Source organism: Arvicola amphibius, chromosome 1 (genome assembly GCF_903992535.2).
Source record: "Arvicola amphibius chromosome 1, mArvAmp1.2, whole genome shotgun sequence".
Taxonomy (NCBI): Eukaryota; Metazoa; Chordata; class Mammalia; order Rodentia; family Cricetidae; genus Arvicola; species Arvicola amphibius.
Window position 1 is genome coordinate 130,541,227 of NC_052047.1, and position 72,089 is coordinate 130,613,315.

A 72,089-nucleotide genomic window follows, 5' to 3' on the forward strand; every position below is an offset into this window, starting at 1 on the left:
TCAGTCACACACTCACTATGGCAATGTAACTAGTCTGGATAATTTCATTAAATCATAGAATATATAACAGAAAAGGCTACACTAGAGTTAGCCATTAGTTATCTCAATAAGCTACTTAATATACTGGCAGAGGAAAAAAAGGCAAATTGAAATTTTAATTCAATAAGAGCTTTTATCAATTTATCAGTTTATCAATTTAGAAAATCCTTAGGATGTTTGAGTTTCGCAAAGGTTAACAAAAATCTTAACTCGGGCAGAATATAGCTTATTGGTTTCTTCTTATAAAATATAAAGTACCTTTTCCAGAACATCCCCCAAAGGCAGGATGATCAGAAGAAACGGGTATTTCAGTCATAGGCAAGTATAACACAGGACTGTTGTGGTGTAAAAAAAACTAAGGTACATAAGATTTTGGCTCAAAAATCAATTTCAGACCCTGTAAATTTCTATACTAAATATATTTGGCTGTATTTTTAAGTGAAGGAGGAAAAATACCAGAATTTTTGTGGTCACCAACATAAAAAACCACATTATCTTAATCGTTGGACTTCAATGGCTAAGTGCAGACAGCAGCTGCATCTTACCGACCTTACCACTGAACTGTTAGGGGTTGTTTGCTCTTGTGCATACACAGGCCAACAGGTTTAATACACTGCCAGAACATTTGCACCCCCTAGCTGTCACAACTGAAACATAGATTGTTTTCTATTTCACATTCCTGTTTTATAGAACTATGAGGCGGACTGTATCCACGGAAGCACACCAGGAACTCCTGCATCTTCCCATGGGTTCATTTACAAACTGCACACATACAACTCAGGCCTCTTCAGGCCTGTCGCCCACACACTCCCCACAAGGAAAAAGAACAAACTAGGAATAAAAGCCACAACTTTGTGTACGACTTAAATTGAATATCCAATTATAAATTGGTACATCAAGCTGTCTAAGTAAGATATTTTAGCAATCTTGTTAAAAAAATTCTTGGGCAAAATATATCTAATTTTTAAAAACATCCCAAGATTTTTAAAAAACATTTGTGCTATACAACTTATAGGAATTTTGAAATCATTTCACTGGGTTTTAATCAAGGTATTTTGTACCAAATAAAGCAGAAAAAAAAGAAAAAAAGTCCAAAACTAACTTACTTCCACTTACAATTTAGAATATACTAATGCATCAAGATCTGTATGAAATTAAATTAAGGCTTCTTCTGTGTAGTCATCTGTGTCATCTTCATTTACATGGCCAACCTGGAAATGGCATCTGAAACATTGTTACCGAGCACTGCTGCTCGCTTGCTCGCTCGCTCGGCTCGCTGCAGTGAGAATGGATGTCACTTGTCACCTCGGATAAGTACACTGCTGCTACTTCTATGTTGAAGCATGCTTTTGGAACACTGTAGTTATTCAATATTTACAATGTTTATCATTTAAACTCCATGTAAAAGCACAAGTATGACTGTCTGACTTTAATATAAACACCATACTTGGAATTTCCCCCCAAAATAAAATGCAATATACTACATTTTGATAACCAACACTTTGAAAGTTTTAAAAATATGTATTAATGTGGACCACCAGCATTCACTCAAGGGACTTCTATGATGCTGTTCCTTATTTAGGTTGCAAGCTTTCAGTCTGGCTTCAGTTTCTTTAATAGAGAGAGAAACAATATTTCTTCCACAGCGATTCCCACATCATGTATTTCTTCTGAAATCACATTTTTCCTGCTGACTTCAATGTGGTCCACCTCAGGGATGGGAGGGGAGTATCAGAATTCAGGACGAACTGATGTGATTCTCAGTTTTCACGATACTCCCTTTTTTGCTCTTTTAAAAACACAGTGAGTTAAAATACTGAACAGCAAGATAAAAACGGAATAGTGTCTAAGAATCAAAACGTATTACCCATTTCTCCTATTATATCAAAATTTATAGTCAGAATTGTCTTTATTGACTTTATTTTAGTTTTTGTACACAAAGAAAAATCATGTTCATATCCATCATGAACAAAAACTTAAAAAGGCAGAACTAGAAGACACGTGTCCTTCCCCGAGCAAAGCTGTGCTAAAGGTTCCAACATTTCAATTGTTAAAATAAATATTTTCACTTTCCGATGTTTACTTTTCATGTCTTCAAAGTGTCATACGAAATTGCAGCCTATGGTGAGTTACAACTGTGTTTAGAGTCCCAGCTCACTGTGTTGGGAAACTGGCCATTCCATAACCAGCTTGGTTTGGAGGAGGTATTACAGGAGGAGGAGCTTGTCCTTGAGGAGGCTGAGCACCAAATCCACCCATCCAAGCAGCAGAAGGTGATTGACTTGGAAAAAAGTAGGGGAAAAAAATCTTCAGCAAACAGAGAGATTATCTATACAGCTATACAAAACCAGGCAGACTCTAATCACAAAGCACAAAGATAAACCACGAATCCCCAACAAAGAAGACACACACACCACTATTACATCTTACAGCTTTTCACTGGTTTTTACTTTTGTGCTGTGCTGGGGATCAAGCCCAGGGCCTTGTTTATGCGATGTGATGCCTTACACTTCAGTCCAGCTTTGTTAAGATAATCACAGCTTACCTCAAGTCTGCAGACCACCTAAAAGCTGGTTCTTAAAAAATAATAAATGAGGGCTGGCATGGTGGTACACACTTTTAATTTGAGCACTTGGGAGGCAGAAGCAGGTGATCTTTGTGAATTCGAGACCAGCCTGGTCTATATAGAGTTACAGGCCAACCAAGGCTTATAGCTATAGTAAGACTGTCTCAAAAATCAAACATCTAGGACAGCCAGGGCTACACAGAGAAACCCTGTTTCAAAAATAAAAATATAATAATGATAATAGTAATCCTAGGTGAGCCAGGTATAAGGCCTCCTATCTGCACCCCAGTACCTGTGGGGGGGGGGGGGTAAACAGGACAGGACTGCTGGGAGTCAGTAATATCCAGGCCACCCTGGCCTAGAATGAAATACTGTCTTATAAAAATAAATTGCTTAGGAGGCAGTACTCTTGTTAGAGCCTTCAACTCTTGCAGTATTTTTAATAAACCTGTGAAAATAAAGGTCTAATTCAGCCTAGGGGAAAAACTTCATACAAGGCAAACTACACTATGTCTTATCAGCTCCCAAGATGTCTTAGATAGGCCAAACAAACACAGAAACATCATCTTTCTGAGCAAGTCTAGCAAAGACCTGTTACACACATGAAATTAAATGAAAGTGCTACTATAAATGAGTTAGCTAGAGAGAGGTCAGACTACACCCCCATCTCTGTAATGCAAGGGTTACAAACTACATTTCCTGAGATCTGTTGTATTCCATCTATAGCTCAAACGTCTTGACAGAACATCATTTCAGTTGACTCTCCCCTAGGAGAGGGGGTACAAATGTTCTGGCAGAACTCATCAGTTTCTACAATGGAAAAACCAAAACAACTCACTCTACTCCAAATCCTTGTTGGTTCCATGGCTGCCCATAGACTCCGTAGGGAGGAACTTGCCACCCGTTTGCCATATACTGCCCATACTGCTGTGGGTTTCCATACACTTGGCTCCACTGGCCCCACTGACTGTAGTCCACCTAGGAGAAAGCAAATTGTTGTTTTAGGGAACAAGAAAGAAACACCGTATTTGAAGAAAGAGTGGGAGACAAGGAAGAGAAAAACTAAGTAAGCACCCTTATGTGAATAGGACTCTGTTATTTATCATTGTCTAAGTTTATTGGGGTGGTGACACCTGTGAAAAGAAAGTATTAAGATTCAGTTAATACCGCAAAACAATTTTGAAATAGCATTTACACAATCAACTGAAAGCAGCTCTATGTTTTACTTTACTGTTTATTTTACAATTTCCAAAGCTCCTATGTAGGTATGTAAGATGGAAACCTTAGAGAGTGCTAAGAAAAATCGAATTACCTGTTGGAAGTTTTTAGTCATATCAGGAGATTCTTTACCCCAATAGCATTTAACCACATGTCCTTCAATTGTAGTACCATTAACAGAGACAATGGCATGCGCTGCACTTTCATGAGTTGAAAATCTAGGAGGAGAAAGACAGTGAGGTTTTGTCTTCACTCTGTCAGAACTTGGGCAAATAATATAGGAACTCATTGGCTGGCACCTTTCAGCTGGCATTTTTCTTAAGCTACATTCTGTACGCAAACTGCCATCTAGTAAGAATCCACTCATGTAAGTGGGAGGAATAAGCAGTAAGAGAATGGCTTTACAGTTGGTGTGTTACCTGACAAACGAATAGCCCTTCTCTGGAAAAACTCGAATTTCCATAATTTGTCCAAATGGTGAAAATGTTTGTCTCATAAGCTGATCTATACAAAGAAAAATATACAAGAAAATATTTAAAGCTCATGCTAGCCATGAAATTGACACTAGCAGTGCTGAAACACTGACAGAGAAGGCAGTCAGGAAGCCAAAGACGCACCTGTTAGCCCAGAGGCAATCCCTCCACAGTACACAGTACAATTTTTTGGACTTGACTGGTTTACTACATCTTCAAATCTCAACTGCTTAGTGTTAGCTATATGAAGAAAGTAAAAACAGTATTATAAAACTAGTTTTTGAGCTGACCTTAAAGCTCATTGCATATGTAAGGTCCTGTGTTCAATCCCCAGCACCACATACATATACAATCTTTTGTTCTTACATACCATTTTTAATTTTTTTTTTTTGAGACAGGATCTTTCTATGTAGCCCTGGCTATCCTGGAACTATGTGAAAGAGGCTGCCCTCTGCCTCCCAAGTACTGGGATTAAAGCCATGGGCTACCACTCCCAGCTACATACTGTTAAGATATACTCCAGTAGGAGAAACAAATTTTTTTTTCTTCATTCTGTGACTTAACAGATAGGGGGTGAAGTCTCGGGTATCCCAGGCTAGGCTCTAACTCACTATGATGCTGAAGAGGTCTTTTAGAACTTCTGTTTCTGCCTCCACTCCCCATGTACTGGGATTATAGGCATGAGCCTTTATACCTGGTTTATATGATGCTGGAAACCAAACTCAGGGCCCCATGTATGTTAACGGCAAGCAGAAGCACTCTACTAACTCAGCTATAGCCTCAGTCTTAAATATAGATTTCATCTATAAACATATCAGTTGGTTCTTAGCCTGGAAGATACTTATATCTAAAGTTCCTATGATGAGATTCATGGTAAAGCTTACAGTAATTTAAATATTAAGAAATTAAGACATAATGGTACATGGTATAATCAATCTATACTTGCTACATACATGCAAATATAACTTACTTTCCTGTGTACTTTTAGGGGCAGGTGGTTTACGTGTGGCCCAATTGGTTCTGATTTGTCGACCTCCCAACCACTGGCCCCCCATATGCACAATTGCATTTTCTGCATCCTATGGAGAGAAAAAAAAAAAAGAGCAACTAGAAAACAAAACAAATAAAAGCAGATGTAAAAGACCCAGTGAGACAAAAGTGGAAGCTGATGCTGCTGCATCCACTGCATCTCATCATCCGCGAGTCCACTCAGCACAAAGACGTCACCAATAAAACCACTCGAATCATAAAAGCTGCTTTTTACTTACAGGGTTCAAAATACTAATATAATACTTAAATTTAAGAATTTTATTTCACTAATATAAAGAAAAAAGATAATCCTATTCATCACCCCAAAATATTTTCCTCCAATACACACAAATGAATAAAAATAAAAATAGAAATATTGTGTTATTTTTAAGAGCCTTAATTTTATGGTTGCTTTGTAATGTAATATTTACTAAAGAAAATGTAAAAAGAGGCTAACGTACATACATAACTGCTGGAACAATTAATATTCTTTATGAGGCTGAGTGTGGTGGCACACACCTTTAATCCCAGCACTCGGGAGGCAAAGGCAGGTGGATCTCTGCTAGTTCGAGGCCAGCCCAGTCTACAAAGCGAGTGGACAGCCACGGCTACACAGAGAAACCCCGTCTCAAATAAATAAAAAATATATATACATATATATGTTTGTATGTATTATGAAAATATAGTTTTGATGAAAGCAATTAAAATATAGAGACTTTCCTTGTTAAAACTGAACATAATTCTCATATTGGTTCACTTCTACTGGTCTTGGGTTTTACTTCTAATTCATTCTGCCTTCACCAATGCACAAATGCATTTTCATAATCCTCCTCCATTATTATCACCCTAGTCTTTTCTAGATATTTTCAAGTTAATAAAAGAATTATTTTCTATTATTAATATCAATTATATTCCTAAATTAACATTCAAGCACATTAAATTTCAATCATTAATCGTTAATTTTAATAAAGCAACTAAATCCAGAATTGAAGACTGAGTTGATTGAAAGGACGTACCAGTTTGTTATAAAAAGATACAAAACCATAGCCTTTGGACTTTCCGGTTGCCATGTCTTTAACTACCCGGGCATCCCTGTGAAAAGAAGCACAGCTAAATGAGGGAAGTAAAAGTCACCCTCAAAATAAAAACTAAAAGGAACCACACACACTGTATTGTGAGCATTTTAAAAATAAACTCCAGTTAGCCCTAATTAACTACAGCCATTCCTGAACTCTCCCTAATGCTTCTTTACCTGTTAGAAAAAAGCAGTAGGACAAAAACATGTAATAAACATGCAACCTAATCACATAACCTGTGCTTGCTAACTAGATACTCAAAGCTGAAGATTAATAGGAACAACAGTTTCCTTTTCTAATATTCTATTTGCTAGTGTCCTCTACGATTTACTGATTCTATAAATTACTGCAACAATGCTAACTACTTTACCATGCAATATCTAAATAGTTAAATGTCTTCTGCCTAGTGATACAAAATATATGAAATATTAAAAAATTGAAAAAGAGGAAAAAATAGGAATTAAAAAGGCATACATGGCCTGTTAACAGATTTCTTTATTTTTCTTGGTCAATTCTCTATCATCATTTTGGAGTTTGGGCAGCTGTAAATTTTGAAAAATTGACATTTTCAGAAATTTAAGAAAGGAGAATAAAAAACTAACAACAACGCTAAGCACACCAGTACGAAAACAACAAATTTACACAGAAATTTTAGTGAGTAAGTTAAAATGATTGGAAATATAGAACTCCACTGAATATAGAATGTTAAAATGTAAATACTAAAATATGTATATATAAATAATGTATAATAAGAATAAATAGAAATGAGAAAAAAATCTACAACTGAGTTCCAGTGTGCACAGTTCCTTGCAGTTAGCCTTCAAGATCCTGTCCATTCTTATGAGCAATTCTGCAAAATAACCAGAATGCTATTACTTTTAATTGTGACTTGGACTGTAGAAAAACTGCAGGTCTCAGGTATAAATAAAGATCAAGAACAGCAACCTGTATCATTTTATACTATTTTACAACAGTACTACTTACCACACTTAGATTAAAAAGCAAAGCAAATATCAAAACAGAAAATTAAGAATTAAATGTTTCTTACAAATAAATCTATAGAACAACAAATTATATAAAAGTTAATATAAAAGTTGTTGTTCTTAATCAAAACATTTCTGTAGTCATACATTTAAATTGACAAATACATAACAAATTCATTTTAATTAAATATAAATTGACATTTTATAAAACTTGCAACCATTTTCTAAAATATTGAATCAAAGAACAAAATTTGAGCATATGTATTTTAAAAGAAAAATCAACCCATACTTGAACCTTCCCTAGCAGAATCAAATATTACTAACAAAAATCAAATTAATCTCATATTTATTATCTAGACAAGAAAACATTTTAATATTGCAATAGTATTCTTTTTCTCAAAGCTAAGTATCCAAATACATTTATCATTACATTTAAACATATTATACTCAATTTAACCATAATATACTCAAAGATTTGCTTAGATTCCCCCCACTTAACTCTTCCAATAAAAGTTTAATACACAATATAAATCACAATTAGTTTTTATTAACCCAATATTCTTAAGCATTAAGATTTGAAAACATTTGACAAAAAGCTGAAAGCTTCAACATTTGAATATTTGCTTTAAATATAACCAACAGAATCACTTAAAATTTTAAACATTATACACAGGATTATCTGAAAACAAGACCCTAAACATTGAAATGACATCAACATTTGCAACAACATCTACTCAAAAAAAACAAAACAAAACAAAAGTAAAAACCAAAGAAAAACACACTAACTAGAGAAAGAAAACCTTGATTCTAATACAAGTTAATCATATAGTTTTGCCTATCACTACTGAGTCTGATACTGATTATGATACTTACGATATTTTACCAAAGGGGGCAAATGCTGATTTGATATCTTCTGTTGTAATTTCTGGACTCAAATCCCCAACAAACACATGGAAGTGATCTGAAATCAAAGCATTTGGTAATCAAATACTTAAGAAATCAGGCAACGCTAAGAGGAAAAACACCGTAGGTAAGCTGGTAATGCTGCCAGGACAACGTCACGCTTCCACAGTAAATGCAGCAGGAGTACTTACTGGAAGTATCTTTTTTCTGGCTACTTGGTGTTGTTGCCCAGTTTACTTTGACCTCCTAAAAGCAAAGATTATATTTAATACAATTATTAGGCATGTCATTATGAGCTGTTAACACTTACCACTTAATATATCATTTATCAAGTTGGATTATTTGTGTAAAGGCACTAGGCTGAATAGAGATCACTCAGTAGCTGATTGTCTATTTTAAATCTTGCTAAGAAAGAATGCAGAGTGATTTAACATGCAAACACATACATTTACTGGATGCCATCATCCCATTATCTTACCTTCCCCAGAATTTTTCTGCCATTCATAGCAGCTAATGCAGCAGCTGCATCTCTGTGTTCATAAAATTCCACAAAGCAATATGGATCATTGCTTGTATGCTGCAAAACAGAAAATCCAACAGAAGAGTTGACCCTTCTGCTATCGGGTTGCTGAGAAGAAAATCCAGGAAAAAACATTACTGACAGCTAGGAATGCACAGGTGAGACTGTACAAGCTTATGAAAGCCTAACACTTAAGACTTAAGCTGAACCTCAGAATACTGTTGTATTCCAGCAGAGCCACACGAATAGTAAAGAATCGTGACAGTGAGAATTAAAATATACAAGTCTGATGAAGCATGTTTAATACTAAACCTAACTCTCTACCTCAGGTTTAGTGAGGACTGTTCCTAATCACTGCTCTTTTCTTCCAACATTATTATTCTTATTAGGTTTGGTTTTTCAAGACAGGGTTTCTCTGTGTAACTCTGGCTGTCCTGGAATTTTCTATGCAGACCAGGCTGTCCTCAAACTCAGAGATCTGCCAGCCTCTGCCTTTCAAGTGCTGGAATTAAAGGTGTGCTCCATCACAACCTGGCTCCAACATTATTTTAAAAGGCTGATTTCTACTTATGTTTTATAATCCTTCATATACTATATCCCAGACTTATAAAGGTAAAAAAAAATACAAAAATGCAGCCGGGCATGGTAGCGCACACCTTTAATTCTAGCACTTGGGAGGCAGACGCAGGCAGATCTATGACTTTGAGTTCAGCCTGTTCTACAGAGTCCCAGAACAGCCAAGGCTAGATAGAGACCCTGTTTCAAAAAACAAACTAACAAAATATATAGAAATCAATCCATTTTACCTCTAATCAAAACTAGGGCAGTGGGTACTACAACATGCAGCATTTTGTATTGCTACACAGATCTAGAAGAGGAAAGAAAGAATAAAAAATTCAAGATTTATAATTAGTTGCTGAAATGAGTTGTCCATCTTCCAAAATAGACATGATAGCTAGGCAGGATTACACAGACCTGTAACTCTAGCATTTGGAAAGCAGAGGCAGGAGGATCAGAAGACTCTAAGTTCAAAGTCAGCATATATACACACATATGAATGAAACCAGCTTTAAAATAAAAAAAAAAAATTTAATAGGCCCAATATACTGGAGAGCAAAGATATTTTGAATATGTCTTTCGGTGTCCAGAAAATACCCTAGTAATCTGGCATATGATTGGTAAAATGTATTACATATTCTGGCATGGTGGTACAGCCCAGTGGAAGGGCAAAACTGCCCAGCATGTGTCAGGGCCTGGGTTTGCTACTCAGTATCTTAAAACCAAGTAACTAAATAAACATTAAGTAAACATAAGGCAAAGCTACAGCTTTGCACCACAAAACACCAAGATAAAAAAACAAAACAAAACTTCACTAGTTAGCAAATACATAGCTACTAAGGATGCTAAGAAACTAGAGCTACCTAAAAAACACATATATTTTTATAAAACTGAAACCTATACTGGCCAGCAGCTCAGCTGACATATTCTTTATACTTGATTAAAAACATTTAACACTATTTAATGTAAAACGCCCCAAGAGAATAACACATGGACTATATGCTTTATGTGAACTAACTAGGAATAAAAATGTCAGATAAAATAAAGATCTTTTCAACAACTACTGTTTTTCATCCCAGAAAATTTTTGTAGAAAAATCCAAAAAAATGCAGCAACCAGTTAGGCGGTAGTGATGCACACCTTTAATCCCACACTTTGGAGGCAGAGGCAGGCAGTTTTCTGTGAGTTCAAGACCAGTCCAGAGCTAGTGCCAGGACAGCTAGAGTTGTTACACAGAGAAACCTTGTCTTGAAAGTCAAAACAAAACAAAAATAAAAGATATAGCATCCAAGAGGCATTTCTTTGGGGGAAAGGGAGGGATTATTAGCAATGAAAAGAAAGGATGGGCTCTCACATAAAATCCTATTCTCATATCCATATGACAAGAGAAAGAGGTAGAGAAAGAAATGGAAATAGGAGAGATGACTCCAAATAAAGTTTTCTCCTATGAACGAGTGAATGTTTACCAGACACATTCACTAAAGACTGGCAGACCACAAAAACAAGCAAACAAAAAACCCATGTGGGCCAGGCTTGGTAGAGTACACATTTAACACATGCAGTAGAGAGGCAAAGGCAGGTGGGTCTTGTGAGTTCAAGTTCAAAGTCAGTCTAGTCTACACAGCAGTTTCAGGACAGCCAGGGCTATATAGTGAGATCCTGTCTAAATAAAATTAGGAAACTAATGTATTTATGCACTGTAATAGTGATTTCATACAACTAGTAGCAGACCAGCTCCTGTATGTTTATATGGGTATTTTCATATTCTGTTTGTGTGGATTGTGTACAGTGGCTTTCACCTGTGGGGAAAACTTCTAAGATCCCAACGGATGCCTGAGATTTATGACAGCATCAAGTAAGTCCTCTACTGTTTCTTCTTTTCTTTTTTTCCTTTCTTGGTTCTTGGTTTCTGAAGACAGGGTTTCTCTTTGTAACCCTGGACCAGGCTGGCCTAAAGGTGTGCGCTACCACCGACCTGCTATACTGTTATTTTTATAATGGCTGCTCCATCTTTCGTTTGCTTTTGAGACAAGGTTTCACCACAGGGCTCTGGTTGGCCAGGCGCGCCTATCATCTCAACACCTAGCACACTGTGGCCAGCACAGGCTAAGTGGAGTTTTAGGTGTGACAGAAACACTAGGATTGATTGGTTTTCCATTTTTGACATTTTCACAGAAGATTCTCTCCTAATCTTTACAAACTCAGCATGTAGTTTTCTGTAGTGATATTTCATTTGTATTGTAATAAGTAAAGCTCGCCTGAATATGAGAGAGTGAAACAGCCACATTGGTCAGCTGTATAGACCAGGCAGTGGTGGCACACACCTTTAACCCCAGTTGCCAAACTTGTGCGCCACAGAGGCCAGCAGCAATGGTGCACGCCTTTAATCCCAGCACCAGAGAGGAATATAAACTGGAATGAGACAGAACTCATTTTTTTTTTTCAGTCTGAGATTTTTTTTTGTTTTGTTTTGTTTTTTTTTTTTTTTTTTTGTTTTTTGAGACAGGGTTTCTCTGTAGCTTTGGAGCCTGTCCTGGAACTAGCTCTTGTAGACCAGGCTGGTCTCGAACTCACAGAGATCCGCCTGCCTCTGCCTCCCGAGTGCTGGGATTAAAGGCGTGCGCCACCACCGCCCGGCTTAATGCTTGTCTTTAAAAAATTAGAGATTATATGTATATACATACTGCCTATCGTTATATTATAAAAACTAGAATCTATGGTAACATCTGATACAGGAAAAAAAATTCAAACAGGTGCATATGGTTGCCCAGGCCTGTAAGCCCCAGCACTCAGGGATATCCCCCACGTTCAAGGCCAACATGGTGAGTTTCAGGACTATGTAGCAAGACCCATCTCAACAAAAAGGCCAAATAAGAAGAAATCATAAAACAAAAAACAGGTCAGGACAAAGTTGGTCAAAAAAAAAAGAGAGAGAGAGAAACAAAACAAAACAACAGGATTCTTTTGAGGGGCTGGTTATTTATTTGTTTGTTGATTTATTTATGTTTTTCGAGACAGGGTTTCTGTGTAACCCTGGCTGTCCTGGAACTCCCCAGTAGACCAGGCTGCCTCGAACTCAGAGATCTACCTGTTTCTGTCCCCAAATGCTGGGATTAAAGGTGTGTGCCACTATCACCCAGCTAAGAACAGGATTCTTTATATAACAAAACCAAATTTATAAAAGGAAGCTGTCCAGATGTTAGGTATTCCTTCCTAGAACCCATGTCCTTTAGAAACTTCCTATCTAGACCACTGCCCAAGCAACACTCTTAACAATCAGTTGAGTCCTTAACCTTAATTAGTCTGGTCACCATTACTAGATGACATAAATGTCAAGTCAGAAAAATGAGAGACTTTTAAACTATTTAAAGTTCAAATCTAGGAACTGTAAGACATGGCTAAGCATAAGTCTGTATACACATAGATTTTTAAATATTTATCAAATATCTCTCAAAAACATTCTAATAGGGGCTGGAGAGATGGCTCAATGGTTAAGAGCACTGACTGCTCTTCCCGAGGACCCAGGTTCAATTCCCAGCACCCAAATGGCAGCTCACAACTGTCTGAAAATCCAGTTCTAGGGGATCTGACACCTTCACACCAATGCACATAAAATAAAGTTAAATAACCCATAAAAATTAAAAAAAAAAAAAAAAAAAAAACATTCTAATAGCCGGGTGGTGGTGGCACACGCCTTTAATCCCAGTACTCAGGAGGATCTTTGCGAGTCTGAGGCCAGGCAGTGCGAGCTCCAGAACAGGCTCCAAAGCTACAGAGAAACCCTGTCTCCAAAAACCGAAAACAAACAAACAAACAAACAACAAAAAAACGTTCTAGTGACTCTTTCCACTTTTTGCATCCTCTGCACCCTGAAGTCACTTTGCCTGCATGTTAAATCACCAGTGGTTTCTCCGCCACCACCCGACCTTCCTTTCTGTTCTTCCACACATTCAAAACATCTGACTCCCACCCTCCCTCCTGTAAATGTTCTCTTCTGTTGATGCCATAGCATATCTGGTGCGCCCCACTTCCTCTTTGCAGGATGTTTCAGAAAGTCGTTTGTCCCTTCTTAACTTTGACTGGAACTCTTGAATACTGAGCTGTTTATTCCAACCTGCAGACCTCAGATCACTTTCTACCACCCCTCTCTAGGTGATCTTACTTACATGGCTTCAAATATTACGTACGCATCAGCACTGGTTTCTCCAGAATTCCAAACTCATTTATCCAACTGCCGACATATATAACCTCCATTTGTATAGTCAAAGTGTATCTTAAATTTAACACTGCCAAAACAGAAATCTTGATTGCTACCACTCCTCCATCCATCCTGTGCCTTTCTCAGTCATTCCCATTTTAGTAAGTAGCATGTTAGCACCCACACAATTGCACTGACAAGAATCTAAGTCTCCCTGTTTCTTACAGACACTCTAGTCCTATTGCTCTTACCTCCAAAACAAAAACTCAACCTATCTACTGTCTTTTTTCACCACCATCCTAAAACTCAGTAACCTATAACCTCGGTGCAGACCAGCAGAATACACCTACCTGGTTTCCCCTGCTCTTGTACCCTACAATCCTACACAAATTACTCATTTCCACACAGAACAATCTTTAAAATACAAATTAAACCCTGTCTTCTCTTTGGCTAAAAAAAAAATCTCTCCAACAACCTGGCATTTCTATCTCAGCTCTGTCAAGGCCCACACTGCCCTAAATGACTCTGAATCTCCCCTGTCTTGCTGGACTCCGTCCCCACCACCACCCTCTACCACCCACTAGATGCCAGTCATCTCTTTACCACTTTGAAGCCTTTGCTACTTGTGTTCCTCTGCTCCAGTCCTTAACACAGATGGGACCATTTTGGTATTCCTTCCCTTACATGTGGCTTCAGCCTCATCAGCCACTTGGTCATCACAGAACACTTATTCTCGCCATGGCTCTAATCTCTATTAGCTTCATTTGCTTCTCCATTGCATTCCCAGTGCCTTCAACAGTCCCCATGAAAAATATTATTTCCCATTAGTGAAAGAATAAATGTATAATCAAAGTTCGGAATGAAAAGAAGGAAAATTATATACCAGAATAGAAGGTAACTATTGGCAATTAGATTAAAAGGCCAATGCTCGTCACAGATTTTTACAGTTCTAGGTTAGAACACCAGCTTTAAACACTCTTGCCTCATCATCTGCTGGCATCTCTATGACTAATTCTACTTCAAACTCTACTTATGCATCTACTGAAGACAACTGTCAGGAAACAGATCTCTGGTTTTTCTTTTTCACAAGCACTCCTCTTCTGCCATAGACTCTTCTTCCTCAGACTTCACACAGAAGAGTTATCTGTTACCCTTTAGGCTTCAGTCTGTACTGACTCCTAGTAGAAACGTCCCATGACCCACAGCCACAGCGGCTGTTCTCCTCATGTTCCCACAGCAGTTTAAGCTATCTGATCCTCTAACACTTAATTCTATTTCTCATGTGAGGGTTGACTTCAGTTCCTACATGTCTGTAAAATCTTATGGGGCCAGGAACTCTTTTCTTCACCACTGAATTCTCAGCACTCACCATAGTATCTAGTACACAGCAGTCAAAAAAAAAATTGATAATCAGAGTAACTGACACACATACCACCAGGTACAACTAGTCTTAACTGAGAAAAGTAAAAATATTTCTTTGAAAATAAGACAAAACTTTTGGATTTTATTTTGATACTAGGGGTTGATAAACCCAGAGCCTTCCATATTACAAGTGCAGATTCTACCACTGAGCTACATTCCTAGCCCAAATAAAATTATTATAACAGTTTAAATTCCTATGTACAAAAAGTTGTTCAGACCTTAGTATTTACTAAAAATACATGAGACGCAAACTTCTCTGCTGAGCACATAATAACCAAATGTTGGCTTCAACACTTACCAGTCCCTCTCTTGACATGTAGACTGAGCTATCGGCGCTTACACTGGAGAATGTGAAATACCATCGCCTTACATCTTTCCCAGACGGGCTACTTATGAGTTAACTACATCATGGAGGACATGCAATGATAGTGCAGAGTCTTTGCCTCCTCACCTAGCTCAATGGCCAAATCAATGGATTAAGTCAATAGCACACACATGAATCTCTCCCACAGAGCAATCTGAGGCTGAAGATGAATTACTACAAATGTTCAACATCAGGCAAGGGATGGCACGCCTATCCAGGAAGACCTTACCTCTGTTATCATTTTACAGCTTTTACAGGGTCCGATCTGACTGAATAGCTGGAGTATAAGGACTTCTGTCACATCTCTGGAGAGGTTACCTACGTATCTAAATGAGAGAGGAAAAAAACATCATCAGCAATGTTTCTTTGACTACAGCTCTGATGTGTTATTATTTAATTCATCTTTTATTTCAAGTTCCCATCTATGATAAATTTTTTCCAGTTAAGCCTATGATAGCTATATTTCCAATTTCAGAATAATTTGTAACATAAATATGACAAATATTGATTTACTAAAACATCTTGATGATGAACTAATACTAGACAGCAGTTGTTAGTGGGCTCATCTCAACACTGCCAACCAAAACAATTTCATGAACAAAGAAGAGAGTGAGAGTCAATTGTTCTAACAGAGCAGAGGGTGGTGGGTGGAGGAGCTGAGGTCTGCTTCAGTTTGGGCTAAAGAAGACTGTTAGTGATAGCACATCTTCATTGCTTTAAGAACAATGGAATTAATAATTTATACTTTCTATCAGCATCAACAAAACAATCTTTAGATAACAAAAGAAATTTAAGAATTCTTTAGAAATTCAGAGGAAAATTTAAGATAGACCCAAATATGCTTTTGACTGGATATTTAAAGGTTCGGGCTTTTTTCCCCTAATTAGCAATTGATTAAAAATTTCAATGAGAAAAAAGAAAAATCAACACCTCACCCCCCCAAAGATGATCACTTTGGTTTATGAGTTAATACAAGTTGATTTATGTCTTACATTCTCAATGAATTGCCAAAATCTTTCTGGTTCTCAACAAATAACACCTTAAGTGTACGATTGTCAGGAACCACTTCATAAACCAAAGCATTACTTGTAAAATGTGACATAGTTTCTTCTGGGAAGTAAAAGGATACCATTTTACTTTTCTGACCACAATACACCATCAGGAACCAGTGCTGAGACCAAAATAAGGCTTGCAACAGTTGCCACGTTAAATACATACAAAGCTTTCAAATGAAACATGCTAAAAGAAAAAGGGTTGGAGAAAGCGTAAGCTTCAGAAAAACCTAAAATGACTGGTTAAGAATGGGTAGGAACTGGGGCTGGAGAGGTGGCCCAGTCATTGAGCATGCTTGCTGTTCCTGTAGGGGACAGAGTTCAGTTCTCAGCACCCAGGTCTGGCAGCTCACGATTAATTGCCTGTAACTCCAGTTGCAGGGAATCCAACACCCTCTTCTGGACTCCTCTAGCACCTGTGTACCCACATGTAATACATGCAGGGGGACACACACAATTTAAAAAACAAAAACAAACAAAAACAGGAAAAAATGAGTAGCAACTTCCCAGCTTAGTTAAGAATGTCACAGCAGTAGTAACCAAAAACCTCAGGGTATATGTTCTAAGGCTGAAATACAAATCTAGTGCTACTAAAATAAAGAATAAGCTAGCTGACAAACTGGTTTAGGTCTAGGATGACATCTTTTCCTTATAATTAAATGGAGCTGACCCACTGTATGCCGTAGGGTGATTTTTTCCCCCAGCAGTAGAAAACAGTTGAAGGATTACAAATTAGCCATAAATGACTGCTTGCCCCTTTTCACTCACAGGGACTTTATGAGCCTGTTAACTATGGAATAACCTCCTTTGTAAAAAAAAAAAAAAGACCAAGTATAAAGAAAATGAGCAAGTGAACTTGATTTTCTAAACACTATGTTCACCTGACCAGTCCAGCCTGCAGAGGGCAAGGGATAACAGCGGTTTTAAAAATGAAGCTAGCCAGCAACAAAAATAAACAATAGAACATCACTTTACCATGCAAAATATTGATGATTATACAGTTTTAAGATTGTGTTCATGTTTAAAAACATTAAATGTTACTTTTCACAGCTAAGTCACAATAAAAGCAATTTTTGTTTAATAAGACTTTCATTCTAAGTCAACCCATTTTCAATCAGCTAGGAAACTCCCTGGTTCCAGAGGCACATTGATGTATATAATTAATTTCTGTATCTAGCATTGTCAAAGATTAAAAATTGTTAACATTCAAGTTTAGAATGTCAAGAAAGTTCAGTGCTAAGGTATCCTATATTTCAAATACTTCAAGAGTTAACAGCTAAAGCAACAGACTAAAAAAATTTTTTTAATTTTGTTTGTTTTGCTTTCAAGACAGGATTTCTCTGTGTAGTTTGGAGCCTGACCTGAAACTCACTCTCTAGACCAGGCTGGTTGAAGTCACAGAGATCTGCCTGCCTCTGCCTCCCAAGTGCTGGGATTAAAGGAGCATGCCACCACTACCTGGTTTAGCAGACTCAATTTTAAAAACATACAAAGCCTGGCCAGGTATGGCAGTGCACGCCTTTAATCCCAGGACTCAGGAGGCAGAGGCAGATGGGTCTCTGTGAGTTCAAGGCCAGGCTGGTCTACAAAGTGAGTTCCAGGACAACTAAAGATATACAGGGAAACCCTGTCTTGAAAAACCAAAAATATACAAAGCCTTCTGGAACAGCAGAGAACATCTTCGATTGTCAAGATGAAAAGGATACAATTCAAATTCAGTATATAATTTCACCTACATTTATCCAAATTTTAGACTGACTTCTCTACTCAAGGTTCTGTAATTTATGTATCTAACAAAGGCAGAAGTTCTATTTTAAAAATACTATTGTATACTGTGCCTTTTACATTATCAAAAAATCATCTATCCCAGAATAACTCTAACGATGGTGTTTAAGACAAAATTCAACATTGAACCTAGTATCATCTTTCATAGCTTACTGAATGTTATCTGTTTCTTTCAAACGATATTTTCTATACTTCACCTACTGCTGCAGCTAAGTAGTATTAAGTATATTCTAAAGTTCCAAGTTTTTAAATATGCAATTTTTACCTGAGGAGCATGTACAAAAACAACAGACAAAGACAAACGGTCTAAGTTCTTATAGTAAATAGAAACACTTAGGAAATTCCAAAAATGACTTTTAACTCAAGATAAAAATAAGGAAAATGCATACCTTACAGTCTATTTTGTCTTCTAAGAACAGGAACTGTGGGAACTGAAACATTAATAACTGAAACGATACCTTTATCCCTATCATTGGGTCTAAGATCCAGTGGAGACTAGGAAGCCTGGCAGTTTCACAGCAGGCAGAAGTTCAGTGCCAGTGAGCGACTTCCTATGTCCAACTGGGCAGAAATTAAGAACATGGTGCCTTGCTGAAAGCTAATGACAGCTTTTCCACTGAATGTGCTCTCACTCTGAAAAGTAACCCTACCAAGGCCGAAATTACCAGCACTTTTATACAAAATACTGTGGGCTAAATTTCCATAAAGGTTGTTGTAGTTTTCCGATTATTCTTAACAAGTTCCTATACAAAATGAGATTTCCAACAGTAACCCTCAACAGCCCTCTAAAGGGCTGTCCGAGCTGTTACTACGGGATTTTCGGAAGGAGGCAAAGCTGAAGAAAGGTAGAGTAGGGTAACTAAGCTGACCAAGGACCTCTAAAGGATGATCCCAAACAAGCTTTAAAGAAACAAAGATGACCAAGTTGAACCAGCTTGATTATAGCCACAATATAGCTAAATCAATGGTGCAGCCGTCTATGAGATCTTACACTGTTTTCTTCTGTTTTGTTCACAGATGTTCAGAACACACTTTAAATCAAAGGCTTATTGCCTCCTTTTTACTGAGTATCAAGGACGAATAAATAGCCTCTTAGCGTTGAATCCTAGAGGTACACAAATAGGCGAATAGAGTAAACTACAACTGACTGCTAATATAATTTAGTGTCACACTGTGGGTTCAGATACCACAGACCAAATCACTGCACTGCAAATACACAACCCAAGGTGGAAACATGTCCTACAAGGCTGGTCTAATTCAAACACCAGTATCACATATTGGGATCTCATTGGTTTGTTTTTAAGATCACTAATACATAACACCCCAAAATAAATGTCAAATGAAAATGAGGAACATCAGAAAACAGACCTTTAAAGCAACTATATGGCAAATAAGATCTCAGACTCAACATCAAGGCAATTCTATACCACTTTAAATATCATCAAATAAATTAGTAATATTGTAGATAATGAATATTTAAAGACCTACCTAGGCTATAAACACCATATTGTTTTCTGAAGATAGAACCATATGTCTTAGCTTGTGTGTGTCTGCAGGAAGAAAACCTTACTAGTAACACACAGGCATTTGAAAGTTAACATGTTAAGATAAACTTTATTTAAAGTACATTGTTTTAAAACATAGTAGTCACTTGAGAAACCTAATCCATAGATCACAATGCAAAATGCAGGTTCTTCATAAACAAAATCAAATCCTATTAAACATTTGCTTTGATGTCAAGACTTTACATTAGGTGTATATATATATATATATATAAATCAACAAACTTCAGGAAATATGACAATGTCCGCCTATAATTTAAGTCAATAAGAACTTTTAAAAACAATGCTTAATACTAATTTAGCCAAAGAAGTACAGCTTTAAAATATTTATTGAGTACCTCTTATGTTCCAAGGAGTGAACTAAGTGCAGGAAGGGTTAAGACCAAGGAAGCAGTACAGTTCTTGTATTAAAAACAAAGCAAAAGCGGGGCAGCGGTGACACACACCTTTAATCCCAGCACTCGGGAGGCAGAGACAGGTGGATCTCTGTGAGTTCAAGGCCAGCCTGGAGCAAGTTCCAGGACAGGCTCCAAAACTAGAGAAACTTTGTCTCTAAAAACAAAACAAAACAAAAAGAATAATAACAGTAATAAATAAAAACAAAACCAAACCCACTATGACTGTCCATGAAGAAGAGTGGGAAAAGGAGGACATAACAAACACATTGTGACAGAACAGAGCTTAAGATGTTTATCCCCTCATATGTATACATCGCAGTTTAGGTAACCAAACACTAACAACTGAAGTGCTTCGGGGGGGAAAAAGACAAGTGCTTGAGATGGCAATGTATGAAATACTACAATTTAGCTCTGGTCTAGAGGATGAGACCTGAAAGCAATGCAAAGACAATTTACAGGAATAAAAGAAACAGAAAATACTATGTAACAGACTTGAGGCAAGAGACTTGTTCTAAGAACAAATAGATGCAGTTAATGAGACATGAGAATTTACCAAGTATGCACTAGCTATTATGATGCAATGACTACATTTCGGGTATTTTAGATACAATGTAACTGCCATCTTCCTTGAATATATGCTTGCTAGGCCTTACGTCTACTTTCCCCTGATGCTTTTATATAAGTACACACTGCTAGCTATTAAATGCAAAGCCATGGCTTAAACAAAGATTTAAGAACAAATTTCAAGTTTTGTCTCAATTATAATTTTTCTGGAAGACAGAAATGGAAAAAAACACAAAAAAATTTTACCGAATTTCTCATTCACAGGTATATGTTTAGGTTGTTTTCAAATTTGCCGAGTAAGATGTTAAGAGAAATAAGAATGGAAAATATAAACGATGCTTTAAAAAAAAGAGAGGGGGAGGGAGAAAAAGATATCAACATTGAATATTTACTGAACATCTTTTCTGTGTTAAGAATGAAGTTCTGAGAAGCTAGTCAGAGATCCCGAGTATCCACCCACGGTCGTCCATGCCCCAAAAAGTACTTTCCCATCAGCTAACCCAGCCAAGTGGACTCTGGTCATCATATCAGTCAACACCAGGCAGAGCGAGGCAAGAGAGACAATGCAGCAGGCTGTGTACTTATTCCAGGCAGGAGTAGCAGGCCTGGAGAGGCTGGGAACCCCAAGGTGCTCACTTTAAACAATGAATTGGAAATTACTCAGACGAAGGAAAAAAAGAGTGCCACACTATCTGGAATGGAATACAGACGCTGAGTCATCACTCTGCATCGGGGGGGGGGGGGGGGGGGGGGGGAGGAAGGAAACGCCAATTAAGCGGTTGGAAGATGCAATTCATTCATTAAATTGGGCATCAGGTGAAACTCAACTGCTAGACCGCGGAAAAAAGCACCCAAAAGACACGCATCAAATAGCGGGAGAAGACATCCTTTTCTCAAACTCTGATGGTCCTGACGCACAGACCGATTAGGAAGTGGCATAGCCAACTGAGCGAAAGGAGTTTAACTGGTTGTCAGTTTGGCGTAGTGAGCGCTCAAAGTAAACTTCGCTATCCAAGGGACAGAGGTGGTGCACGGCGGCAAAAGGCAATCTCTTTGGCACTTGAAAAGCAGCGGGCGATGGGCGGGTGTTTCTGACAGCGAGGGGCACGTGGGGCAGAAAGAGACAAGGGGCTCTTCTGGTTAAAGAGTGGTAGGCTCGGGAAAAGGAGCCGGAGGCTGAGGACGTGGACTGCTGAGGACGTGGACTGAGGCTGAGTACTCACGCCAGAGGATGCAGCAGCGGTCCCACCCCCGCCAAGCCCTGCCCCCGTGGAGACCCACAGCTCCCGGTTCAGCCCGGAGTCCCCAAAGCACAGGGGGAGCCGGAGCTCTCCCGAGCCTGACAGCCTCAGCCGTGCACAACAAGACCGGTCTAGGAAGGGTGTGCAAAGAAGGGATCGGGAGGGAAAGGTCGAGACGAGCCCTACACCCTAGAAAGTAACTGTGTTCGGGGGGGGGGGGGGAAGGGAGGGCTTCCTTCTCTAGGAAAGAGGGACAGATGAGGAATGCACTTCACAGCGCTCCACCGGGACGCCGGGCTCTCAGCTTCGGGTCCCGGTCTCCTGCTCCCTCCCTCAGCATCCCGCGTGCCCGGGCCGCTCGGTGCCTGGCACCCCCGGTCTCGGGTACTCACAGAGTCCGGGGCTGTCCGTCGTCTTCCATCATGGTGGGTGCGACGGAGTGATCCCGGGACAAGGGGGAGGGCAGGGCTGGGGAGGGGAGGGGGTGGGGAGGAAGGGGAGGGGGGCTCCGGGCTCCGGCTGGGGACAGAGGAAAAGGTACTGAACCCCACTCTCGGTCCGCTCCCCCCAGCCCGCTCCGGACACTGCGCTCCAACCAGGAGGAGCAGGAGGAGGAGGAGGATGAACAAAATGGCTGCCGCCACCAGCCAGGCAGGAAACGCTGCAAGGCGCAGGCGCGGCCCGCCAGGTCACTGCTCAGGCCAGTTGCGACGGCCTGTCCGGCAAAAGTGGTTGAAAGAACAGAAAGCCTGGCAAAAGAGTACACCCTGACACTGGATACGACGCACCACGTCGTCGCTGTGGGCCTAGTGGCCTAGCCAGCTCCAAGAGACACACGACACAGAGAGAAAAGCCGCGAAGTCAAGTCTCTGGGAATTGTGGTCCCGGGAAAGCGGGGGAAGCCCTTCTCCAGTGGCCTTCTGGGAACTGTAGTCCAAGGAAGACCCGGAGCCTGCCGGAGCGCGAAGGAGAGATTTCTGGGTAGTGTAGTCGTACGTGAGGACGTGCCGCGATAAAATAGTCGGTGTGCCGGGAGGGAGCGAGGATTAAAAGGCGGCCGGCCGAAATGAGCGAGGAGCTTTCCGGGAAGTAAACTACAAATCCCAGAGTGCCTCGCGCCGGGGACCGCCCCAGGATCGCTTCTGGCATTTTAAGGCTCGTTTGTTGGTCCAGTGTGAGCTTCTGCTCCGCCTCCGTCCAGCCCCAGAGCGGTTTCTTCAACTGCGGATCAGGCTGTGTGCTGGGTCCGCGTGGTTCCCCAGCCTGCCGGCTTTGCTGGTCTCAGCCCTTAGAACTGCTGGTCTGTGTTCAGCAACCGCCGTCTCACGCGACGGACAGGAGAGAGGCAACTCTGAACTGGACCCGAAGGGGCTGTGGCGGACATCGGGGCTGCGCCAGAGCCAGCCTCGTCTTTGAGTGTGTTTCCCTGCAAGACAGGCCTGTCTAGCCTATCTTGCTTTACAAATTTCGGAGGGATCGCTACCCATTATCTCATCGGATTAGTGGGTAAGGGGGTAAAAGAGCAATCCCTCATGAATGTGACTTGTGCCTCTACCAAAATCCTAGTTAAAACAAAAACATTGCGTGTGGCGCACAGTGCTACTAAGCAGGAGGATAATAATTTAAGGCCGGCCTGGAATTACATACCAAGATCTCATCAAAAACAGAAAGAGGCTCAGAGACTGAGAACTATGCTAAAACATGGTCTGGATGAGTTATATGGAGTGCTAGTTTTCAGCTGCTAGAGCAAGAGAGGAGGTAGAGCTGGCTGGGGTGGTACACATCTTTAATCCCAGTACTCCCTGGAGGCAGAGACAGGCAGGTGCAGGAGTTTAAGGCCAGTCTGGTCTACAGAGTGAGTTCCCGGACAGCCAGGGCTGTTACACAGAGAAACCCTGCATGGGGGATAGAACTACATTAATCATAACCATAATTCAATTAACTGGCCCATGCCTAACCCAAATATATATTTCTTGTTGCTATTGTAATAAATTATAAATTTAAACCAACATGCATTATCTTACAGTCCTAGATGTTAGAAAGGCAAATTCAGCCAGGCATAGTGGTACATGTCGGCAAATCCAACTCTCAGGAAAATCAGGCATTCAAAGCCAGCCTTGGATATATAATGAGTTCGAAGCCAGCCTGAGCTACTTAAGACCCTGTCTCAAAAAGGGGGTTAGGATGAGAGAAACAGCTAAAATCAAGGTGTTGCTGAACTGTTTCATTCCTAGTTTTGACTTCTGGATGTGGCCTACGTTATTTGCCTCTTTGAGCCTCCCTCCATCTGCAGCGGCAGCACTATATGATTTTTCTGGTCTCTTTCATTTTCTGTCTGACTAATCTACCTTTTTAAAAACTTACCTTTTATGATTAATTTGGCCATTTCAAGATTTATTAACACATGCAAAGCACCCCCTTATATTAAAATGGTCACATGTTCTGGGGATCCTTGATGTCATTCAACTTATTGATTTTTAATAATGTAACAACATATTAATTTATCCCAGTCTTCCTTCACTTTAGATATATGACCCTAAATCCTGTCTTTACCATTTCTTGCTTTTTTATTGAGTTTTGTTCTACATACATATGCATGTTTTCAATGCAATGCCCATCAAAATCCCAGCAAAAATCTTTAAAGACCTCGAAAGAACGGTACTCAACTTCATATGGAAAAGCAAAAAAACCTAGGATAGCCAAAACAAACCTGAACAATAAAAGAACTTCTGGAGGCATCACAATCCCTGACTTCAAACTCTACTATAGAGCTATAGTACTGAAAACAGCCTGGTATTGGCATAAGAACAGACAGGAGAGGGCTGGAGAGATGGCTCAGTGGTTAAGAGCTATTGCCTGCTCTTCCAAAGGTCCTGAGTTCAGTTCCTGGCAACCACATGGTGGCTCACAACCATCTGTAATGAGGTCTGGTGCCCTCTTCTGGCCTGCAGACATATATATTGTATACATAATAAATAAATCTTAAAAAAAAAAAAAAGGACAGGAGGACCTAATGGATATTAATCCACACATCTTTGAACAACTGATCCTTGACAAGGAAGCAAAAAATATCAAATGGAAAAAAGAAAGCATATTTAACAAGTGGTGCTGGCATAACTGGATATCAACATGTAGAAGAATGAAAATAGACCATGCACAAAACTCAAGTCCAAATGGATCAAAGACCTCAACATAAAGCCAGCCACATTGAACCTTATTGAAGAGAAAGTGGGAAGTACACTTGAATGCATTGGCACAGGGAACCACTTCCTAAATATAACCCCAGCAGCACAGACACTGAGAGAAACAATTAATAAATGGGACCTCCTGAAACTGAAAAGCTTCTGTAAAGCAAAGGACACGGTCAACAAGAAACAGCCTACAGAATGGGAAAAGATCTTCACTAACCTCACATCAAACAGAGAACTCAAGATATTGGACACCAAAAGAACACATAATCCAATAAAAAAAATGGAGTACAGACCTAAACAGAGAACTCTCAACAGAGGAATCTAAAATGGCTGAAAGACACTTAGGGAAATGCTCAACATCCTTGGCCATCAGAGAAATGCAAATCAAAACAACTCTGAGATTCCGTCTTACACCTGTAAGAATGGGTCAAAATCACAAACACTGATGACAACTTTTGCTGAAGAGGTTGTGAGGAAAGGGGAACACTTCTGCATTGCTGGTGGGAATGCAAGCTGGTACAACTCCTTTGGATGTCAGTGTGGCGATTTCTCAGAAAATTAGGAAACAACCTTCCTCAAGACCCAGTAATACCACTTTTGGGTATATATCCAAAGGACGCTCAATCGTGCTACAAGGGCATGTGCTCAACTATGTTCATAGCAGCATTGTTTGTCATAGCCAGAACCTGGAAACAACCTAAATGCCCCTCGACCAAAGAATGGATAAGGAAAATATGGTGCATTTACATAATAGAGTACTACACAGCAGAAAAAAAATAACGACATGTTGAATTTTGCAGGAAAATGTATGAGCTAGAAAACATTATTTTGAGTGAGGTAACCCAGACACAGAAAGACAGTTATTACATGTACTCACTCATAGGTGGTTTTTAAACATAAAGAAAGCCAGCCTACAAACCACAATCCCAGAGAATTTAGATAATCTCTCATAACTCATTGTTATGAGGACACCAAGAGAGGCTTACATAGTTCTAATCTACAAGGAAAGTAGAAAGTAGAAAAAGACAAGATCTTCTGAGTAAATTGGGAGCATAGGGACCTTAGGGGACAGTTGAAGGGGGTAGGGGAGAAGCAGGGAAGGGAGCAGAGAAGAATGTAGAGCTCAATAAATATGAATTAAAAATAAGAAAAAGTATGCATGCTATTTAAATCATTTTTAGTCATTAAATCTTTTCGATTCTTCTCCTGCTTCCTCCCTGTGAATGCAATGTGACCACTGCATCACACTCCCACGACAATGCCTTGTCTTCCATGATGGACTGCACCTCCCCAATTGTGGCCCATGACACCCCTTCCTTCAGTTGCATTTGTAGGATATTTTGCACCATCAACAACAATGAACAAAGAGTAATATCATACCCCAAACCTACATACACAGTTGCCCGTGAGGACAGATCAGTCAGTCTGCTGCGGTAGGGAAGCACGCTGCCACCAGTGTAGGCACATAACTTTTTTTCCCAAAGATTTACTTCATGTGTGTGAGTGTATCCTGCATGCATGTTTATCACGTGTGGCTGATGCCCCTAGAGGTTAGAAAAGGGTGTGAGATCCCCCTGGAAGCGAAGTTATAGGTGGTTGTGAGCTGCCATATGAGCAATGGGAACCAAACCAGAATCCTCTGCAGGAGCAGCAAGTGCTCTGAGCCACTGAACCATCTTTTCCCCATGCCTCCAATAGCTTAGTGTTATCTCTGTACTCAGTGTCTCACTGGGGGAGACAAAAGTCAATGGCAGCCTACAAAGTTTTGGCTTATCCCAAATTTCAGAGTGGCTCGTAGATCTGCCGCATAGCGGAATACTGGAACCCTGCCGTCTCTACACGAGCCTTATGGATAAAAGGGAAATTGGAGGCTGCCCCTGTGTGAGCCCGTGAAAGAGAGAGTCAGAATAAAAAACAGATTTTAGCCGGGCGGTGGTGGCGCACGCCTTTAATCCCAGCACTCGGGAGGCAGAGGCAGGCAGATCTCTGAGTTCGAGGCCAGACTGGTCTACAAGAGCTAGTTCCAGGACAGGCTCTAGAAACTACAGGGAAACCCCGTCTCGAAAAAACAAAAACAAAAACAAAAACAAAAAACAGATTTTATCCCAAAGAGAGAAAGGAAGATCTTCAGAGATGTTCTAAGGTGAAAGAAAGGAACCAGACAAAACAAACCAACAGCATGTGTCTGTGCCGAAGCAAAGCTCAGCCTCAGCCATACAGTTCCCTGGCAAGGATGGAAGAAAAATAGAAGCCACTTCCAAAATGTAAGCCAGATGAAAGCCAGGCAGCCATATATCCAGGACAAGCCCACAGCCCTCATAAGCCTCAAATCCAGTTGTGAGGTTTGATGCGACAGTAATTACCCCAGCAGAAAACTAAATAGCAGAGAGAAATCCCATTTTGTCATGCTGTATGACTCAGAGGGCAGCAGCCAGAAGCTATCTTAAAGGAGACTCTGTTAAAAGCAGCTACCTGGGGATTGAGATCGAGGAGTATCCACAGAGCCTCAATTTGACCTTCAGAGCCCCCAGATAAAGGGAGATCCAGAGATGCAGTTGTGGCGGGCAGGGGAGCCAGTCACTGACAAACTAAAGGATGCAGGTGGCAGTATGTTGCTCTCAGGCTGGTAAAATCATATGCAGAAATTATTATGTAGGTTTGAGAGCCATGGGTGGATCAGACTCTAGAGTCATCTGTTACTCACTACTGGCAATCTTGAGAACACTCAGATTCCGAGGATGTGAGTGATACCCACCCCTGTATCCTTCCAGAAGGGTGATTAGCATTCAGGAACCCTCGAGAGTGATAAGACAGGGCTCTAGCTGTACCCGTCTCTGCTATGGCTGCTTCTCATACCCCCACATTGCACTTAGGAGACACCCACTCAGCTAAAACACCAGTTCCCCCCAGCGAGGTGATTTAGAGAGTCATGGCAGAGTAGAAAACCTGCCCAGTCCTCAGGATGTAAAACTTGACCAGCAGACATCCCTGTTTCACAAACAAAGGAAGACAGCCAATGTGAAAGACAGATCTGGGAGACCGACAATCAGTAGAGATTCAGCAACATCATAAGCCATAGGAAAGACCAGAGTCCCCAGTTCAACCGACACCTCTCCCCCACCCTCATACACTGACAGTCGTTAAGTTTTTTTCTGAACTTTTATTTTCTAGAGATGTTAAATGATGTGCGTATGTGTGGGTGTGTGCACACAAACAGCGGTTCCTTTGGAGCCCAGAAGCATCAGCCACGCAGGAGCAGGGATTACAGGTAGCTGTGAGCTGCCTAACAGCTCGGGTGTTGATACTGAAACCCAGGTCCTCTGCAAGACGGGTGAGCCATCTCTCCAGTGGGGGAAATTTGTTTTTCTTTTCCTTTGTTTTGTCTCAAAGCCCACGCTAGCCTTGAACTCCTGATCTTCTTCCTACCCCCCCCTCCCATTTGCTGGGTTTACGGGGCTGTGCAACCATGACTGGCTCCGTGCTTTCTTATTTGTTGTTTTTGTTACACCTGTGTTCCCCCACCCCGCCTCAGTATTTGGTAGGTTTTTTTTTTTTTTTTTTACTGTTTTGTTTGTTTGTGTTTTGCTTTTTAAACAGAGTCTGTAGCCCTGCCTGTCATGAAACTCACTATGTAGACCAGACTGGCCTCAGATTCCCAAGAGATCTACTCCACCTTCCAAGTGCTGGAGTATAGGTGTGCACCGCTACTCAAGTCCCAGCTTCTTACTCCTTAATACTAACATATTTTTATTGTTTATTCCCCTTTACATTTATCTAATTTTGTTTTTGAACTTTTTCATTGTTGGGAAATCCTTTCTGCTTTTCCTTTCTAAAGTCTTGATTTTGGGGGGAGATTGTTTGCTTGTTTGTTGGTTGGTTGGCTATACCATTCTCCACGTACCTTTTGTCTCCTTTTGTGTATTTAGCCTTGTTTCCTCTTCATTCCCCTACCCTGTCTCCTTCCTTGATCTCATTTTCTAGTTGCATTGCTTTCTCTTCTCGTTGCTGTGATCACTTACCTGAAAGAGCGATGTAAGGAAGGGTTGATTTGGGCTCACAGTTTGAGGAGGTGCAGTCCATGGAAGGTGAGGGAGCTCGTCACGTGGGGCCCACAGTCAGAAAGCAGAGAGAGGGGCATGTCCATTGATGCCTCTCTTGTTTTCTCCATTTTATTCAGCCCACAAAGTCATGCCAACTACACTGAGGGCGGGCTTCTTATACCCCAGTTCACTCAGTCCCAGAATTCCCATGGACATGCTTAGACTTGTCTCCCAGGAGATTCCAGATCCTGCTAAGCTGTCAACATTCATCTCCACATCTACTATTTCCACACCAGCCCTAACTGATTTGTAACTTCCTACCTCACTCTACAGTAGTTTGCTCTTTTCAGGCTTTTGGTCACTGGTGTTGTGTTATGGGATGTAGCTGATTTTAAGTCTATTACTCAGGTTTCTTGTTTTGTTTTGTTTTTAAAGACAGGGTTTCTCTGTGTAGCACTGATTGTCCTGGAAATTGCTCTGAAGACCAGACTGGCCTTGAACTTACAGAGGTCCACTGACCTCTGCCTCCCGAGTTCTGGGGTTAAAGGTGAATGCCACCACTGCGCAGCTTTGTCTCAGTTTTCATTTGAAGAGTTTTCACTGACAGTCTTACTCTGTCATTCTGTTCCTGTAGTTGTTTCTTGGGTCCATACTTTTCTTTTTTTTTGTTTTTGTTTTGTTTTTTGTTGTTGTTGTTGTTGTTGTTTTGGTTTTTCGAGACAGGGTTTCTCTGTAGCTTTGGAGCCTGTACTGGAACTAGCTCTTATAGACCAGGCTGGTCTCGAACTCACAGAGATTCGCCTTCCTCTGCCTCCCAAGTGCTGGGATTAAAGGCGTGCGCCACCACCGCCCAGCATATTCATACTTTTCTACTTGGCATCTCAGTTACTTTTCTATTGCCATGATAAAACGCAATGACCAAGGCAACCTACAGAAGAAAGAGTTTGACAGATTCAACGTAATGCCCATCAAAATCCCAGCAAAATTCTTCAAAGACCTTGAAAAAATGGTACTTAACCTCATTTGAAAAAGAAAAAAAAAAAAAAAAAACAGGATAGCCAAAACAATCCTGGGCAATAAAAGAACTTCTGGAGGCATCACAATCCCTGACTTTAAACTCTACTTCAGAGCTACAGTACTGAAAACAGCCTGGTATTGGCATAAGAACAGACAGGACGACCAATGGAACCGAATAGAAGACCCAGATATCAATCCACACATCTTCGAATACCTGATATTTGATAAAGAAGCAAAAAATATCAAATGAAAAAAAGAAAACATATTTAACAAGTGGTGCTTGTTATCTGGATAACAAGATATCACAACTGGATATCAACATGTAGAAGAATGAAAATAGACCCATATCTATCACTATGCACAAAACTCAAGTCCAAATGGATCAAAGGCCTCAACATAAAGCCAGCCACACTGAACCTTACAGAAGAGAAAGTGGGAAGTACACTTGAATGCATTGGCACAGGGAACCACTTCCTAAATATAACCCCAGCAGCACAGACACTGAGAGAAACAATTAATAAATGGGACCTCCTGAAACTAAAAAGCTTCTGTAAAGCAAAGGACACTGTCAACAAGACAAAATGACAGGGCTGGAGAGATGGCTCACTGGTTAAGAGCACCGCCTGCTCATCTAAGGGTCCTGAGTTCAGTATCCAGCAACCACATGGTGGCTCACAACCACCTGTAATGAGATTTGGTGCCCACTTCTGGCCTGCAGAGCATGCATGTAGGCAGAATACTGTATATTCAATAAATAAATCTTTAAAAAAAGACAAAATGACAGCCTACAGAATGGGAAAAGATGTTAACTAACCCCACATCAGACAGAAGTCTGATCTCCAAAATACACAAAGAACTCAAGAAATGGGACACCAAAAGAACACATAATCCAATAAAAAAAAATGGAGTACAGACCTAAACAGAGAACTCTCAACAGAGGAATCTAAAATGGCTGAAATATACTTAGGGAAATGTTCAACATCCTTAGTCATCAGAGAAATGCAAATCAAATCAACTCTGAGATTCCATCTTACACCTGTAAGAATGGCCAAGATCAAAAACACGGATGACAGCTTATGCTGGAGAGATTGTGGAGTAAGGGAACACTTCTGCATTGCTGGTGGGAATGCAAGCTGGTACAACCCCTTTGGATGTCAGTGTGGCGATTTCTCAGAAAATTAGGAAACAACCTTCCTCAAGAACCAGTAATACCACTTTTGGGTATATATCCAAAGGACGCTCAATCGTGCTACAAGGACATGTGCTCAACTATGTTCATAGCAGCATTGTTTGTCATAGCCAGAACCTGGAAACAACCTAAATGCCCCTCGACCGAAGAATGGATAAGGAAAATGTGGTACATTTACACAATGAAGTATTACACAGCAGAAAAAAATAACGACATGTTGAATTTTGCAGGAAAATGTATGGAGCTAGAAAACATTATTTTGAGTGAGGTAACCCAGACACAGAAAGACAGTTATTACATGTACTCACTCATAGGTGGTTTTTAAACATAAAGAAAACCAGCCTACAAACCACAATTCCAGAGAACTTAGACAACAATGTGGTCACTACGAGACGCTTAATAGATCTAATCCACATGGGAAGTAGAAAGTATAAAAAGACAAGATCTCCTGAGTAAATTGGGAGCATGGGGACCTTGGGGGAGGGTTAAAGGGGGCAGAGGAGAGGCAGGGAGGGGAGCAGAGAAAAATGTAGAGCTCAATAAAAATCAATAAGAAAAAGAAGAAAGAGTTTGGTTTTAGTTTACAGTTCAGGGGGTTAGTCCATGACTGCAGGCAGGGAGGCATGGTGGTGGAGCAGTAGCTGAAAGCTTTTATCTTGATCCACAGCACGGAGCAGAAAGAGTTAACTGGGGATGATATGGGCTTTTGAAAAGTCAAAGCCCAGCCCTAGTAGAATACCTCCTTCAACAAAAGCACACCTCTTAATCCTCCCCAAGCAAGTCCACCAATTGGGGACCAAATATTCAAATACATGAGCAGGTGGGGGCCATTCTTATTCAAACCACCACATTTGGTAAGTACTGTAGAATAATCCTTCTGTACACTGTAATATATATTACTCTCATTGGTTATTAAAGAACTGACTGGGGGCTGGAGAGATGGCTCAGCGGTTAAGAGGATTGCCTGCTCTTCCAAAGGTCCTGAGTTCAATTCCCAGCAACCACAAGGTGGCTCACAACCATCTGTAATGAGGTCTGGTGCCCTCTTCTGGCCTGCAGGCATACAAGCAGACAGAATACTGTATACTTAATAAATAAATAAATAAATAAATAAATAAATAAATAAATAAATATTTTTAAAACAAACAAACACAAACAAACAAAAAAAACTGACTGGGGAGTTGCCAGGTAGGAAGTATAGGCAGGACAGCCAAACTGAGAATACTGGGAGAAAAAAGGGCAGAGTCAGTAGAGACACAAGCCAGCCACAGAGGAAGTAGGACATGTAGAAAATGAAGTAGCAAACCATGAACTACATGGCAGAGGGCAGATAAGAAATATGGGTTCATTGAAGATGTAAAAAGCTAGTTAGTAAAAAGCCTAAGCTATTGGCCAATCATGTACAGTTAATATTAACCTCAGTGAGTTTATTTGGGAGTTGCTAGTGGGATAGAAACTTCTGTCTACAGGTGAGTCTTGACTTTCTCTCCAGGATCTTTTTACAGGTTTTATTCAGTTTTAGCCTGGTGGGTTGCTGGGATGAATGTTCCCATAGGCAGTTGTGCCACCAGCCTTTGTCACTGTGCTTGTTCAGTGTAGATTCAAACCCGACTGCTTTGCCAAACTGTTGATCTTTATAGTGTCTTTGCACAACTTGAACTTTATCGTCCTTTCGGATGGGTGTAAAGGGAACATTAAACTTCTGACTCAGCACTCTGGAAAGAGGGAAAGACTTTATCTTCCTCTATATATGAAAAGGTGCAGCAACATTTCTATTATGGTTCTTTTCTCTGCTGCTCCAACAGCTGCAAAAAGCCAAATATCTGTTAGGGTTTCCTGCTTCTGCTGCTGTAGCAGTTTCTTTTCTTCTCGTTGTTTAACTTCAGCACGGTAGCTGCAGCTTCATCTACTGCTACCTCAGTCAGCAATGGCAAGTCCACAGCTATCAGCCCACTTCTCTGGCAGCAGCCCGGCCACTCAGGGCATAGCCTGGAGAGAATTCTCCCATAGGCACCGACTCTGTTGCTGCCACTACAGGTAGCTTTAACTAAATCTCAACTGTTCTAATTATACATAGGATTCAAGATTCAAAGGTTGGTGTGAAAACCTGTGAGCTCAGAGAGGCTGAGAAGCAGCTAGTTAACCATCTCTTCTCCTTGCTGGCATCCATGACAGACCCATGCTTCTACTTTGCCAAGCCAGAAAAACCTGTGCCAGTCCAAACCCCACGCGACTACTTCCTGTGTCTATCTCTCCTGGATGCCCTCTGAGGCTCTATGGTTACTTTCTGTCAACTAGTTACTAATGCGGCCTCCTGACCCAAGCTTAGTTTTATTTAATTAATGCGAATGCAAACTTGGAATTCACAGTGTGAGTGAATATCCCCCAACACACCGCTGGTACCAGAGTTGAGCCTTCAAGAGTAAACTGCTTTATAAGAAGACCCAGCAATGCAAAAAGGGGCCACCTAAACCAGGAGATATACAAGTAGCAGTACAGATGTGTAAGAAACATGAAAAAGCAAAGCAACATGGCTCATTCAAAAGATCATGCCTCCTCAACTACTGAGATCAAATACACTGGAACACAAAAATGTCAGGGAAAGATTTTTAAAGCTTGCTGGTGAGCATGAGCAATGACCTGAAAGAGAATCAAAACAAGGGGATTAATTCAGTCCAGAACCAGGAGAGGAAAGCTAAGTGAGAAAATAAGCAGTATGAATGATAAAAAAAATAACAAAAAATAGCTAAGAATTGACATTTTTAAAAAAATATTTATTTATTATGTATACAATATTCTGTGTGTATGTCTGCAGGCCAGAAGAGGGTACCAGATCTCATTACAGATGGTTGTGAGCCACCATGTGGTTGCTTGGAATTGAACTCAGGACCTTTGGAAGAGCAGGCAATGCTCTTAACCTCTGAGCCATCTCTCCAGCCCCAAGAATTGACATTTTGAAAGAAAACAGTAATGTTGAAAATGAAAACTCAATCAATCAGCAATGGACTCAACTGAGAAGAGGAAACATCAGAAATAGAGGACAAAATGCTGCTTGCAAACACCAATAAGTGAAAGTTTTTTTAAAAAAAGCATGACCATAATAACATCCAAGAACTCTATGGAATATGGTTAAGAGTCCATTCCTGGAGATGGGTGGTGATGCACACCTTTAATCCCAGCACTTGGGAGGCAGGCAGGTGGATCTCTGAGAGTTTGAGTCCATCCTGGTCTACAGAATGAGCTCCAGGACAGCCAGGGCTGTTACACAGAGAACCCCCCCCCCTCTCTCTCTCTCTCTCTCACACACACACACACACACACACACACACACACACACACACAGAGAGAGAGAGAGAGAGAGAGAGAGAGAGAGAGAGAGCCCATACCTGGGCTGAAGTGATGACTCAGCAGCAAAGAGCTCTTGCCGCTCTGGCAGAGGTCCTAGGTTGGGTTCCCAGCACCCACATGGCAGTTCACAAACATCTGTGACTCCATTTCCAACACATCTGGCACCCTCTTTTGACTTCCCCAGGCACTGCATGTGTTTGAAGCACCAACCAGCATACATGAAAGCAAAACATTCATACATAGAAACTAAAATGAGAGAGAACACACAAACATGAAATGCTCTATGGTATAGAACCATGTAATGTAAGCAGTAAATCATAGCGAACATATTAAATGAAATATCAAAAAGTTCCAAAATCTTGAAGATTTAGGCACAAGAGACATTCAGCACCCCAGACAGACACGGATGGAGAGCACCTCGGCAATATATAGCCAATATGACAACAATACAAACCAAAAGTTCTGGGATAGCTCATTTGGTAGTACGCTTGCCTAACGACTTGAGGTCATGAATTCAGTCTCCAGTGCAACAAAAATTGGCTGTGGCCATGAATGCCTGTCATTGCAGCAGTTGGGAGGTAAAGGCAGAAACAGAAGAAATTTGAATAGTCCTCAACTATATAGTGAGTACAAAGATATACAGGGATACATGAGAATGTGTCTTGGAAGAAAAACATACACAAAAGCGGTGAGGAAAAACATCAGCTCATCTATAGAGGCAGAAAATCAGACCTCTCGTTAGCAACCCTCAAATCCAGGGAAGCGGAGTGTGGTATATTTCAGTCCTGAGAGAAATTGCCAGTCACAGTCAGTAAAGCTATCTTGGAATTTGCAGAGGCATTTCAAGTCAAACACAAGCTAAATACACGACATGACCACCGATCAGACCGGTGCTGCAGAGATACTTAAAAGAATACTTGAGGAGGAAGAAAATTTCAGATATAAGATCACAAGAAATAATGAATTTCATGAAACGAATAGCTGAACAAAGAAGACCTAAGAAGGAATTAACAAAAGCACAGTGGTTAGTGTGTATCTCCCATATAGTACCCTTGAGTACAAATGACCCCGCCTCACCACTAAAGAGATGCGGACTGGCTGGCTGGGTTATAAAAACTAGATTCAGGCCAGCCTGGTCTACAGAGTCATTCTAGGACAACCAGGGCTGCACAGAAACCTTGTCTCAAAAACAAAAACAAAAAAAAAAAAAAACAACCAAAATTTAGATCCAACTGTCTGTTGTCTACAAGAAATATACATCACTTATGAAGACATCAATAGGGAAAGGGTTCGAGGATGGGAAGCCGTCTAGCAAGCAAGGAAATTGAAAACAAACTGGCATAGCCATTCTGACATCTGATACAGTAGATTTCCAACCAAAATTAAGAGACAAAGAAAGCCTCTACATATTAATAAAAAGGAAAACTGCATAAAGAAGACATAAAGCAAGTGTGTGTGCGTGCATGCATGAGCACACTCGCGTGCGTGTGTGAGGACGTGCATGGGTTCTGATATTGAGTGGCTTTGGTGTCCTACTAAATAGGTCACATAAACTAAAATCAGATCTCAGTTAAATGTCATCAGAGCAAATAATCCTAACCAGTATCTTCAGGGCATTCCATCTAATAGAAATAGAACACACATTTTTTTTTTCTTAGCAGCTCATGAAACATCCCATAAAATAGACCACACTCTAAGCCATGAATTAAATCTTATCAAGTGCACAAGAATCAAAATCTCTCTCAGATTATAGTGCCATCAAACAAATCAATAATGAGAAAAGCTACAGAAACAACGCAAATACATGGAAACTGAGTGGCACAATTTTGAATGAGCAGTCATTGAGGAACTTAGGGAGGAAAGGAAAGTTCCTAGAAGCCAGTAAAAGTAAAAGCACAAGCTTCCACAACCTGTGGGATACAACTAAGGCAGCTCCAAGGGGGCATGTACACTATGACTGCTTCCATCAGAAAAAGTGGAGAACCCACGATGCAGCTCACGTTCTTAGAGTAACAAGAACAAGGCAAACCCAAAGCAGCAGGCAAAAAGAAATAACAGAACATAGAAATTAAATTAGGAGTTAAAAAAAAAAGCATAGAGCTCATCAAACAAGCATATGGCTCTTTGGAAAAACAAACAAGACTGAAAAACCAAAATAGTCAAAAGAGAAAAGATACAAATTCATTAAATTAAGAAATGGAAAGGAAGGAGGTTGCTACAGATTCCAATAAAAAGTAGAGACTGTTAGTATTCTGGAAACATTCCAAGAAACTAGGATAAAATGGATAAATTTCTAGCTACATAAAACTCCCCGAAACTAAATCAGGAAGATCTGCACAGCAATTGGTAAGGCTGAGGAAGTGGTAAAAGGCTGGCTGACAAGGAAAAGCCCAGAAGCAGACCAGTCCCTGCCGCGTCCCCCTCGTGTTTAGAGGACCTAGGATCACCGCACCTCAAGCTCTCGCAAAGCAGAAATGGGAGAAACACCACCAAATTCATCCCATGAAACTAGTGCCACTCTGATACTAAAACCAAATAACACAACAAAAAGAAATCTATAGACCAATTTCCCTGGTGAATATCGATGTTAAAAGTCTTCATAAAAGGTCTGCAAATTGAATTCAAGAATAAATTCAGGAGATCATACACAGGAGAGAAATAGTTCTGTGGTTAAGAACACTTGCCGATCTTGCAGAGGACCTGGGTTTGGCTCCCAGAACCTACCTGGTGGCTCACAACCATTTATTATTCCAGCTATAGGTAATCTGATGCCCTCATATGAATTCTGTGGGCACCACATATATGTGGTGCTTTTGTATACATGCAGGTGAAACACATAAAAGAAAAATACATCACAAAAGACACACCATAACCAAGTAGATTTCATTCTAAGGGTGCAAAGTTTAATCAACATATGCAAATAAGTAAGAGTAATTCTGCATATAAATAGACTATGGACAGAAATCATATCATCCAAATTGATGCAGAAAAGGCCTTTAGCAAAGTTCACCATTTTTTGCTGATAAAAAAACAAAAACAACAAAAAAACAACCAAAAAAAACCTTAAAAGGGTCTCCCAGGACACCAAATTTAAAAAATGTAATATCAAATTGTTAAGAGTCCCAAAGAAACCAGAAATGAAATCTCAGCATGATAGAGACAATATACAGTAAATATATAGACCATTATATTAAACGCCAAAATGAGCATTTACTTTAATGGAATGAGACAAGGGTGCCTGGTTTCATTTTATTATTTTATTTTTATCTGTGCTTCAAGACAGGCTTTCTCTGTGTAGACCCAGCTGTCCTAGAACTTGCTCTGTACACCAGGCTGGTCTCAAACTCACAGAAATCCACTTGCCTCTGCCTCCCAAATGCTGGGATTAAAGGTGTGCACCACCACCGCCTGGCTTCACTCTTATTCAAGATAGTACTCAAAGTCTTAGCTAGAGAAATAAAACAAGAAGAAATAAAACACCCAGAAATTATCTCTAATTGAAGATGATATGATCCTATACTTAAAAGAACCTAGATACTTCATCAGAAAACTCCTAGTTCTGATAAACACTTCCAGCAAGGTAACAGGATACAAAAGTCAGTATCTATACACTGGTGTGGGAAGTTCTTCTGTATATGTGTTGCTTTTACTGGTTAATGAATTAAGAAGCTGTCTTGGGCCTGTGCAGGGCAGACTAGAGGTAGGTGGGGAAAACTGAACTGAATGCTGGGAGAAAAAAGGTGGAGTCAAGGAGAGGCCATGGAACCGTCAGAGGAGAAAGACATGAGCTGCCAGGTGGAACCTTGCCGGTAGGCCATGAGCCTCATGATAAAATATAAAATAATGGAAATGGGTTAATTCTAGATGTAAGAGCGAGCTAGCAATACACTTAAGCTATCAGCCAAACAGTATTGCAAATAATACAGTTTCTGTGTGATTATTTTGAGTCCGGGCAGCTGGGAACAAACAAGTGGCCTCCTACAGCAAATACAATTTCTGTGTGATTGTTTTGGGGCTGAGCAGTCAGGAGTAAACAAGTGGCTCTCTTTTAACAATACACCAATAACAAACTTGCTGAGAAAGAAATCAAGAGGAAAAGTTCCATTCCCAATAGCCCCCCCCCCAAAAAAAACCCCAAAACCTAGAATAAACCTCACCAGGGGGTGAAAGATCTCAACAATAAAAGATTTAAGACCCCGAAGGAAGAAATTAAAAAAAAAATACGAGAGGATGGAAAGTTGTCCTGAGCACCTGGATTGGCAGAATTAGTATTGTAAAATGGATATTATTATTCAATGCAAACACTACCAAAAATCTCAATGACATTCTTCACAGAAGTTGGGGGAGACCCTGAGATACAAAAGGCCCCCAAATAACCAAAGCATTATCCAATCTCAAATTTTATCATAGAGCAGAGCCATAGTTTTTGTTTTGTTTTTTAAAAGGCATATGGGTGTGGTGGCTCAAGCCTTTAATCCCAACAGAAGTAGGGATCAGGCAGAGGCAGGCGGATCACTGTGAGTTTGAGGCCAGCTGGAGCTTTGTAGAGAGACCCTGTTTGAAAACAATCAAAAAAAGGGCGCCGTCCTGGCACATAAAGAGACATGTAGACCAGTGGGCTAAAACACAGGACCCAGAAAGGAATTCACACTGTTACTGCCACCTGATTTTGACAAAGCTGTCTTAAAGAAATGCACTGAAGGACAGGAAGCCTCTTTAACAAACGATACTGAGAAAACTGGATTCTATATGTAGAAGAATAAAACTGTAAACACCCCCCACCACACACCAAATCTGTTCATAATGGACCAAAGATTTTACTGAAACTCTAAAACTACTGGAGCAAAACACTTTAAGATACACGCATTGAGCCGTGTGGCGGTGGCGCATGCCTTTAATCCCAGCACTCAGGAGGCAGAGGCAGGCGGATCTCTGTGGTCTACAAGAGCTAGTTCTAGGACAGACAGCCAAGGCTAGACAAACCTTGTCTCAAAAAAAAAAACCCAAAAACCCAAAACAAACAAGATACAGGCATTGAACAAGACCTTCTGAAAATGATTCCAATAGGGGCTTGAGAGACAGCCCAGTGGTTAAGAATGCTTACTGACCTTAGACGGCTCAGGTTCAGGTCCCAGCACCCTCGTGGCAGGTGTATATAACTCTTGACCTCCAAGGGCTCCTACATACATGTAATATATATGCATATACATAAACAAATATTAAGAAGAAACTGACTCCAATAGCACAATATATAATTCTCAAAATTGACAAATAGGATGATGTGAGATTGCAAAGTGGCTCAGCAAAGAGAATAAATAATCAACAGAATGAAGAGACAGTCTAACAGGGTGTCCATCCCATGGCCTGTGGGCTGTGTGCATCCAATGGTGACTACAAGGGAAGCCCAACACAAAAACATAAACCTATTTAAAACACTAAATATTTTCTGCATAAGTTTATTTTTATTTTCAAACTTTGCGTTGATCCTCTGACAGTTTCTCTCACACATATACAGATGTATTTTGATCATATCCTCCACCCACACCTGTCTTTTTCCACTTCCCCCAGACTCCCTAAATGTGTCCTCCTCCCCCTACCCTCATCTCCTCCTTCTCTTCTTCCTCTTCTTTTATAGCCTATTGAGTCTAATTAGTGCTGCCACCATGCGCACAGACAACCTACAAGTGATCACCACCCCCCCACACACACAGACAAATGACTCCGTCTCTCCCAGGAGCCGTCAACTGCCAATAGCTCTTCACCTGTGTTCAGTGTAGACTCAGTTCACTTCCTGTTACTTGTAGATCAAGATGTAGAACTCTCCGCTCCTTCTCCAGCACCATGTCTGCCTGCATGCTGCCACATCCCACCATGATGATAGTGGACTGAACCTCTGAAACTGCAAGCCACCCAGATTAAATATTTTCCTTCTAAGAGTCACTGTGGTCATGGTGTCTCTTCACAGTAATAGAAACCCTGACTAACACAAGTTCTCTGCATTGACTACTCCCTACTTGGTGGGGGAAGCATCTTTGATCAGGGCTGAGAGCAGCACTAATCTATGGTTATAAGCATAAATATTCAGAAGACGGTTTGACAAGATGTCCATTTTACAAAATAGTTAGTCCCCCCCCCCCACACACAGCCTATGACCTGTCAGCATGAGCTTTGGACCAAGTTTATGGTACCATGCTTGGATTCCCCCTGGGGAGTGGGCCTCAAAGCAATCAGAAAGTGACTGGTCACTCCCACAACAGTCATGCTATTATACCTGTCGACATGTCTTACCGTTATATGATGTGTGTGTGTGTGTGTGCGCGTGCGCGTGCGCACGCACGTGTAACTTTATTCATTCACTTATTTGTAACTTGATTGAGCAGCTTTTGAGCATGGACTTTGCAGATGTTAATGCTATGTCTCAGTGTCACTAAAAATATCTGTTTGCTCTAACAACCTTGAAAGCTGCATGCCGGACACTCTGCTAGACAATGAGAAAATTTTCCTGCCAAACATATACCATACAGATGATTATCATCTAGAAGAAAGGACTGGAGAGATGACTCTTTTTTTGTTTTGTTTTGTTTTTTGAGACAGGCTTTCTCTGTAGCTTTGGGACCTGTCCTGGAACTAGCTCTTGTAGACCAGGCTGGCCTTGAACTCACAGAGATCTGTCTGCCTCTGCCTCCCAAGTGCTGGGAGTAAAGGCATGTGCCACCACCACCTGGTGATGACTGTTGTTAAGAGTATAGACTGCTCTTCCAGAGGACCTGGGATCGATTCCCAGTACCCACATGGTAGTTTACAACTGTAGCTCTGGATTTAGGGGATTCAATGCCCTTTTCTGGCCTCTGTGGGTACTAGGCACTCAAGCAGAGTGCATGCATACATGTAGGCAAACACCTTAATTATAAAATGAAAATAAAATACCTAGAATATTCAGAGAACTACAAAAAGTAAACACACATCCAGGTAGTCTTCCTTTGGACCCACTCCCATACTTGAGAGTTTCCTTGCTTTCCCTTAATAAATCTATGTTTGATCTGCTTTAAAAACAAATCAGGGGCAGCAATGGTGGCTCATGCTTTTAATCTCAAAACTCAGAAATCAGAAGAAGAGGATCTCTGCGAGTTCCAGGGCAGCCTGGTCTACATAGTCCTGTTGTCATTCAGGGGCTACATAGTGAGAACCTGTCTCAAAAATAAATGAATGAATAAATAAATAAATGCCGGGTAGTAGTGGTGCATGCATTTAATCCCAGTACTCTGGAGTCAAAGACAGGTAGATCTCTGAGTTAGAGGCTAGCCTGATCTACAGTGCAAATTCCAGGAAAGTCAGGCACAGTCAGAATGTGGTGGTGCATACCTTTAATCCCAGCACTTGGGAGGCAGAAGCAGGCAGATAGATCTCTGTAAGTTCAAGGCCAGCCTGGTCTACAAAGCAAATTCCAGGACAACAAGGGCTGTTACACAGTAAAAACCCTTCCCCAGAAAGAAGAAGAAGAAAAGGAGGAGGAGGAGGAGGAGGAGGAGGAGGAGGAGGAGGAGGAGGAGGAGGAGGAGGAGAAGGAGAAGAAGAAGAAGAAGAAGAAGAAGAAGAAGAAGAAGAAGAAGAAGAAATAATAAGATAAAAATAAACCAAATGAATATTTTTAAGAATTGGGTGGGGCTGAAGAGATGACCCAGGGGTTTAGAGTACTTGTTTCTGTTACAGAGGACTCGGTTCTTTCCCCAAATGCACATGGCACCTCATAACTGTTGTCTGTAACTCCTGTATCAAGGAATCTGAAGCCCTCTTTTGGCCTCTAAGTTCAAGGTCAGACTGATCTATGTAGAGAGTTCCAAGTCTGCAAGGGCTAACCCATAAAACTCTGGAAAAATAAAGATTTGGGAATGTTTGTTACACAGCAGCTGAAGATAGTAACAGCTGCGATGATCCACTCTTCTCCACTAAAGAGATGGAAGGCGCCTCCTACAGTTGTTCTCTGTATCTCCAAAGGCCTATGCGACCTTTTTAGTTCTCCAACATATGCTTGGAATTTCCCCCATATTTTTTTCTGTTAGCATGTAATTTCTTTCTCCTCACTATAAGAACCAAAAAACAGAGGCTCAGAGAGCTTAAGGAATATACCAAAGGTCACGGGTTCCTAAGAGTTCCAGATAACTCGTTAGCCTCTACCACACTTCTTTTTAACAATGTTAATTAATTATTAATTTTTCTTCCCACTTACGAACTTATTTGAGGGTGATGTCCCTGGAGAAATGACCAGCAATCTGAAGGCTCCCACGCATGGGCCAGTAGGGGGAGCTCTGTTCCTAAGGAGCCACTTTCCACTACCCAGCAGGGGAAAAGCCAATGCAGCGTCTTGGTGGAAAGGCATTCTGGGAGACGGCAGGCTCACTTTAGGCTAAGGGAAAAGAAGGAAGCCTTGACTAAGCTCGAGATCTACCGTGTTTTTTGTCCCTCTCTGGGCTCCTCTGTGCCGCATCTGATTCTATTCCAAGCTCTAGGACAGATCTCCGTGGAGGCCATAGAATTCCCAAGAAAGGAGATCTGGGATACCGGCCCGGCTGTTCCTTAGTTCTCCACACCCTGGCAAGACACGGGAGAGCCGCTCTGTTCCCTCCCTGGAGCACCTTGTCTCTCCGTGTCCTTTCCTCCCTAGACTTGTGCCAGCCCTACACTTAAGCTCTAAGAGCTGCCTTGTTCTTGCCCTTTGGCAACATTCTCCCTGATGTCGATGCGTGAGGGAAAAAAGGCTTTCCTCCCCCTATGGTAATTAGAGATTCAAGTTAGCAAGGGAGATAAACAGTAATCCTGGTACTTCCCAGGGTTTTATAGTCTGTCACAATCAATCACTTTCTCTGCTCCAGGGTTTAGTAAGAACAATGAACAATCCTTTGTTCTTCTTTGTCTTCTCTGACCACCTTTGTACTGAGGGGTGCTTTAGAGCTAGGTGTAGGGAAAACAGATAGACCAAAGGAAGCATATGGCATATGGACATTTCTGATAACCCTAGGGAAATTCCACTAAAACAGAAATAACTGACCATGGCGATGCCGACTTGTAATCTCAGCACTAGGAGGCTGGGACAGAACATAAATTCAAGTCCAGCCTGAGCTATATAGTGGTTTCAAAGCTGGCCTGGACTATTGCATTAGAACCTGTCTCAAAACAAGCACAGATATAATTTTAACTCCTATTAAAAAGTGTAGTGATGTGAATGAGAATGGCTGCCATAGACTAATATTTATAATACTTGAATTCCAGTTGGTTTGGGGAGGGTGAGGAAGGGTGGCAATGTTGGAGGAAGTACGTCACTAGGGGTGGACTTTGAAGTGTCAAAAGACTCATACGATTTCAAGTTCACTCTGTTTTCCTATTTGTGGGCTGAGCTGTGAACTCTCAGCTGCTGGTCCAGCACCATGCCGCCTGCTGCCATGCTCCCCACCATGATGGTGATAGACTCTTACCTCTTTAGAACCTAAGCCCCAGTTCTTCTATAAGTTCCCTTGAGCTGGGTGGTGGTGGTGCACACCTTTAATCCCAGCACTCGGGAAGCAGAGGCAGGTGGATCTTTGTGAGTTCGAAGCCAGCCTGGTCTACAAAAGCCAGTTCCAGGACAGGCACCAAAGCTACAGAGAAACCTCGTCTCGAAAAAAACAAAAAACAAAACCAAAAAAAAAAAGTTCCTTTCGCCATGATATTTTATTCACAGCAATAGAAAAGTGGCTAAGACAAAGAGTATATTTAACAAACTGGGTATGGGAACAGAGGCCAGTACAAACAGCACTTGGCAAGCTGAGGCAGGAGGGTCATGAGTTCAAGACCAGTCTGGGCTTTAGAGAGAGAGACCTTGGGAGATAGCTCAGTTAGTACCTGTTTGCCTAGCATGGTGATTTGAATGAGAATGACCTCCATAAATGTTTGAATACTTGATCTCCAGTTGGTGGGACTGTTTGGGAAGGATTAGGAGAGTTTGTCTTGTTGGAGATGTGTCATAGCGTGGGCTTTGAGGCCTCAAAAACTTCCCAACACCTCCAGGATTCTCTCTCTGTTTCCTGTTCAAGACACGAGATCTCATCTATGGTTGACATGGTGCCTTCACTTCATCATTATGGGCTCCAGAAACTTAAGCCCAGTCAACTGCTTTTGTGATGAGTTTCCTTGGTCATTGTGTCTTATCACAGCAATAGAAAAGTAACTAATAGAGAAGTTGGTACCAGGAAGTTGGCTCTTACTGTGACAGACTGTTAATCCCACTGGAAAGAATAAAACCACAACCACAATTTTTGAGCCAGACTTGAAGAAAGCTTAATTTTTATTGGGGTGTACCTAAGAGCTGGCCAATGACTCCTGAAGAGAGAACAGCTCTGAGCCTGTTTCCTGGGTCCCTTTTAAGAAACAAATTACAAAGCAGGTTTACAGAAGCAAGACAATGGAGCAATAGGAAGTACAGGAAAATCTCAAAAACAAAACAAAACCCAATATCCATCACCATGTGGTGATCATATGATTAGGGAGGGTTTGAGTGTTCTCAAAAACAAGCCAAGGTCATGGATTGTGTGTGTGTGTGTGTGTGTGTGTGCGTGTGTGTGTGTGTGTGAGAGAGAGAGAGAGAGAGAGAGAGAGAGAGAGAGAGAGAGGGGCGGGGGACAGGTCAGGTTCCAAGAAACAGAGACTTAAAAACAGAAACTCTGCTTGTACAATAAATGGAAATTTATTTATAACAATACAACACAGGGCTGGAGAGATGGCTCAGTGGTTAAGAGCACACTGACTGTTCTTTCAGAAGACCAGGGTTCAATTCCCAGCACCCACATGACAACTCACAACTATCTGTAACTCCAAGATCTGACACCTTCACACAGATATACATGCAGGCAAAACACCAAAGCATGTAAAATAAAAACAAATAAACAACAACACAATGGCTCCTGCCTTTAAAATGGAGTCAGGGAGGTTCCTCACAAACCGGACCAGGTGGTTGTTTGCAAGAGTGTAGAACACTTTGGGACTTTAGATTAGAAAAGTTGTTGAGCCAAGCATTGGTGACACCTGCCTTTAATCCCAGCACTTGAGAGGCAGAGGCAGGCGGATCTCTGAGTTCAAGGCCAGCCTGGTCTAGTGTGAGTTCTAGGACAGTCAGGGCTACACAGAGAAACCCTGTCTTGAAGAAAGGAAAAAAAGAAAAAAAGAAATGCTGTTGAATGCTATAAGTAGAGCTTAGTGGGCCACCCTAGTAGGAACTTGGAGGACAACAGAGCTGAGAGGCTCTTACGGAGGCCCAACACAAGCATTTTCAGAGGGGGAGGACATTGGCCACTGGGCTAGGGACTACCCTGGTCATATTTTGACAAAAGAAATGGCTGCTTTCTGCATCCTTTCTAAGAACTTGCCTGAGGCCCAACTTAACAGTAATGGACTAATTTCTTCAGCTGATATTTCAGGAGAACTTATGTCAGGAGACTCAGCCATGTGGTTATTGGTAATCAATATTATGGGCATCTACAGTGACAAAGAGCCAGTGGGACAAAAAGAAATACAAAATATAGGCCGGGCAGTGGTGGTGCACGCCTTTAATCCCAGCACTCAGGAGGCAGAGGCAGACGGATCTCTGTGAGTTCGAGGCCAGCCTGGTCTACAAGAGCTAGTTCCAGGATGGGCTCTGAAACTACAAGGCCTAAGGGATTTTTCTGGTCCTAAAAAGGAACATATCAAAGGGATTCAGGAGATGCAGGGTTCAGCCCATGTTGGCAGTCAAACTTGGGCTGTGTCATTCATGTCCTGCTGGCTTTAGAGTCACAAAGGGTTCTCTAGTAAAGGGGTTGTGGAGGCTTCCTCCCTGGTTAAGGAGAGCCACTGACATCAGGGAAGTCTCTGCATGAAGGCCCCGAGAAGCCATTGCATAAGGCTATGAAGGTGAAGCCTGGATTATGTTGGGGACCCAGGGAGTCAGACGAGACAGAGCTGTGGGAAATCTACAAAAAAAGCCGCACACAGAGAGTAGAACCAGCCCTAGAGAGAGAAGTATGTCATAGTCAGTAGAACGGGAAGGACTAGCCATCTACGCTCTCAACTGTCAGGCAGAGAGCTGCAGATTGGAGTCTACCCTGCGACGTTTCCATCTTGTTTGGAACCAGCATTTCCTCACCTTGCCTCCCATGCTCCCTTTTGGAAGGGTAATAGGTTGTCTGTCCCATTGATGTTGGAAGTCTGTAATTTGTAGTTCTGTTTTACAAGAGGGTTAAAGTTTAGAGCTTGCCTTGAGTCTCGGGAGATTGTGAACTTTGGACAGTGTTGAGATTGAAAGAGTATGGAGACTTTCGAAGTTGAACCAAATGCCTTTTGTATTCTGATATGATAACTTGGTCTCCAGTTGATTGAATTGTTGCCTTGTTGGAGGAGGTGTGTCATGAGGGGCAGGCTTTGGGGCTTCCAAAGCTTCCTACCATCCCCAATGCTCTCCTTCCTTTCTGTTCAACTCTTGAGTTCTCAGCTCTTCTTAGAATCCCACCTCGCTCCACCAATGTGCACTTTAACCCTCTGGAAACTTAAGCCCAAATAAATGGTTTTTAAAAAGTAAGTCATCTTGGTTTTTGTGTCTTATCACAACAATAGAAAAGTAGCTAACAGACCTAGTGTATATAACATCCTGGATTTGATCCCTAGCACCATTTAAAACTAGATGGTGCAGCCCTGAAATCCCACCACTTGGGAAGTGAAACTAGGATTAGAAGTTCAAGGTCATCTTGTGCTACACACCAAATTCAAAGTCAACCTTGTCTGCCAGAGGCTCTGTCTCAAAAGATTTAAAGAAAAAAAAAAAGGAATGTATAGGAATTGCCAATAAAAATAAGAAGGATGCTTGGGAGCTCTCCATTTACATGCACAATGATGTAACCCAGTTTCTGTCACTTTGTGCTTTCTTCTTTACTTGTGCCTTGACCAGAGTTGAAATGGCTAACTCATCGAATTGATAAGACTGAGAAATCCCCAGAGTAAGACACATCTTTAATAGTCTCTGTGCTGCCCTTTCTAGAGGTAGTTACAGCACATGGGATCTGATCAATAAGCACATGGATCCCTGGAGAGGTCCACAATGTGGAAATTGGGAAGGGGTGGAGCCTAGTTGGAGGAAGTAGGCCCCGGGAGTGTGTCCCAGAGGGCTGTATCTTAGCCCTTGTGTATTGCTCCTTTTTTCTACTTCCTGCCCATCATGGTGTGAATGGCTCCATGGTGCCTTTTGACACCTCTAGAGCTGTGAGCCAAAATAAGTCCTTCCTCTCATTTCTGTGGAGCATTGATGACTGTGGGGGAGGGGGGAAGGTCACTTATGTGGTAGATGAGGCAACTTTCATAAATCTGAACTCACAGGTCTCTTATTTAAGATTCAAATTGTGGACCCATTAGAGAGGGCTCAGTGGGTAAAGTCCTTGCTATGCAAGCATGACGACCTGAGTTTGGACTCAAACACCCCCAATGAAATCTGAGCACATGTCTGTAACCACAGTGCTGCAGGCAGAGACAAGCAGATCCTAGAGGCTCACCGGCCAGCCAGCTGCTCCAAAAAAGCAAGCTCCACGTTAAGTAAGAGACCTTGTCTCAAAAAATAAGGTGGAGAAGTGATTCAGGAAAGACATCCCAGTGTCAAACGCCAGCTTCCATACCTACGCACGTGCATACAAATATGCACATGTCTCTCCTCTCTCCCTCTCTCTCTCTCTCTCTCTCTCTCTCTCTCTCTCTCTCTCTCACACACACACACACACACACACACACATGCTCAGAGAAAATGAGAGAGAGAAAAAATATAAATTTGAAAAATGACTGCAACCAGTCGGGTGGTGGTAATGCACGCCCTTAATCCCAGCACTTGGGAGGCAGAGACAGGCAGATTTCAGTGAGTTTGAGACCAGTCTGGTTTACATAATGAGTTCCAGCACAGCCAGGACTGTTGCACAAAGAAACCCAGTCTCAAAAAAACCAAAATAAATTAATAAGTAAGTAAGTAAGTAAATAAATAAATAAATAAATAAAATTTAAAAAAGGACTGTGACATATAACAGTTCAGATACTTCTCATACACATCCATCTGAATAGATTTCAGAAGCTTAATTTTTGGTTATTTGGACATCTGGTGAGAACTGGTCATGGTATCCCTAAAAATAAAACTGAAACCCTGGATCAGGAGAGACAGCTCAGCAGTTAGAAGCACTTTCTGCTTCTGCAGAGGACCCGGGTTGGGTCTCAGCACACATATGACGGCGCACAAGCATCTGTAACCCAATCCCAGGGGTCAGATGCCCGCTTCTGGCCTCAAGGGCCCCAGACATACAGGTGATGCAGTCAAAGCACTCATGCATCAAAATTTAAAAAAATTGAAATACCAATTTTATTACAACTTGCATTTACCTTTCCTTTTTTGTTGTTGTAATTGGTTTGTTTTGGTTTGGTTTGGTTTTCTGAGACGGGGTTTCTCTGTGTAATCCTGGCTGTCCTAGAACCCTCTGTAGACCAGGCTGGTCTCAAACTCACAGAGATCTGCCTGTCTCCTGAGGGCTGGGATTAAAGGTATGCTCCATTACTGTATGGTTGTATTTATCCTTTTACATGGACAATTTGTAAAATTCAGGTCAGGCCTTTGATTTTGAATTTTTTCTTTTTATGCCTTCATAATTAGGTTCAGGTTAACTCTCTTTGACAGGAACCCAGCAAAGGGACTCTTACATCCTCAGTATATCCCATCAGTAGCTATCCACTATTAAGTTGTGCTATTATTGATGATGTAAGTTCAGTCACTTAATGGATGTCCACCGGATTCTTCCTTTAGACAGATATCTTTTATATTTGCAATCAATAAGTAATGTGTGAGGTAATTAATGATTTGAGTCCATCTCAATATCCCTTTTCCCATGTTATTTTGCTGGTTGTTTTAGAATCCATAAATGAGCCTGGCCTAAATCAGTAATTATTATAGTGGTTGCATTTTTTTCCTACAGAACCTCCTGCTCCTCAGCATTTGATTGGAGGAAATACCCCTTTTATTCTCACTTAATGACCACAAGGCAGTCACAAAACAATTTTACACTTCACTATGTTTTAGTTTCCTTCAATATTTTGAAGTTCTCAGCTTCTCTCTTCTGGCTTCTAATATTGGTAGTGAGGATTTGCCTGGTAACTTGTCATCTCTTGGAAGGGATCTGATTTTCATCAAGAAATGAAAGGCTAGGGCTGGAGAGATGGTTCAAAGGCTAAGAGCACTTGCTGCTCTTCTAGAGGACACAGGCTCAGTCTCTGGCACATGGGTTAGTTAGCCTATAACCACCTATAGCTCCAGCTCCAGGGGCTCTGGCAACCCCATATGGCCTCCACATATACCCACACATACATGAGGCACACACACACACATACACACACACACACACACGAAAATAAAAATAATAAACATTTTTAAAAGGAAGGAGAATGGGTGAGCTAGGGCAGTAGGATAGACGGCTCATCAAGGAAGGCACCTACTGCCAAGCCCAGTGACCTGAATTTGGTTCCAGGAACCTATAGGGTAAAAAGAGAAGCAATTTTCAAAAGTTTCCTTCAAGTTCCACATGGATACTGTGGCCTGTGCCCTACCCCTGGTGAACAAGTGTAATTCTAAAAATAGTGCCGGATAGGGGTGGTCACACCTTTAATCCCAGCCCTCAAGAGGCAGAGGCAGGCAAATCTCCGAGTTTGAGGCCAACCTGGTCTTCAGAGCAAGTTTCAGGACAGTCAGGGCTACGTAGAGAAACTTTGTCTGATAAAAACATATATATATATATATATATATATATATATATATATATATAATTTCTTTTTATTATATTATATGTTATTTATTATGTTATATGTTAATATTATGTGTTATATTTTATAGATATAAATATATAGGTGATAATTTGATTGTAATTGGTCCTCCACAAGTTTATAGGGAGTATTACTATTAGGAGGTGTGGCCTTGTTGGAGGAAGTCCATCACTGTGGGGGTGGGCTTTGAGCTTAAGCCACACCCAGTGTCTCAGATCACTTCTTGTTGCCTGTGGATCAAGGTGTATGTAGCTCCTTCTCCACTGTCAGCTCCTTCTCCAGCACCATGTCTGCCTTCATGCTTCCATGTTCCACCATGATGATAATGGACTAACCTCTGAAATGGTAAGCCACTCAATTAAATGTTTTCCTTTATAAGAATCGCTGGAGAGGTGGCTCAAAGATTAAGAGCACTGACTGCTATTCCAGAGGTCCTGAGTTCAATTCCCAGCAACCACATGGTGGCTCACAGCCATCTGTAATGAGATCTGGTGCCCTCTTCTGGCCAGCAAGCATACAGACAGACAGAATACCGTATACATAATAAATAAATAAATTTTTTAAAAAAAATTTTAAAAAAGAGTTGCTGTAGTCTTGCTATCTCTTCACAGCAATAGAAACCCTAACTAAGACTATATATGTGTGGGAGGGTGTGAAATATATATATATATAATGTAATAATATAATTAATATATTATAATATAGTGAATATATTGTATAATATATTATAATATAATGAATATATTATGTAATAATGCATTATAATAGATGTTATGATATATAATAAATATATATTTCACACGCATATATACATACATACATATATATGTGTATATATATATATATATATATATATATATGAAAGTGGTGTGTGTATAGAGGTGGAGCAGAGGGAGGGAGAGAGGAAAGGCTAGATTTGAAGAAGAAATTAAAATTTAAAGAATGAAACAGAATTCTTTGAGCAAATGTAACAGACACATTAAAGCCCAAACTGACAAAGATACTGAGAAAGATGAAGATGAAGAAATCACCCAGCATGCAAGTGAAGAGGAAGAAGGGGATATAAAGGAGGTTGCAGCTATGGATGAAAAACTTCTAACACATCAAACTGAAGTCCAGGTGAGAACAGCAAGAAAGAACTAGAGGTGGTATAGATCCACGGGAGTGGCTGGGACCATCACAGAATCCAGAAGGCATGGATCTTAGCGATGAGTGTGTTCACTTGCTGCTACTGTCCTAGCAAAATAACAAAGCCAAGTTTCGTTTGCTCTCTTCACAACACTGGATTGTGAGAGCCTGCCATCAAGTTTGCAGAATTGTTTGCCCCGTCCTTGGCTAGCAAATGGCTCTCTCCTCCTGTCCTCACCTGCCCTTCCTGCACATCTGTGTCCTAACCTCCCCTTTGTACAAAGGATGTGGATCATACTGCGCTAGGGCTTGCCCTGCTGACCTCATTCCCCTTAATTTCCTTGTCTCCGAAGAAAGCCTTATTTGAGTCTCCTGCCTAGGATTTCAACATGAATTGGCGGGAGACACAATTCCAGCCATAATAAATGGGAATAGTAATAACTACTAGATATGATAGGTAGAAGGAAATCCACACCTCAACAGGATATAATGAAATTGCCCAGCACCAGAGAGACAAGGCCTTCAGAGCAGCCAGAGAGAAAGGCTGCACCTTGCTGACAGCCCTCTGGTCTCACTACTCACATTTCAGATGCTCAGACAAACGTTCCTGATTTGTTTTCGTGCCCCAGCATTACCCCATCTCCTATTGTGGAAAATGCAGGCTTGCCCTCCATCTGGGTTGAGCCATCACAGTGCCTGATGCAGTTGAGTCTTTTAACACCCTGCATCCTCAACACCAGCTCATCACCTAACCTGCTTGCTCCTCCAATTAACACTCTTTAGTCCAGGGCTAAGAGGTGTGTGAATATGCTCCAAGCACCAAGGCCTTGCTGGCCAAGTAGACACAGACCATAATACATCTCCCACACCTACCCTAAACTTAAAATCCACTTGTATTATTGCAACTCTTTTGAAAGTAGATGTGGTCCTATTCAACTGCGTGCAGTTCTTGTAGCTCAGAAATTGGAGCCCCATTCTCTTAACAGTAAAAACTCGGAGTCAGTTATCGAGGGTGAAAACTGAAAGATCAGAGAAGCAGAGCAGCAACCACCTGAGAGCTCCTGTCTCTATGAATCCTCAGACCGCATGGGCTACATCCTGTCTCTATGAATCCTCACCCCGATTAGAGGAGATCCTGTCTCTAACAGCTTTATATTCCTGTCTCAATCACACTACTGCTGAAATCAAAGGCATGATCCTCCCAAGTGCCGGAATTAAAGGTGTGAGCCTCCACCACCTGGCTCTGTTTCTCTTTTAATCTGGCCCAATCTCTCATAGCCCAGGGTGGCCTTGGACTCCTGCTCTTTCTGCTCTTCCTGCTTCCTCCTCCCAAGTGCTGGGATTAAAGGTGTGTGTCACCACTGCCTGGCTTCTATGGTTAACTAGAGGCTTAGCTCTGTCCTCTGATCTCCAGGCAAGCTTTATTTATCAGAACACAAACAAAATATTGATGGAGGAATGTCTATGTGTTACTTTCATTATTAATAAAGATACTGCGTTGGCCCTTTAAGAGAACAGAAAATTAGGTAGGCGGAGTAGACAGAACAAAATGCTGGGTAGCAGGCAGTGGGGAGACGCTTCAGGCAGTCGCCATAGTGAATCACCATGCTTCTCCTCTCCAAGATGGATGCAGGTTAAGATCTCTCCTGGTAAGCCACACCTCATGGTGCTATATAAATTACTAAATATGGGTTAAAGCAAGATATGGGAATCAACCAATAAGAAGCTACAGATAACGGGCCAGGCAGTATTTTAAATGAATACAGTTTCCGTGTAATTATTTTGGGTAAAGCTAGCCGGGTGGCGGGACACGGCCCCGTTGCTCCCTTCTACAGATTGGCGCTCCAACGTGGTGACTAAATCCACTTAAAAACCTGAAAAAGCTTTAAATAAAGGAGAGAGAGAGTTTAACACAGCTTTTTGCTATTTGCTAGGACATGCTATAGAGAGATTTCCTGTTTCGGCAATAGCGGCAGAGAAAAAGCTGAGTCATTTTAAAACGCAGCTTCCTGCGCTGTGCCGCCAGTGCGAACTCCGGCTTTAAAGCATTTCAATGGCTTTTATGGGCCTGGATATTTGTGTTCCCACTTGGGATCGAAAGGAGAGTGCACTGAGACCTGGCCAATGGCTCCCTGCTCCCTGCCTGCACCTAAGCAGACGGCAGAATCAGGCTTAGGCGAGCGGGAGAACATGGCGGATTTCTGCCGCCATACAGAGAGATGTTTCCAGGCTGCTCGGTGCTCTGTACATCAGATTTGGCTGTAATTTGGATGAAAAGAGTTTCTGTGCTGCACGCCCAGTCTCAGAATTAAAGTGCTGAGTGTGGCTCCTACCTGGCAGCCCCAGAGCTAGTAAAAAATGATACATCCTCCATTTTGAAATTGGAGAGAGGTGGAGCCAACATCCAGAGCAGCCCGCAGCTCTGCAGCCCAGAGCTGCAACTGATTCAGTCACAAGAGGCTCTGCCATGTTGGACTGGGCATGGCAAGCTCACAGTACCTGTTTTTGATCCAGGAATGTCACAGCTTAGAGTCTTAAGCGCTTAGCGATTTAAAGGCGCAAATCAAACATGTTTCTGGACAGTAAAGAATTACAGATTCACAATAGGACAGATTCAGACATAGAAGACCCCAATACGGGTCACAATGTTGGATGAATGTACGTAGGCTTGAGAGAAAAAAAATATAAAAAATAAAGTTAATGCCTTAAAAAAGGGTAAAGTCTTTAAAGAGACAAAATAAAGTAAAGTGATAGAGTAAAAATAAGCCATGTAAAAATGGAAAATTCACAGAGAGTCTGGATTATGTATTTTATTGTGTTTTCTTTGAAATTTTTGACTGTAAAGGAGCTAAATACAGAGAGACATTTCATTATATGGGCTGCTAGGCTAGACCAGAATGGACATCTTAATGGTATGACTTCAGGATTTGAATCTTAGAACATGATGCTTTGGAAAAGAGTTTCTTCTTTTGTTTTCACAGAGGACGAGACTCTGTGGATTGCTTCTATCCCAATATGGTATGATAGACCACGCCCTCCTGAAAGGTTGCTGTGAACACCCTCAAAAATTACTTTGCTCAACTGCCGACTGAGATGAACCTAGCAGACAGGATATACCATGAAAGACCTAAATAACAGCGCCCCCACTCAGCAGAAAGCAGTTTGGAGAGAAAAAACTGCGCCCATATTCCCAAATATTGTTCATAAATGTTCTTTTACATTTAAAGGGGGATATGATATAGAGATAAATAATTTGCATTGGTATGGATTTTAAGGTCAATTTGTTATATGTATATGTATTTCTGATCTTGATTAAGGTATTGTAATTGTGTAGTTCATTTAAAAATGTAATGTATAATTAGGAAATATAGGTTGTTAATGGATAATCATTGATAATAGTTAAGCTTGTAGTCATGTTATTAAATTTTCTAGATATGTAGAGATACATTTCAGTTAGATAGACATTCTTCATATCTTTCAAAGACTGCAGAATATGGCATTTAATGTTTTAATAACTTAGGGCTTTTCATGACAATGAGACACATCTGCTCCTGGCAACACCAATCTACTTCAAGAGGAAGATGGGCATCAAAGAGGCTCCTTATGGAGTTTGATAGCCATATGGGCAAGAAACTGCTCTTGCCTGGACTATTGCATAAACTAGACATAAAGAACCCACAGAGAGAGGACTGCTGAACTTGCCTAAAGGTGAGATGTTCCTTCTGGGTTCCTGATTCATGAAAGAGTCTGCGAGACATTCTGCAGGACACAGCAGAAAGTGACTGAACTGTCTTTGGAATTTCCTGCTTCATGGAAAAGTCTGCTGGACACTATGGGCCTGAAGGCTGAAGATGGATGCCCCAACGGTACAGAGGAACTTTGGGTGACTGTCCAGGCAGTGAGTTGTCTCTCATTTCTAGAGTTTGAAAGCTGCATATTTCTTGTTTACTTAGGTAGTCTTATATCCTTTTGGAGTCTTTGATGGAGTTGAAGAATGGTTCAATAGTTATAGTTTTCCTTAGTTATGATAAAAGAAAATAGATTTAAATATTGTAACTGTAATTCTTGCTTGATAACTCTTTTGTTACATGTAATTTTACTATGTTAAAGTTAAAGCCTTTCTTTTTTGTTTAAACAGAAAAAGGGGAAATGATGGAGGAATGTCTATGTGTTACTTTCATTATTAATAAAGATACTGCCTTGGCCCTTTAAGAGAACAGAAAATTAGGTAGGCGGAGTAGACAGAACAGAATGCTGGGTAGCAGGCAGTGGGGAGATCCTTCAGGCAGTCGCCATAGTGAGTCGCCATGCTTCTCCTCTCCAAGATGGATGCAGGTTAAGATCTCTCCTGGTAAGCCACACCTCGTGGTGCTATATAAATTACTAAATATGGGTTAAAGCAAGATATGAGAATCAACCAATAAGAAGCTACAGATAACGGGCCAGGCAGTATTTTAAATGAATACAGTTTCCGTGTAATTATTTTGGGTAAAGCTAGCCGGGTGGCGGGACACAGCCCCGCCGCTCCCTTCTACAAAATATCATACAACAAAGAGGGCTGTGTGTTTGATACCAGTTCTTGTTACCAAACAAGTGAGCAAGAAAACAACTCCCTTGTTCTCTGAAGCCATGTCCACAATCTCTGAGTATGTCTTTCTCTATTCCAACAATTTATTAGTTTACTTGAGCCTTGAATTCGCAGAGGGAAGATGAAATATGGGTTTTATAGGAGTTGAGATGGCTTCAAATCAGAATCCTTCAGAGATGACAAAAATAAATCTATCTATCTATCTATATCTATCTATCTATCTATCTATCTATCTATCTATCTATCTATCTATCTATATGTCTTCTATTTTATACAGAGCCTTTCTATGTAGTCCTGGTGTCTTAGTGTTCTGTTGCTGAAGAGACACCATGACCATGACAACTGTTATAAAGGAATGTGTTTAATTGGGACTGGCTTATAGTTCAGAAGTTTAGTCTATTAACAACATGGTAGCTAATCTTAAACTATTTGGATAAACTGAGTCATATAAAATTTTTTGTATTGATACTAAGAGAAACTTCAGTTGAAAAACTGTTGTTTTCTAAGGTTCATACTTAATAGAGATAAAACTACAAAGTCCTTTTCCCAAGGTCAGGCATTCAGACAAAGATCTCTTTCCCTCCTGTGCTTGGACAAAGTTCTTACTCCCTAAAAAGGAAGTCACCCTCCTTATCTCTGGTAAAGGGAACTTGTGGCTCTTTCCTAACACTTGGATGTAGTGCTTTAGAACTTGTCAAGGGCAATGCCAGCCCCTAGGCTCCCTCCTGTTCCCCTTTTGCCCTGAGACATTTTTTTGTGTGTGTTTTTATTTTTTTAAAAAAGTTTTCCTTTATTTATTTGTTTATTATGTATACAATATTCTGTCTGTGTATATGCCTGCAGGCCAGAAGAGGGCACCAGACCCCATTACAGATGGCTGTGAGCCACCATGTGGTTGCTGGGAATTGAACTCAAGACCTTCGGAAGAACAGGCAATGTTCTTAACTTCTGAGCCATCTCTCCAGCCCCGTGTGTGTTTTTCTAAAGCCACTAGGTCTCTTGATTTAAAAAATGTTAAATATATAATGTTTATTTTATATATATATATATACATATATATATATATAATGTCTGAGGATATAAAAGTTCATAAGCTTTGAAGGTCTAAAAATTGATTTAAGATGTAAATATAGGTTAAGATATGGAAAATGTTTCTATGGTATAGTTCTGATAAGCTGATAGAGCAATGACTACTTACTGTTTGGGTCACAAGCTCCTCAAGATTTTATGTTTATTCTGGTTGCCATTTAAATATGAACTTAAAGGTGTTTCTCATCAGGCCAAAGACATCTGTTCAATCCATACCTGGCTCTCTGGACAGCAGAAAATTATACATGCTTCTAACCAAAATCTGTAGTTTTTGCTAGGACTCAAAGGTATGAGTCTATTCCTGCTGTTTACAGATACCTGTTATCTACTTTTTTATTGATATTTATTGAGCTCTACATTTTTCTCTGCTCCCTTCCCTGCATCTCCCCTCCCCCCTTCAACCCTCCTCCAAGGTCCCCATGCTCACAATTTACTCAGGAGATCTTGTCTTTTTCTATTTTCTACTTCCCGTGTAGATTAGATCTATGTAAGTCTCTCTTGGTGTCCTCGTTGTTCTGTTATCTGCTTTTATCTATGATATAGATTTCAATATGGGCCTGAAAATTTCAAATGTATTATTTTCCTTTAAGTACATAAATTTTAACTTCTATTTCTAGTTTAAACCTATCTCAATAGGCTCCCACTTGACTGGCAGATACATCTAAGCATCAGTTGCTGACTACAACCTGCTCTGAATGACTGCAAAGCCTGAACTTGCTGAAAGCTGATATGGACCAGTCCAGCTGATGTGAATGCTCCCTGTCTCTTCAACAGAGTCTGTAAAGCAGATGCTTCCAATGAGTGCCCCATTGCCTGAACTCCCTCTTTACCTTTGGCTAGCCTTTCAGCCTACTGGGGCCCTGATAACAATGCCCCAATGTCAGCTTGAAGTAGTTGCAGAAAGGACCACATCATCCCATGCTCCTTGCCCAGAATAGATTGAAGGGCTGAGACAAGGGGGGAAACTCCCTGGCATGAGGGACAAAAAGACTACCTGAAATGATTCAACCACACAACATGGCTGATACTTCCAGGTTCTAGGGCCATGCACATGTTGACAAGCCCTCAGGCAGAAGTGCCTAATGGCCCCGGGAATCTTAAAGGACCCCACGGGACCCATGTGCAGCATGGTTGCATCATCTACATATGACGCAGCTGTGTGAGCCCTTGCATGCGTGCATGAGCTCCGTCATTTGTGTATGATGTAGTCATGTCAACACCCTGTGCACATGCGCTAGGCAGCTTTTAAAAGCTGGGCACGCCATCTCCCTCTCTCTGCACAATGACTTCCTCAGGCCTGTTCACGCCCCCTCTAATAAACTCCTAAGCAGGGCTGGAGAGGTGGCTCAGAGGTTAAGAGCATTGCCTGCTCTTCCAAAGGTCCTGAGTTCAAATCCCGGCAACCACATGGTGGCTCACAACCATCTGTAATGGGGTCTGGTGCCCTCTTCTGGCCTGCAGACATACACACAGACAGAATATTGTATACAGAATAAATAAATATTTTGCCGGGCGGTGGTGGCGCACGCCTTTAATCCCAGCACTCGGGAGGCAGAGGCAGGCAGATCTCTGTGAGCTCGAGGCCAGCCTGGTCTACAAGAGCTAGTTCCAGGACAGGCTCTAAAAAAAAAAAAAAACTCCTAAGCAGGTTTGTTGCGTGTTCTGTGTTTCCTTCTCATTTGTGCCAGGTAATTTCATTTGTGTGAGATCCGGGAGGCTCTCCTGCCCAGAACTCCTCTCTCGGGGTAGGGATCTGGAACGGGGTATTTTTTTCCACAACAACCACGTGTTCCATCTGGCTGAGCGCAATTTCTATGCACACCACTGGCTTCAATTGGTGAGTTTCCCCCATTCTGTCCAGCTTAACTATTTCTCTGAACCCAAGGAATTGACCATTGAGCTCCTGGAAATCTGATGTTCCTAGAAATGGAGGAGGGGGGACAGCCCCCAATCCTGGCCTTCATGGCTACAGTTGAGCCCTTCACTGACGTTCACCTCTGAATTGCTTCCATCAGCTAAAATTGTGTTTGAATGACCCAGGGTCAGTCCTCCCACGACTGGGGGCCCAGGGTCCCTCAGATTTTTCTTTCTCCTTTTTTTCTTTTCTATTTCTTTTCTTTCTTTTTGGCCCACTTGTCAGTGGTCCCCGCCGTGACTCGTGGCCACTCCGGCTTCCGAGTCACCCGACCAGAACCAGTCAAGCTTTAACACCCCGTCTGTAGACAGAGGATGCGCTCCTTCAAGCCCTGCGGTATTTGTTGCCATTTCACACCCTGCCTATAGAGGGGAGATGTCCTCTATAAGCCTGTGGTATTGCCGTTTTCATGGGTTTTCATAGTTTCAGCTATGGGTAGCAAGCCATCCAAGACCATCAATCCAGCCTCCCCCCGAGATGCCTTTCAGAGGCCCTGAAACCCCAGGCCTTGATGCCCTACTTACAGATTTCCACAGTTGTCCATCCTTGTTCAAAAAATGGCCTCCTTATAATTTAGACAACAATTTAAAGTGGTCACCTAATGACACCTTTCATTATGATATTCTACAGGAGCTTTCTTAACTGCTGTCAACTCACAGGCAAATGGAAGGAATTTCCTTATATCCAAGCCTTTTACTATCTAAACTCTAAATCCCAGTCTTATAATCTCACCTTTCATGACATCTATATGATCCTATCTAATAACCTACTTCCTGAAGAGCACAGGTGAGTTTGGGAGCAGGCCAGACTACATGCAGAAGAGATTCACCAAATACATGCAACACTCCCCCAGGGGGCAGAGGCAGTCCCCAAGCAGGAACCACACTGGGATTATAACACCCCAGGTGGAATTTTAGTTAGGGAATGGTTTTTTTTGACTTGCCTCCTGGTAGGTCTCCATAAGGCTACCCTCAAACCAGTAAACTATAATAATCTCTCAGAGGTCATTCAAAATACAAAGGAAAATCCTTCTGCATTTTTGGAATGCTTCATTAAAGCCCTGTTGCAATATACTAACTTAGATTCAGAAACCACAGAAGGCAGACAGTTACTCATGACTCATTTTTTTTCTCAGTGCTACCCTGACATTAAGGCTAAACTTAGATTTTTGGAGAAAGTCCCCTTGACCCCACAGGCAGAAGTCTTAGAGTTGGCTTTTAAGGTGTACCATGTGAGGAATGACAAAGCCCGCAGTCATCACTGTCACATGCTACCCATGGTCCTCCCACCAGCAGAGGTGACAGACTGCCTGATCCATGCTGTCTGTGCTGATCCCTTGCCCCCTGGGGCTCAAGAACCACCAGGCCCATGTTTCAAATATGGTAGAGCTGGTCACTGGGCCCAAGCACACCCTAATTTTCTTCTTGGTCCCACAAGACCTTGTTCCAGATGACATAAGGAAGGACACTGGGCAGTCGATTGTCCTTGTGCACATAGTGGCATGGAAACATCAAACACAGAAAATTCCCAAGTTGACCTGCTAGGTCTGGCCATGGACGAGTGAGGCTACCCAGGGTCCTTTGACCCAACCACAACCATCATCTGTAACAGGGAGCAACAGGTAAACATCATGGTATCAGGATGGCCCATCTTCTTTCTCTTGGACACTGGAGCCACATACTCAGTACTGAGGGAATTCTGAGGGCCTACCTCTCCTTCTAGTTTCCCTACTGTCAGGGTACGGGGACAGGCTTATCTACCTCAGCAGACCCCACCACTTAACTGTGTTTTTAGAGGTATTTACCTCACTCATTCATTTTTAGTCATGCCAATCTGCCCAATACCTCTTATGGGAAGAGAATTTTTAGCAAAAATAGGAGCTTCCATTTCATTTGCTCCTTCCATTCACCTTACTCCACACTCACCAGCAGCTCCACTTCTCCTCCTTCTAGCCTCCCAACCTCCTAGCCCCAATGTGTCTTTCCTTTACCAGCCTCCCAGGTGAACCCACAGGTCTGAGACACCCAAAACCCCTCTGTCGCTAAACACCATTTCCCCATCGTTATCCAATTACAAGATCCTACTAAGTACATTACCTAAGCTCAGTACCCCATCTCTCTCCAGAGCCTTAGGGGACTTAAGCCTATTATCTCTGACCTTCTAAGAAAAAAGCTACTTTGCCCCACCTCTTCTCCCTTTAACGCCCCTATACTTGTTGTTAAAAAAACCTAACAGGCCGGGCGGTGGTGGCGCACGCCTTTAATCCCAGCACTCGGGAGGCAGAGGCAGGCGGATCTCTGTGAGTTCGAGACCAGCCTGGTCTACAAGAGCTAGTTCCAGGACAGGCTCCAAAGCCACAGAGAAACCCTGTCTCGAAAAACCAAAAAAAAAAAAAAAAAAAAAAACCTAACAGAACCTATTGCCTGGTTTAAGACCTCCAGCTCATTAACTCTGCAGTGGTCCCTCTTCATCCTGTAGTGCCTAACCCTTAAATACTTCTTTCCACTATTCCTCCAGGAACCTCCCACTTCACAGTTCTAGACCTCAAGGGTGCTTTTTGCTCTATTCCTCTCAGCTCTCAATCTCAAAATATCTTTGCCTTCACCGGGCTGACCAAGCAGCTAGAACAGCAGCATTCCAGAACCCAAACCTACCTCAATCACTTCAGGGGGTTCAAACAGTACAGCCCACATTCTTGCAGACATCCCCTGACACCTGGCAAATCCTGTCCTACCTACATCAGCTCTTTCATCCTAATAGCAAAGCTCTGTTTCATTTTGTCAAGACTCACCTACAATCCCCCCTGAGGACTTAGAATTCTTAAAAGCTATCACTGCCTCTTATAAAATCTGTCAAAAGTCAGATCCCAAGACCAAATATCATAGCTTCCCTTTTCCCACCCACCAGGCCAGGGGCTCCCTTCCAGGAACTGACTGGCAGCTTGATTTTACTCATATGCTCACAGTCAGACAAGTTAAATATCTCCTGGTTTTGTGTCTGGGTGGATTGAAGCATTTCCCACCACTAACAAGAGGACCCAGTTTCTGATGTTCTTCTCCAAGAAATTATCCCCTGGTTTGGAATCCCAACCTTTCTTCAGTCGGATAATGGCCCAGAATTTACCTCCCAGATCTCTCAAACTTTATCTAAGGCTCTTAACATTCCCTGGCATTTTCATATCCCATACCACCCTCAGTCTTCAGGGAAGGTAGAATAAACTAACTGTTCCTTAAAAAATGTTCTTGTTGAGATGTCACCAGAAGGCTGGAGTGATGGCTCAGTGGTTAAGACACTGGCTGCACTTCCAGATGTCCTAAGTTTAATTCCCAGCAACCACATGGTGGCTCACAACCATCTGTAATGAGATCTGGTGCTCTCTTCTGGCCTGCAGGCATACATGGAGGCAGAATGTTGTATACATAATAAATAAATAAATAAATCTTTTTTTTTTTTTAAAAAAAAAAAGATGTCACAGGAGCTTCACCTCGAATGGGTAAAACTTTTGCCTCTGGCCCTTCTTAGGCTTAGGGCTCTCCCCCAAAGCCCCCTTTTCATCTCGCCCTTTGAATTCATGTATGGGCGGCCGGTTTTAACCCCCAGCCTCTCACCTAAAACCTCTCCACTTCCTGATCACCTGCTTACTCTGCTGTTATCCCATCTTCGCTCCCAATTATGGGATTTTACCGACTAATCATCACCTCAACCATGTGCTAATTCATGCTCACCACCAATTAAAATAGGGAATCAGGTACTATTCTCTCCTCCAGAGCAACACCCCTCACCTCTTTTCCTTAAATGGCAGGGCCCCTTTAAAGTAATTCTTGTAACTCCCACAGCTGTCAAACTCAAGGGACTCTTTCATTGGATACACCTGTCCCACCTTAAGCCTTTTACTCTTCCAGCTTAAGATACTCCCTCATATACAGTAACTCAAACAGGATTCTGTTCCCTTAAGTTCCAGAGGACACCAAGATCAGCCACTCTTTCTCCATTTCCAAAAATTAAAAGTCTTATCACAGTACTCAACTCTCCTGTGCCAAAAACTCCATATACTCTCCCTCGTCCTCTTTATCCTAACTGCTTTACCAACTTCTTTATATCTCCAATGTCATACTTAAATTTCCAGTTAACCACTCAGCTGTTATTACAGGGACCATCATTAAACATAAAGCCAGAGGTACAGGATTGCCAAAAGCCCAGGTGGTAAGAAATAATAACGAGTTTGGAAACATTTACAGCCCCAAACTCCAAAATCTCACAAAACAGACTTTAACATGACAGGTTTACCACTGACTGCAGTAGTGTCTTCTGGATATTTAGGTAATACCGTGATGCTAAAGAGAAGAAGTGCCTTAAGATTTGCTTTAGGTAAAACATTAGGGGAGGGGCTGGAGAGATGGCTCAGTGGTTGAGAGCACTGCTTGCTCATCCAGAGGTCCTGAGTTCAATTCCCAGCAACCACATGGTGGCTCACAACCATCTGTAGTAAGATCTGGCACCCTTTCCTGACCTGTAGGCATTCATGCTGATAGAACATTGTATACATAATAAATAAATCTTAAAAAAGAGTAAAACATTAGGGGAGTCTAATAATTCCCCTTTCTAACAATTCTCCCTTCCTTTTCTCCCTCCTCCCTACCATCTTCCATTCCAACACAATATCATTGTAATCATAAGCTTTTAATATGTCTGAATTTTATTTTTTTCCAAACATTTTTTCATGAGCTTCAGGGAGCAATTGGACCTATCTAAATGGACCAGACTCACACAGAATAAGTGTCATTTAATTCTTCCCTTATCATTCCCTCCTTCACCCACCTCCTCCCAAAAATCCCTCTATCTACCATCTTGTAACTCTCCTCCCTTAATTACCAGGATCTAAATTTTTTTCCAGACATAATTTTCTGCCTTTCCAGCATCTTGCAACGTTCAAACTGCCACCCAGCCAGTTCCACAGAGTCCAGAAAAAACACGAAAGTAATCAGCCACCCCAGGATATAATCAAGCATCTCAACTCTCCGATGCTCACAAAATCAGCAAAACGCAGTCATGAGAGACCTTACCATGCCCCATTCCCATCTATTAAAAACCCTAAGCCCCCCAAATTTTTGCCCCATTCCCACTGTAATGATCTGTCTCTTTAAGAGACAAGCCACGCCCATTCCCTCCCCCATCCACTGAGGCAAGCAGGTCTTCCTTCCTGCTTGCAGCCTTAGTTTCTCTCTCTTTTCTGTCTTCCTCTCGAAGAGACAGCTTCCATCTTTCCCTTCTCTCCTCTCTCTCTCTCTGGTCTTCTCTCCTCCCCTCTCTTCCATAACCCCCTGAATAAATATCCAACCTCCCAACCTCACTCTGCATCCATTTGTCTCTCACCTGCTGCCATGTGGCTTGCCGCCAGAGACAAGCCACCTTCAGAGACCTGCCATGTGGTCTTGTGTGCCATCCCTGCCTGGGACTGGCTGCTCTTGGGACCTGCTGACCCCTGCCTGCCGGGGATCCCACAGCAATTTTTAATAATCCATTATACTCACACATTAAAAACTCTAAACTCCCAAATTTTTATAATAAACAAAAGGGAAGAATGTAATGATTTAGCCACACGACTGGTGTAGGAGGGTCTTCTTTCTATGTGTTGCTTTCATTGGTTGAATAAAGAGACTGCATTGGCCTTTTGATAGGGCAGCCCTTAGGTGGGCGGAGTAGACAGAACAGAATGCTGGGAAGAAGAGAAATGTGGCAGACACCATGATTCTCCTGCCCAAGACGGACGCTGGTTAGACTCATGCCAGTAAGTCACAGTCAAGTGGCGATACACATTAATGGAGATGGGTTAATCAAGATGTGAGAGGGCTGGAGAGATAGCTCAGAGGTTAAGAGCACTGGCTGTTCTTCCAGAGGTCCTGAGTTCAATTCCCAGCGCCCACATGGTGGCTCACAGCCATCTGTAATGAGATTTGGTGTCCTCTTCTGGCATGCAGGCCTACATGTAGACAGAATACTGTATACATAATAAATAAATAAATAAATCTTAAAAAAATCAAGATGTGAGAGTTAACCAATAACAGGCTAGAGATATGGGCCAGGCAGTGTTTAAATGAATACAGTTTCTGTGTAATTATTTCAGGGCTAAGCTAGCCGGCTGGCGGGACACAGCCCACGGAGCTCCTCTTACTACACACAACACTGCTGACATTTCTGTGTTCCAGGGCCATGCACATGCAGACAAGCCCTTAGGCAGAAATGCTTAATGGTCCCAGGAATCTTAAAGGACCCCACATGACTCATGTGAAGCATGGTTGCATCATCTACGCATGATGCAACTGTGTAAGCCCTTGCACTCATGCGTGGGCTCCGTCATCTGCGTATTATGTAGTCATGTCAACCCCCTGTGCACATGCACTGGGCAGTTTTTAAAAGCTGGATGCACTATCTTCCTCTCTGTCTCTGTCTCTGTCTCTGTCTCTGTCTCTGTCTCTCTCTCTCTCTGTCTCTCTCTCTGTCTGTGTCTCTCTGTCTCTTTCTCTCTCTCTCTCTCTCTCTCTCTCTCTCTCTCTCTCTCTCTCTCTCTCCACACTGACTTCCCCAGGCCCATACATGCCCCTTTAATAAACTCCTAAGTGGGTTTGTTGCATGTTTTGAGTTTCCTTCTCCATCGTGCCAGGTAATTTCATTACCTATAGTGCCCGTTGATAGACCAGAAAAATAGGCCCAGAGCTGTCAATTAATGGATTTAAGCATAACCACAGAACCAAAGAGGACATTCAAGATTATAATTCCAAATTGGTTGTACTCAAAAATCAGAGCTACAGGGCCTGATAGCAGAGGATGGTCATTGCCCTAGAAAAAAAATCTGTCAGCTAATGGTTCTTAGGTCCCAATACTATCTCCTTAAACCCATGGGCAAGCAGGACCCTGTCATTGGTACTTGTGAAGGGGGAAATGTAGGACCCAACCAAGACAAGCTCAATACAGTATTTTACCTTAAGGCAATACCTGGTTCTGATAAAAAGATAAAGACCATAAATTGAGATTACCCAGGCACTACTCAGGAAAGGACCATCCAAAGGAAATTCCTAACATTCCAACAATTGTAGATAGGATCACCTGCCAGCACACACCCATTGCTTTTTGCCAGGACACCCCTAGACAAATGTCAGCCAATCAGGATTGAGCCTGTCACCCCACACCCTGCTAATGTAACTTTTATGGTTTTGCCTTTAAATACTGTCCTCTAGAAGGGTGGGGTACCTCCTCTCACTGCTGCACTGACGAGTTCCCTGCTGGCTTGTGACAAGCACATAATAAACCTTACTTTTGCATTTCAGTGAAATGGTCTTTTGGGGATCCCATGGACTGGGCATAACAGCAGCACATAGGCAGATATGGTCCTGGAGAAAGAACTGAGAGTTCTACATCCAGATCTGTAGGCAGGAGGGAGAGAGAAGGACATTGGGCTTGACTTGAGCCCTTGAATCCTCAAAGCCTGTCCTCAGTGACATACTTCCTCCAGTAAGGCCACACCTTCTCAAAAAAGGCTGCAATAATAATCCCTTTCAGGTAGTGCCACTCCCTGATGACCACGCGTCTTATTTAGTAGGGTTTCTATTGCTGTGAAGAGATGCCATGAAGTTTTGAAAGTGCATGCCAATCCCAGAATTTGTCTGTCTGTCTGTCTATCTATCTATCTATCTATCTATCTATCTATCTATCTATCTATCTGCTTGTAAATCAGGATGTAGCTCTCAGCTACTTCTCCAGCACCACATCGACCTGCTATCATGTTTTGATAATGGACTAAACCTCTGAAACTGTAAGCAAGCCCCCAATTTGATGCTTTCTTTTGTAAGAATTCCTTAGACATGGTGTCTCTTCACAGAACAATAACTAAGATAGAAGTTGGTACCAGGGACTGGGGTGTTGCTGTGATAGGCCTAACCATGCTGTTGTTTGAAGGAATATGGAAAACTTTGAGACTTTGGACTGTAGGTTCTAGAGTAGCTAATAAAGGACCCAGGGCAGCTTGGTACTCACCTGCCAAGACAGGCTCAATAGAGACCAACCAGAAAGTAGGCCTGAGTTTCAGTTTACCCTAAAGCACCACCAGACTCCAGGAAAGACCACAAACTGGGACCACCCAGGCACCACCCAGGAATGGACCAATCAGCATCCAAGGGGGAAGCAATTAACTTTCCAAAAGAAATTCCTAACATTCTAACCATTGTAGATAGGATCACCTGAGGTCCCTTAGGCCTGTGCACACCCATGCCCTTTCACCAAGACACCCCTAGACAAATGTCAGCCAATCACGGGTCCTGAACCTTAGAAATCCCTCATCCCAACCTCTGCTATGATTAAAAAAATCCCACCCCAGCTGAGCTCAAGGCTCTCTGATTGTGCCAATGCATTGGACACGTGGAGAGTCCAAGTTCAAACTTGAATAAAGGCTTTTTGTTTTTACCTACGGGATTCAGTCTCTGTGGTGGTCTTTTGGGAGTCCCATGATCTGGGAATAACAGGACTAGAAAAGTATTTGGACACTTTAACTGTGGCTTAATGGGCCATCCTAGTAAGAGAATGGAAGACAATGTGTTAATCCCACCAGACAAGAATAAAAACCACTACCATAATTTTTGAGTCAAATTTGAAGCAAGTTTTATTAAATACTGGCCAGGATGACGGACATTGGCAAGGTTGATACCTGGGACTCCCAGAGTATGGCACCAAATTATATTAGATAGAGACTTATAAAGGCAAAACCCACAAGGCTATGTACTCCCTGCCTTCATCCAATCAGGGGCAAGCATACATCCTGACATACTTCCTGCCTATGTATTCCTCCTAGCTACATGTGATCAAGCACATCCTGTACAGCTGGGGCAAGCAAGCTTACTTACAGATGTGAAAACATGAGGCTTGCTATCATACGTGAACAACAGGCCCAGCATTCCAGGAGGTTGTCCATCCTTGGGCAAGTGGGGCTTACTGGTTAGAGGCATTTTTGTTTTATAGATCTCTTAAGCACAGTAATTTAGGCTTAAAACATAACTTTAGCCATCCTAAGTGTCAGGACACACATAGATGCGAGCCTGTTCCACTTTGTCTGAAGGTCAGAGAGTTTGAGCGTATTTTTGTTGCTCTTTCAAAGCTGTTGACACAGGTGTGGCTACAAAACAAGATATCCTGACCTAGGGTGTGGTTACTTGGTGTTTTGGACATTAAGATGGCCCATAGGGGTAGATCCACTCCACCCTGACCAAAGGTCAGAGAATTCAAGCCTACTCCTGTGCACCTTCATTTAAAATAGGAGGTTTGACATAGGGAGTGGCTGCCTACAGGATACTTGATCTAGGGTATGTTTACTGCACATTCCTATCCAAGACAGCAAATGCTTTACTCAGGAAATAATGGCTTGATGTCTTAAGTATTGAAGCAAGTGACTGTTCTGGTTGTCCTTTGTGTCATGTTAAAACAGTCTTTTGCCTTCTTCCCCCCACCTTTTGTATTGGGGTGTAAAATAAATATGGGGTGTATGGAAAATAAATGCGGGCAAATTCAGCATTCGCTGAGTTGCCCTCCTGATGTGGGATTCCCCTCTGTATGCTGTGAATACCATTGGTTAATAAAGAAGCTGTTTTAAGCCTATTGCGGCGCAGAGTAGGGCAAGCTGGGAATTCCAAGCTGATAAGAGGAAAGAAGGCAGAGTCAGTGAGATACCTTGTAGCTGCCAGAGGAGAAAGACACTAGTTGGCAGTTGGAACCTTGCCGGTAGGCCACAAATCTTGTGGTAAAATATAAAATAATAGAAATGGGTTAATTTAAGATGTGAGAGCTATCTAGAAACATGCTTAAGCTATTGGCCAAACAATATTGCAAATAATATAGTTTCTGAGTGATTATTTCACGTCTGGGTAGTCGGTAACGAACAAGCGGCCTCCCCCAATACCGTCCTGGTACCCTCCTATGTTTCTGTGCTTCTTTCTTATCTCTGTTCCTCCTACCTAACATTTTAAATCTTCACGCCCCTACCCTGGAATATATGAACCCGCTGTGGCCGGGATCACAGCAGAAGTCACCCCAAAAAGGTGACTTATGACATATAAGTATTGAGGGCAATTTAACAGTAGGGGCCCAGCTCAAGAAGTTTCAGAGGGAAATAACATTAATATATGACCTAGAGACCATTCTTTTGATATTTTGGCAAAGAATGTGGTTACTTTTTGCCCTTGGCCAAAAACATCTGCCTGAAGCTAAACTGAAGAGTTTTGGGTTAATGGTGATGGCAGAGGAAATTTCAAGACAGCCTAGTACTGACTGTGGCTATTAGTGGCCATTCTTGTGCAGCTCTATAATGAAAAGGAGCAAGCAGGGCAAGGAAAAATGCAAAATGTTCAGTTTGAGGAGAAAAGGGACACCAGGAAGTGTAATGTTGGAGCCAAGTCCAGTGCTTGAGGAGGTAAAACACTTAAAGAAAGCCCCATTTCAAAATGGAATAAAGGGAGTGGTTACCTCAGTAAAGACTCCACCCAGCTAGGCTTCCAGATTGTGAAAAAGACTTAAAGGAAAGCTTAGGTAGTGAAGGGAATCAGGACATCAGAAAACAGATGCAAGTGTGTTTAAATGAGGGGTTCATGCTCCAGTGCCAGCCAAGTGTAGCAGCTGGCAATGCTGCTCTGACTTTAGATTTAAGAATACAAGATAGGGATTATGGAATCTCCTTCTGCAACTAAGGAAAGCCACGGAGGCCAGGCTTGTGTTGGGGGTGTCCCTGCGTGGAGGCCCAGGCAGGCCATTGAATAAAGCTGTGAAGGTGAAGCCTGGACTGATTTGGGAATCCTTGGGGTTTTGGAGATGCCAGAGTCAAGGGATGCCTGCCAAGGAAAGCTGCTAACAGGGAATGGAAACTGGTTAAGAAGGAGAAGTGTATTGTATTGCAGTCACCTAAGCTGAAAGGGGTTGGCGATCCCAAGAGCACTTTGACATGAGACATGGAGATGCAGAATTTGGAGTTTGCAGTGCTGGTTTAAGGTCTTGTTTTGGTCCAGTATTTTCTCACTATGCTCTCTTTCCTCCATTTTGGAATGTTAATGTATATCATATGCCATTAGATGTTGGAAGTATGTGATCTGCTTTTTGATTTTAATTTCACAGAGATTAGAGTTAAGAGATTGTTTGAGGGGGCTGGAGAGATAGCTCAGTGGTTAAGAGCGCTGCCTGCTCTTCCAAAGGTCCTGAGTTCAATTCCCAGCAACCACATGGTGGCTCACAACCACCTGTAATGGGGTCTGGTACCCTCTTCTGGCCTTCAGGCATACACAGAGACAGAATATTATATACATAATAAATAAATATTAAAAAAAGAGATTATTTGAATCTCAGAAGAGACTTTGGATTTTTAAATGGTCTTGAGACTCCAAAAGACTATGGGGACTTTTGAAGTTGAAGTTGGACTAAATGTATTTTGCATTATGGTATGACTCTTAGCCTATGGGGCTCAGGGGGTGGAATGTGGTGACTTGAATATGAATGGCCCCCATAGGCTCATGTATGTGAAGGTTTAGTACCAAGGGAGTGACGCTATTTGAAAGAATTGAAAGGATTGGGAGGTGTAGCTTTATTGGAGGAAGTATGTCATTAGGAGTGGGTTTTGAGGTTTCAAAAACCCATGCCAAGCCCAGAGTCCCTCTCACTCTACTTTTGGATCAGGATGTAGCTCTCAGCTACTTTTCCAGCACCATGCGACCCTGCCACCATGCCCTCTGTCCTGAAGATAATGGACCAAGCCTCTGAAACTTCAAACAAGCTCCCCATTCCATGCTTTCTTTAGTAAGAGTTGCCTTGATCATGGCGTCTTTTCACAGAAGCAGAACAATAACTAAGACATCGTGTCCTAGAGAGAGGCTGCAGCCTACTTCTCCATTGCTCTTACTCCCTTCAATGCATCCTCCACACAACAGGCTGATAGTCTTTTTGAAGTGAATAGAATTCCCATAATCCCCTTGTTTGTTTAAGGTCCCCTGTGCATCTCATGGGATTCAGAATAAAGTCTGAATTTCTCCCTGTGTTCTGTACAACCGAATAGTCTCCTGTGCTTCACTATGATACACATGGCGTTGCCTCAGTCCATAGGTATATCCTACCCCAGGTCCTGGGGCTTTGTTCTTTCTTAAGGCTCGAGGGGTCTTTTGCAGCTCTTCTCACAGTTGGGCGCTTCTCATCTATCAAGTGTAGCTCGCAGTGCCTCCCACTGAAAGTAGATGCCATGGTTTGGACGTGGTTTGAGCGTGTCTGCTAAAGGCGCACGTCCTGAGGCCTGATTCTTAGTGTGGGATTGTTAAGGAGGTGAAAACTGCAAGGGGGGGGGCTAGTCTGACTTACTCAGGTTTGCGGGGAAGGGGGACTCTAACTTCTGAAGAGATTGACTCAGGTCCTGGGGGATTGGGTGAGTTCCTGAAGATTGGGACATTGTGAAAAGAATAGGCCTGAGGCCTTCCTCAGTCTCTTGCTTCTGATTCTAACACTCGGCTTTCTCTCATAAGCATACTCTAACCATAATGCTGTTCACCATGAGATTCCTCCCCAGAGACAAGACATCGTCAGTGCAATGCTCTTGGCCCTCTAGAACTCTAAGCTAAATAAAACTCCTTCCTCAATAAAATGCCTAGTCTCTGAGACTTGTTGAAGCAACAGAAATTCAGTGAAGCCCCCCAGTTACTCTCTGGTCCATCACTGTGCATTGTTTATTGTGGTGTTTAATGTAAAGATCCATCTGTTGGAGCTGGAGAGACAGACTGGC

General features: G+C 41.8%; 1 protein-coding gene across 5 annotated transcripts; it reads right to left on the reverse strand.

Moving 5' to 3' along the window:
• Positions 1–1,942: 1,942 nt before the first annotated feature.
• On the reverse strand, positions 1,943–22,837 carry Tial1 (TIA1 cytotoxic granule associated RNA binding protein like 1). 5 transcript variants are annotated; one of them, XM_038326228.2, is made up of 13 exons: positions 22,344–22,835; positions 19,675–19,736; positions 15,579–15,675; positions 8,766–8,915; positions 8,479–8,533; positions 8,258–8,345; positions 6,342–6,417; positions 5,267–5,375; positions 4,441–4,536; positions 4,243–4,327; positions 3,918–4,041; positions 3,444–3,583; positions 1,943–2,320 (listed from the first exon to the last, which is right to left on the reverse strand). In XM_038326228.2, exons 3-13 carry the CDS (start codon positions 15,588–15,590, stop codon positions 2,194–2,196), a joined length of 1,062 nt encoding a protein of 353 aa, XP_038182156.1. In that variant the 5' UTR covers positions 15,591–15,675; positions 19,675–19,736; positions 22,344–22,835; the 3' UTR covers positions 1,943–2,193. The 5 variants fall into 5 exon arrangements, with proteins under 5 accessions (XP_038182156.1, XP_038182164.1, XP_038182143.1 ...); XM_038326236.2 differs by having other exon boundaries at positions 8,766–8,864; positions 22,344–22,425; XM_038326215.2 differs by lacking the exon at positions 19,675–19,736 and having other exon boundaries at positions 22,344–22,837.
• Positions 22,838–72,089: the final 49,252 nt, after the last annotated feature.

Coding starts and splice junctions, on each gene's coding strand:
- Tial1 (XM_038326215.2), bottom strand. CDS start 22,375: ATGATGGAAGACGACGGACAGCCCCGGACTCT. Junction 8,916..15,578: donor GCTGTAAAATGATAACAGAG/GTAAGGTCTTCC, acceptor TTTTCTTCTCAG/CAACCCGATAGCAGAAGGGT. Junction 4,328..4,440: donor GATTGCCTCTGGGCTAACAG/GTGCGTCTTTGG, acceptor TTCTTTGTATAG/ATCAGCTTATGAGACAAACA.